Source organism: Gossypium arboreum, chromosome 6 (genome assembly GCF_025698485.1).
Source record: "Gossypium arboreum isolate Shixiya-1 chromosome 6, ASM2569848v2, whole genome shotgun sequence".
Classification (NCBI taxonomy): domain Eukaryota; kingdom Viridiplantae; phylum Streptophyta; class Magnoliopsida; order Malvales; family Malvaceae; genus Gossypium; species Gossypium arboreum.
The window spans coordinates 20,245,789-20,317,877 of record NC_069075.1 but is presented as its reverse complement, the minus strand read 5'-3'; the positions used below and the strand labels follow the sequence as shown (position 1 = coordinate 20,317,877).

The window sequence follows — 72,089 nt, the reverse complement described above, 5'->3', positions numbered from 1 at the left end:
GTAGACTGGGACAACCATAAACAATGAGACATCTCAAAATATGTTGAGACAATATCAGCCCCAACTTATATTCCTCATAGAAACAAAAGTTAGTACGAGGAGGATGGAAAAGATATGTAGGAAGTGTGGGTATGACTATGGAATTGACATAAGTGTGGATGGCTCGAGGGGGACTAACGTTAGGTTGGAAGGAGAGCTTATTAGTGAATCTAAGAAGCTACTCCAGCTCTCATATTGATGTAGAAGTAAATAAAAAAAAGCGTAGGAGCAATATGGAGGTTTATAAGATTTTATGGATCCCTAGCTGAACACTTACGAAAGGAATCGTGGAATAGGCTTTGAAATCTAAAGGAAGGAAGCCAATTACCATGGGCTGTTATAGGAGATTTTAATTAGGTGATGTATTCATTTGAATAAAAAGGGGGGAGACCACAAGAAGAAAGACAAATGGCAGTTTTTAAGGATGCATTAGAGGAATGCGATTTAAGCGATTTAGGATTCTCAAGTCAATGGTTCACGTGAGAGAGAGGCCGATTGGCAGAAAATAATATTAGAGAAAAATTGGATAGAGGTATGGCCAACTCGGAGTGGTGGACACATTTCCCAAAGTACTTATTGCACCATCTAAATTATAGTTTCTCATATTATTGTCCATTGCTTTTAAACACGATGAGGAACCGAATGGGCTATGATTTATGAAGGAAATATCCATTCTAATTTAAAGCGGATTGGGTGCTAAAGATGGATTTTGATGAGTAAGTTAAGACGATTTGAGATTCGAGCAACATGGAGCTTCCGAAAAAACTTAAGTCATTAAGGAGATCATTAAAGGAATGGGCCAAATTGAATAGAGGGAAATGACATAAAAAAAAAGAAGAAATGAGTTGGCCCTAAGACTAAAACAAGCTGAACAAAAAAGATCTAGATGAAGAATACTTGGCAGAAATTACGAAAGTTAAATTGGCACTAAATATGGAAGTAGACAAGGAAGAGATTTATTGGGGACAATGAGCACGAGCAAATTGGCTTAGAATGGGTGATCGTAATACAACTTTCTTCCATAATTTTGCAAATCAACGCAAAAAGAAAAACTTAGTGAGGGGCATTGAAGACGAGAATGGAAGATGGGTTGAAGGGGAAGAAAAATTAATAGGATTAGCAACAAGGTACTTTATTAATCTTTTCTCATCTAAACTAGTCCATAGTTGCGAAAACTTACTATTGAAAATCCAACCATGCATTCCTAGTAGTCTGAATAAAGAACTTTATGCCAATTTCAAAGAAGAAGAGTTGATAGAAGCCTTGAAATCTATGGCTTCCCTAAAAGCCTCAGGAATGATGGTTTTCCTGCTTTCTTTTATAAAAAAAATTCTAGCATATAGTGGGGAAGGATGTAACAAAGTTTTGCTTAGAAATTTTAAACAATCATAAAGAACTTGGATAGGTGAACAAGGACAAATATCGTGCTCATCCCTAAAGTTTTGGTTCCTAAAAATACGGGATAGTTTTGACCCATTAGCCTATGTAATGTCCTCTATAAGATCATATCAAAAGCAATTGTTAACAGATTTAGGAATGGATTTAATTATTGCATAGAGGAAACTCGAGGAGCTTTCGTGCCAGTGAGACAAATTACTAACAACATTCTAGTGGCATATGAATTATTGCATTCTTTTAAAAAGAGAAAATGTGGTAACGAGTCTTTTGCCCTAAAATTAGACATGAGCAAAGCTTATGATACATTTGAATGGGAGTTCATGGAAAAAATTATGAGAGGCTTTGGCTTTTGTGAGGGATGGATAACTTTAATTATGCATTGTTTTAAAAGTGTTTCTTGTTCGGTGATACTCAATGGAGGAAAATGAACTGAATTCAATCCTTCAAGAGGCTTAAGGTAAGGAGATCCACTAAGCCCTTACCTAATTACCATTTGTGCAGAAGGTTTTCCGAAGCTGCTCAACATTGCCAAAAGAGAAATGAAGATTGAAAGGGCAAAGGTGCGGAAAGGTGGATTGGCAACTTATTTATTCTTTGTTGACGATAGTATTCTATTAGGAAAGGCAACTAAAGAAGGAATTTTGGCAACAAAAGCGATGGTAAACAAGTATGAAAGGATTTCCAGACAAATGGTAAATTTTGATAAATCATTAATTTACTTTAATAACAATATCAGTGAAGAAACCAAGACTCGGCTAGAAGGAAAATTAGGAGTTAGAATTGCCAATAACCCAGAAAAATACCTTGGATTACCAACAATGGTAGGACGAAGAAAGAAGAATGCTTTTGTTAAAATCAAAGAAAAATTCTTGACAAAAATGAAAAACTAAAGCATTCATAACCTATGAATAAGAGAGAAAGAGGTATTTATTAAATCTATTTTAAAGACCATTTTAATTTATGTAATACATTGTTTTAATTTATCGGTTTCATTATGCCGAGAGTTGGAAGTTTTAACGTGTAAATCTTGGTGGCGCAACCTAAGAACTAATAGAGGAATTCATTGGTATGATTGGAGCTTGGTGTGTACCTCAAAGGCACAAGGGGGAAATGGATTTAGAGATCTATCAAAATTTAATAATGCCTTGTTAGCAAAACAGGATTGGAAACTAATTACCAATCGTACCAGTCTATTGGCACAAGTTATGAAGAGTAAGTACTATCCGCGAAGCGACTTCATGATTGCAGGTTTAGGATCTCACCTTTATTTTACCTGACGAAGCATGTAACACCTCATACCTGGCCTAAACGTTATGATCGGATCATGGAGGTTACACTGTACAAGCTTTTGGATTCATGAAGGCTTTCCATGTCCTTTTGTTTGATTCAGTAAACCTCTTTCCTGATAGAAGTAGCACGTGAGGCAGAAAAAAATAAAAATAATCTTACCATCTTTTCGCACATGTCAACAATTCCAGAAGGAAAATAATAGAGTCAACCCTTTGTTTTATTTGCTAATAAAAAAGAAAAGCTCTTATCTTGGTTTGTTCTTTGGTTACGCCTTATGGTCTCATAATGTAGCAAAAAACATGGAACTCTTTTAAATGTTTATGAGGATTTTGTTCTGAAAACCATAAAAAAATAGGAAGTGTAACACCCTCACCTGACCCAATTACCAGGTCCAATCTATAGGATGCCATATTTGTTTTCGTTTGTTACCAGAGCAATTACAGTCAAATAACCATGGACACATGAAAATCCATGTCAAATATATTTGTTTAAGATAAAAATAATCAAAATTAAATCTCAATCAAGCTTACGAAAGCTCAAAACCATCCCTAGGTCAAATTTGGACTAAACTGAAAATTTTCAAAATGTGAGAAGAAGGTATCACGATATCTAGGGCTTGGTATTGCAATTCAAAGACAGTAGCCAAACTTCCCAACCTGAGTACCAAATTGCAAATTTTACAAAGTAATTTAGGGCTGATATCACAATATCCAATGTGTGGTATTGCGATACTGAAAACAATCCACTAAGTCCCTATTTTACGTAAAATACCATTTGATACCTATTTTGAATTTATCAACCAAACCAGTCACATATACTCACATATCATTATTTTTACCTTAATCAAACATACCAAAACAATCAAAACAAACCATTTAACTATTATCTGTAACCTCCCCGACCCAGCCTAGATGTTAGACCCGAATTTGAAAGATTACATTGGCTACCGAAATGACCCAATAAGCTAGTGGAGTTTATAAAATAGTCGTTTTAAAACATTTTTTATCTTTAGAGGAAACATAGTCTCTTTTTAAAAAAAAAATTAGCGTTTTACCTCCCTTCTTATAAAGTAATACAATTAATCCAAAATTGGTTGATTTACAAATTATCTACTTGTTTAAAAACTCATTTTAACAATGCAACGAGAAAGTGATAAAAATGTAGTTTTAATGAAAACCATATTTTATGCATTATAAAATAAAATAAAAACTTATGTATTAGTAGCCTAGAAATATCATGCATGCCTTAAATAAACCCGAAACTAAGTCCTACACCACAGTTTAAAAAAACGTTACAGTTCTCAAATAATAGGAACTATAAATAATAGGTCAAATAGATATTTATATATCTTCAATTTGAGTCGAGCCCTCCAAATTGCTAATTTTGCTTCCTAACTTAGTGGGCCATTTGTAAATATGTAAATTAAAGGGGAGCGAGCTATGAAGCTCTACGTGCATTCGATCACAAGAAAATCGGAACAAAATAATAGGCAAAACACATGGGTGAACAATTCAGATTAACAGTTTTTCATATCATCACTTTACTACACTATCTCAAAAATCACAATTTTTATATGCATAAGCTAATGAATGGAAATGCAATTTCAATTCATTAGAAAAGGTCCTACCCAACTTCGCTACACACCTTACTTATGAGTTCTTAGAGTTCATTTACCATATAGCTCCAGGTTGTGGATGAACCATCGTTGACTTGCAGATAACCTGCCACTTGTTATGGATACACAATGTAATTGTAGGTAAAATCTACCACTAGGTTTGTAAAAATTATAGGTAAACCACCAATATTTTTAGATAAAAACATTTGCAGACAAGCTGCCACTTAGTACGAGATCGAACCGCGTATTTGCAGTTACTACCACTTGTTGTGGGTGCACAACATATTTGTAGATTAAACAAACTGCCACTTGGTTTGTAAACTGCCACTCTTCCTCCGTACAAATCATCCTGCCCCAATACAATGCATTACAATATGGCATACTTTATAACATAATAACGCAAAAATACATAGTTATGGTTAACACTTATTCTGTTCAACACTAGCAATAGACATGTTCATTATGTATTCAGTGGGGCGATAATAATATTAACACTCACAATTTATTAATAACACTTTAATAGTAGGCATGATTAATATCACATGTTTATTCATAGCACCGTAATGATTCAGTTAATTAATATTAATAAACATATTATAACAGTAGCAATTCAAGCTTATAAATCATAGATTTCTATATAAACACTAATTCAAGGATCAATTAAGTGTGCAAAAACTTGTAGGAACAATACAGGGATCAAGCAAGGACTAAACTGAATATAACATAAATTTCTAGGCAAAATTGTAAAAAAGAAAACACATGGTATTATGGGAAGCTATAGGCCGTGTGGAGGGGTTACACGATCGTGTGGCAAGACCGTGTGGAAAATTACAAATTTAAGCTACATGTGAGACTTGACTGTGTGGCAGGTCGTGTGGTTCACGAACTACACTAGGGTTTCCAAGGTACATGGCCATGTAGTCAACACACCAATATAGCAAATTGTGTGGCCCTATCACTAGACATGGTTTGCCCCAATTCACTTGTAAAAGAATACACACCTTTCACCAGGGATCTGATAGATGTTCCTTATACTCGATCTTAATCCAATACGCCTAGATTCAATCCTTAAATGAAAATTACACTAGGGTTAACAAGTGAGTCAAGATTTGTTAAGATTTTCAATAATTCGGTAAGAAATAGTAAAAAAATGATTAATCGGATGAAAGATTAGTTTCGGGACAATGATATTATGAAATACAAAATTTGATTGACGAAACAAACGCACTTACCAATTCTTGGCAAAGTTAAAGATGTAATTAACGGCGATTCGCTAAACTAATAGAAACATAATGGAATGGAAGATGATTTGTTTCGGGAAAGCAAATATGTTCAGTAGCAAAGATGAAAATTTTGGTCTAAAAGAGAGGAAAGAAAGGAAAAGAGAGAATAAATAGGGCTAAAATGTTCAAAATTATGCACAACCAAAACTTATTAAAGTACGCTTAATTAGTGTAAAATAAAGTGCAGGAACAAACACAAGTTATTGTTACTTTAATCCATAGAAGGTTAGATTCTTCGAGGAGATCATACGCTCTCTTAAGTTCCTCTCCCCCCCCCCCCATCTGACTCATAATTGACCCTTGTAGAACTATTGACATCATAATCCAGATATTGAACCTTCTTGAAGGCATCCAAGGTTCCCCCGAAGTATAACTTCACTCGCTACCCATTAACTAAAAATTTCTAACTTTCATTAGTTTCAAGTTCCACAACTCTATTGGTCAACACACAAGTGATGGTATATGGGTTGGTCCACTGTAACCTTAGATTCCCTGTAAACAACTTCAAACAGGATTTGAACAGAAGAGCTTATTGAGCTGACACAAATTTGTTCCTTTTTTATCGCGGCATTGTGACGAAGTTTTCTATTTTCTTTGTATAGCTTAAAGTTTTCATAAGCAAATAATTGAAACTCTTAAAGTTTATGCGATTGGAACACACGTGCTTCCCTCACAAAGTTCATTTCCAAGTTCAACTCTTTGATCGCCTAATATGCTTTATTTTCCAACTAAATAGATAAGTGGCAGTTTTTCCCATAGACTAACTTATAAGGTTACATCCCCAAAAATGTTTTTCAATTGCCCGATATGCCAACAAGGCATCATCTAGATGTAGGGACCAATTGTGATTAGGGTTCACCATCTTTTCTAATATCTGTTTGATTTCTTAATTCGACACTTCAACTTGACCATTAGACTGAGGGTGATAAACAATAGCAATTTGATGTTTCACATTGTATTTAGAAAGTGCATTTTCAAGCTGTTTATTACAGAAATGTGTCCCTTCATCACTGATTAGACCTCTAAGAATCCTAAATCATAAAAATATGTTCTTGCGGAGAAATTTCAATATTACCTTAGTATCATTGGAAGACAAGGCTACTGCTTCAACTTATTTGGAAACATAATCCACTACTAACAGAATGTACTGATTTCCAAAATGGTTGGGAAAAGTCCCCATGAAGTCAATTCCCCATACATCAAAGATTTCCACCTCAAGAATTCCCTTTTGAGGTATCTCGTCTCACTTGGAAATGTTCCTAGTTCTTTTGTATTGATCACATCTCTTGACAAATTCGTACGTGTCATGAATCATCATTGGCTAATAGAAACCAGATTGTAAAATTTCCTGTAGAGCTAGCTAACTTGCCTTCTTAATTCAATTAAACCCCTATACTTTTTTCAATTTGGGTCCTCAGTAAAAACCAGGTGTGATAAATTCTCATGTTAACACATATCAGACATGTTAACCAATTAATCCTTATTAACTAAACCTCAACATTTCCAAAATCATGCAAAAGATAGATTTCAAACTTTGTCCAACATTTAAGTTCATATAAACATAACACCTATATACATTCCACAATTTTAGACTTAAAAAGTTTGAAAAGCTACCGATTGAAGACGAGATAGTGAGCTTCAAGGTGATCTGTTTAACACGTTTCGTAAAGAGACAATCTACAAGGGAAAGGGGAAAATAATGGGGTAAGCATATACAATACTTAGTAAGTTTATAGGTATATAAACAAAAAACTTACCTCATCTTGCAATTAAACATAACAAGATAATTAACTTGGCAAGGTTGCTTAACGTGGCAAATCACAACAAAGTGAGCTTATAATGTAAACAACCATCATTTCATATAAGCATATACCAATTCAATTCATTTCAATATCATAATCAAATTCAATGTAACATGTATCCTTCTATACATCAAGCTCATATTATTTCATTTCACTTTTCCTTTAATTATAATCACACAAGTATCTTCGATACAATAATTGCTCATCCGAGTTGAATATATATATTTGTTTCAGGTTACCAGTTTAGGCTAAACCTATAATAACACATTTAATTGCCTGGCCAAGCTAATCCATGAAAGGTTGTAACACCCCTAACCTGTCACCGTTGCCAGATTACGGTTACAGAGTATTACCATACAAATTAGAACGTTTAATCTTCAAAACAAAAATAATTATGCAATTTAATATCAATATATGACAACTTAATATAAGCATAATAAAATTACATTATCAAGCCTTAAATTGAGCCTTTGGGGCCCTAAAAATCACTTGGGAACAGTCAAGGACTAATTTAAAACAAATCAGAAAATTTGAGAGAAAGTTGAAAACTTTGAAAACAAGGGTCACATGGCCGTGTGACATAACTCAGGTCATGTGGGTATTTGAAGTTTAGTCACACGGCCATGTTGTCAAGCCATGTAACTCACTATGATCGTGTGATTCATCCTGCATCTAGAATTTAATAGACACACCGCTATGTGGGTTGGTCGTGTGTGGCACACGGTCGTATGGTAGCCCGTGTCCCAAGCCATGTGCACTAAAATTAACCCCTAAAACAAACCATTTCAATACCCACCATTTTCCAACAAGATACATCATTTACACATGCAGTCATTTGACCAAAACACTCTCTAAGCACTCTCAAATCATGCCAAATCAGTCAACCTATGAATTCTGACCAATATGCCATTCAAAGGCACCACAATTCACACCAATTCATCTTATTTCTAAAACATACCTTACCTTAAACATACATCATTACAACCATGCATCATTAGCCATTTCAATCACATATAAGCTTGTCTCAAGCCATATATTCACAATACACCTAAAAGTAATTAAGAATACATTTTGCCAAAACATTATAAACCCAAACAAAAACATTTACAAAAGCCATAACCAAACTAGGTTGTCTAAATAACATATATGTAACACCTATTGATTAAGCCTTATAAATTCCAAACCACACATCACACATTCACCATTTAGTTACTTCATTCTCAAATTATACCACTTAGTCACATTCCTTCACAAAACATAAATAAGAGACCAAACTCACCTATTAACACAAGCATATACCAACTAATTTCAAAACATATATATATATATATGCAAGTATGTTAAGCATATACTCGAAATATAACAAATTAACATACAACCCTATACATGCTATTTATAACCATTAGCCTAAATTATTCAAAAGCTGCCAAAATAGTCAATTGATAGTGTGCTTGTACTCCGACGAAGATTTCAATCGATCAAACTTTTCGATTATCTACAAAACGAAAAAAACAACTATATAAGCAACTAGTGCTTAATAAGCTCGTATAAAGAAAACTTAAACTTACCGAACATATTAAATTAAACAACCAAACATACTCTCATCATGTCATATAACATTACATGTAAGTTCCAAGTAAATAATGGCATATACATAATAAGTATTTAGGCTCTATATATCATCCATTACATATATATATCCATTACACATTCTTCCCGTTTGAATCCACATAGTTAGTACATAATAAATAAACATAACATCTATCAAACATAAAATATATTAATAAATGAATTCCATGCATATTTCATCCATCACTTGATAAATTCTCATCCTTTTAATTCATTTATGCCTATCTATCTTTCCATTTCATATAAACATTAGTAACATTAAATTTAATATATGCCTTTTCATTAATCTTTACTTACCCATTGAACTATATAGAATTACATCGAATGCTTGAAATTATATTTTAGTACAAACTACCTAAAATAATACACCGGCACGAAGCCTGCTAGGCTCAAGGCCTGATACAACACACTAGCATGAAGCCTGCTAGGCTTAAGGCCTGATACAATACACCAGCACAAAGCCTGCTAGGCTCAAAGCCTGATACAATACACCGACAAGATGCCTACTAGGCTCAAAGCCTGTTATGGTACACTTGCTCGAAGCCTGCTTGGCTCAAGACCCGATACAATATCTCCAGTATAACTCAATTACATTATTAATTTCCATCAACCAACACAAACACCTTAACTAATAGAGTAAAAAAATATCAAGGAATTTAATATAACAATATATATATAAAATACAAACTTACATGTACCAAAACAATGCCCTAACGTGATCCAACGACTAATTCGTTACTTTGATTTTTCCGTGATTTGTGTCCGTTAGAGTTGTTTCTTGATCTAGATAATTATGTTTATTCAATTTCTCATTCCAACGTTTAAAATAATTAATTTAGCTTGTAATCCATAATAATGAAAATTTATAAAATTACCCTCAAATTTTACCCTTTTTACAATTTAGTCCTTAAACCTGAAAATTAAAATTCATTCTAGCAGATTATTACCTAGCCTTATAACAACCCATATTTATCATCAATTTACAATATTTCCTTGAATTTTACCATTTTCATAAATAAGTCCATAAACCTTAAAATCATAAAAATTACCTAACAAAATATGTTTATTTAACTAAGCTTAAAAATCTATCATAAAACTTCAAAAAATATATCAAATTCATCCATGACATAATCTATAATATTTAAAATTTTACAAATTGACTCTCAAATTAGCTAGATTAAGCTAATACGAATAAAAACATAAAATTTACAAAAAACGGGTGGAAATTAAACTTACATGCAAACAACCATGCTTGGCCAAAGCTTATGAAGCTAACAATGGAGTTTTTCATTTTCCTATTCGGTGATGAAGATAGAAAATGAAGAAGACACATGCTTTATTTTCTTTTGTTTTGGGTTTATTTATTAATGTTAGGATCGACCTAATTAAGCAACGAATAAGAAAAAATAGCGAAATAAATTAAGAAATTGAACACACAAATTTAACTTGGAAAAACCCCTCTAAAGAGGGTAAAAAACCACGGGCAAAGATAATTTTACTATCATGGCAAAAGAACGAAGAGTACAAAAGATGGAGATAAAGATTAAACCCCGAAAAATTCGAAAATAAAGAACCCTCAAAACGTAAATACAAAATTCTCTAAATGTGTTATAAGTTCTAATCTCTAATGGGTGTATTTTTCTAAGGTTGTAAAATAGCCTATTTATAGGCTAAATTCATAGGTCAAATAATAAAAAAGTAATCTAAACTAATCAATGTTTGATTGAAACAAGTAAACAGAGTTTAACTGAAAGATTATTTTTCAAATTTGATCGAAAATAAGAGTCATACTTGACTCATATTTCCATAACGCCATCTTTGCCAAAGCCCGCCACGAGCCTATCTTGAACTATGCAGGGAATTAACTGAGTCGAATTTGTGCTTAGAAACTGGAAGACTTCTAGCCTTTGACTTGTACACTGTCAAATCAAAACTAACCCGGGTCTGATTTTCACGAACACAGTGCCCTAACTTTTTAAAACCTGCATCCAAAAGAAAACCTCTCTTCAACGAAACGGTCATACCTTTTTCCCTCCTATAACCAAGTTGCCTCCGCTCCAAACGAGCTGACTTCAACTCCGTAACAGACGAGGGACGTCCGATTTCACCGGTCACTGTAGAACCTTCCATAATATAAAGATTACCGGTTCTTTTTCCTTTTAACAAAATGAGAGCTCCATGAGATACTTTAATGCCGCTCAACTCGATGTTAATTCTGCATCCTTTCAAGTCTAAAATACTCAATGAGATGAGATTCTTTCGTGAATCAGGTACATACCTGACATCTGAGAGTGTCCTAATCATCCCATCGTGCATCTTAATTTTAACAATACCAATACCAATTACCTTACTAGATAAATCATTTCCCATGTGCACAACTCCACCTTCAACCGAACTGTATGTAGAGAACCATTCTCTATTGGGACATATGTGGAAAGAATATCCTGAATCTAGGATCTACTTGGACATGAGCTTGGAGTTATCGCTTGTTGACACTAACAAGAAATCATCACCATTTTCATTGGCCAAATTAGCACCAGCTACATCTTCCTCGTTACTTTCAAAAGCTCTTTTATTTCGCAGTTTATAACAATATGCTTTGACATGACCTAACTTTTTACAATAGTGACACCTTTTGTCTCGTTTATTTGATGCTACCAAAACAGAAGCTTGCCTATATGTCTTACTATCCAAATGAAGCTCATTGTCGAGTTTGTCTCTACTTAACAAATGACCCTTCGAGTTTGTCTCTACTCAACAAATGACCCTTCATATCTTCGAATGAGAGTTTGTCTCTGCCATAAATCGGGGTCTCCCTGAAAGACTTGTATGAAGGAGGTAAAGAGCATAATAATAGCATAACTTGATCTTCATCATCAATATGAACCTCAACATTCTTTAAATCATTTAAAAGAGTAATGAATTGACTAATGTGATCTCTAAGAAGCGCACCTTCGTTCATGCGAAACGTAAATAGACGTCGTTTCAACACTAAACGGTTAGCCAGAGACTTAGTCGCATAAAGAGTTTCTAACCTTTTCCACAAGTGATAAATCGTAATTTATACATATTTTTATCCCATGCTTAGCACATTTATGGATGGTTTCTCCTTAGATTTGGTGAATTCAATGCTTCTAATCCTTTAATTTCATGTTTTATATTTAGGTGAGCATAGAAGAGTAAAAAGAACGAGAAATGGGCCGAAAATGGAGAAAATGGACCCACATGGGAAATTAACACGGCCTGGACTTCCTCACACGGGTGTGTCACACAGCCGTGTCCATTTGGCAAGATCGAAGCACGGCTTACACAGGTAAACAACACGCCCGTGTCTATTCAACAACCTTGACCACAGGCTAGAGTAATTGCACATGAGCGTGTCACATGAGCGTGTCCCTTCCGAGCCCAAGTATAGCCCTATTCGGAAAAGGCCACTTTTGATGGATCTTAGGCATTCTAAAGCCTATTTAAACACTGGAGGAGGCACTTAGAATAGGGGCGCAGAGTAGGAAGCAAGGAATTACTCAAGGGAAGCCGATGGGTCCATCTCAGAAGCCGGATTCATTGTCAAGACTGAAGATCTCCCTTCAATTTCCATTAAGAGGTTTTGGGTTTTCTTTATGTTTTGTATTCATTATTCTTCTGAGATGTTTTCTTTTATAATTATGAACTAAACCCCCTGAATACCTAAGGGGAATGAAACCTAAGACAGATCTTGTTACTATTATCTGAATTGTATGATAAATATTTGACTTGTTCTTAATTATGTGTTCTTAATTCTTGTTTTAATATTCCGGATATTGATTCAAGTTAATGTTCTTATTCGAGGAGGAAAAACCTCGTCTAAGAGTAAATTTGTCGTAATTAAGCGGAGTTGATTGCACGCCTAGAGATAGGGTGATAAGATTTTGCCAGATTAGGGTGAAACTTAATAAGGGGATCCATAGATCGAGTTAATGCAACACTAGGGCGTTAATTAGAAAGAGATTTTAATTAAATCAACCTAGGGTTAGACGTTATTAGTCTCGAGAGAGATGATAATATAACTTAAGGATTTCTACGGATCAAGTCAAATGAATAAATCGTTTGATTCAGATTCAAATAACAAGTGAAGTCTGGGTGGATTTTTCCTTGGGTATTGTCTTAATCAATCGAATTTTCCCAAAAGCTTTTCCTCAATTTCTCTCTGTGTATTCTTAGTTTGGTTAATTAGTTTAGATAAACAAATCCCTTAATTTTAGGCTAGATAATAAAAAGAAAGTAATTACTAGTACTCTTGGTTCCTTTGGGTTCGACAATCCGGTCTTGCTAAAGCTATACTACTGTTCGATAAATACACTTGCCTTCATCGTGATAATAGTTAGTTTCAAGAACAATTAATTATAAATTTTTAAAACCTGTCACGAATATCACGTACTAACAAGGCAGATGAGGTTTTCTCCATCAATACCTCCTGCAATACCGTATTCGCGAGGCATAACTAGATTGCAGACAAAGCTTTTTCATCAAGCTCTTCCCATTCTGTTTTATTTAGATTCTCAGACTTTTTCCCAGTAAAAACTTTCTTCAAACTGGATTGAACTAGAATTGTCATCATCTGAACTTGCCACGGATTGAAATTTGTCTCACTATCGAACTTCTCAATTTCAAACTTTGTTGTTGCCGTCTCTGAATGAGCTGATCTATGAAAATTGAACTAGTTCTGATACCACTTGATAGGATCGACCCTATTAAGCAACGAACAAGAAAAAATAGCGGAATAAATTAAGAAATTGAACACACAAATTTAACGTGGAAAAACCCTTCCAAAGAGGATAAAAAACCACGGGCAAAGATAATTTTACTACAATGGCAAAAGAACGAAGAGTACAAAAGATGGAGATAAAGACTAAACCCCGAAAACCCGAAAATAAAGAACCCTCAAAACGTAAACACAAAATTTTCTAAATGTGTTATAAGTTCTAATCTCTAATGGGTGTATTTTTCTAAGGTTGTAAAAGAGCCTATTTATAGGCTAAATTCATAAGTCAAATAATAATAATTAAATTACTATATTAACTTTAAAATAAATAACTAAAATTCCATATTTAATAACCATGAACTGTCCACTATGGTATAAAAAGTGTAATTACCAAATAAATCCCTTAGTTCATGCTTTTATATCCATTTAATACAAATAAAGCTATAGTGATTAAGTTTTTATATCTTTTACAATTTAGTCCTTTTCAATTAATTAACTATTTAAACATTAAAATTTTTAACCAAATTTTAATATGACCATAGTAACACTTTGTAAATATTTAATAAAATATTTTTGGGCTCATTTTATAGAAATGAGGTCCCGAAACCTCATTTTTAAAACCACTTGACTTTAATGACTTACCACTTGAACATAACTATTCATTCAAATAACATAAATTATCAAATCAAAATTTATTATAATACTATATTGGACTCGTAAATATTAAATAGTAATATTTACGGACTCACTCGTCGAATTTGTGGCCCCGAAACCACTATTTCCTATACCACTGAAAAATAGGTTGTTACAAAGGTTACCAATCCATGCTAAATCTTTAAAACGACATCAGGTTACCAGTCCAAGCTAAACATGTGTCACATGTATCTTCGATTTCGTAACGAATGTTGAATCTTGGTAATCACTGACAATCAATCCATATAGGTGTGCACAAATCCTTTACTAAGTTCACTTGGGCATTTTCAACACATATATACATTTTTTTTTACAATTTAGTCCAAATCTCACCTTTTTTACCAAATTGCAAACAATCCAAATTTCAACCAAACATACACATATTCACAATTTAAACAATCATACCATCTGACCTTACCTGAAAAATCAGTAATTAAGTTGGAACTTCAAGGGCTATTAAACAATTTTGTCTTTTTCTAGATTTTTTTCGATTTGATCCAATTCTCGATTTATACAATAATTCGATTCGATTTATCAATACCTAACATTTTTTAACATCTCATAATGTGCATAAACCAGTTCAATTTTATTTTTTGAAAATCACTAAAATTTTGCATTTTATTCAATGTAGTCCTTAAAATCGAAATAACAATATCTTTCAATTTTGAGCTTCAATTTCGAAAATGGTCTCAATCACATCCTTTTAAGTCCCTCTACTATCTATAATTACAGAAATTTCATGTCAAATATTTAATTTTTACACATTGGTAATTTAGACAAAATTAATAATTTACACTTTACAATCTAGTCCTTTTTCATATCTAAACTTAAAATCTAAAAATTTAACACCAATTTATTTAAGAACTCATCAATGAAAATTTTTGAAACTTTAATAGTTTTAAAAATTGGTACATGAGTTAGCTAAATCAAGCTCTCATGACTTCAAAAATATAAAATTTACAAGAAAATGTCTAAATTAAACATAACAAGGGCCCAAAGGTTGAAGCTTTTTAACAATGGCTTCCTAGGTTTTCTTTAATTGTTTTTGGTGGAAGAAATAAAGATGGCAGCACTTAAATTAACTTAAATTATCTTATATAGTTAGATTTGTTCTTAATTAATCTAAATTAACTTAGTTAATTATTAATTAATTAAACTATAATCACAGTTAGTTAAATTTATTGAAATATACATAATTCTCCACTATATAATAAAATATAATGGTTTAATTAACATTTTAAACCCTAGAAATATAAGATTCTATAGTAATTGGACTTCTACAATTTAGTCCTTATACATTAATGAACTATCATATCAGTAAAATTACAGGACCAAACTTTAATAAACTTCTATATTAGTCACATAAATATTAATATTTAATATTTACGGGCTCAAACTATGAAAATGGGGTTTCGAAATAACCGTTTCCAACACCACTGAAAATCAGATTGTTACGTAAGTGAATTAAACTAGATTTCAATTTGAAAGGTACCTCAAGTTTAGGATTCTGAATGCAGAGTGGTTGTTCAGTTACAACCAATTCTCTCAAAGTTCTATTATTAGCTATGTCTTCCTCTATTTCAGCGGTTTCGATTTCGGTCAATGAAAAAAGCAACTCACTATTAACATTTTATTCAATTACAGAAAACAACATATTCTAATTGATGTTGGTTTCCCTTCTCAGTTTTCTTGCAGTTTTCTCAATCTCCAGATTGTACACTAGTTCACCTGTAAGAGAAGATCACGACATAAGAAAAATAATGGAAGCTAAACTAAAATAAAATAAAATAAAAACTAAAAAAAAGAAGTAAATAAGAAGATATTAAATTATTGACATTGTTCCCGACAACAATACCAAAAAATTGTTAGGTTGTTGAGACCTAAAAAATAAAAACCTACTTGAAAAATATGAATTAGTAGGTAGCAGCAAGTAGGGTCGCATCCACCAAGACCAGTGATAATTTTATTTCTTTAATAAAAATAAAAATAAAAGGTGGTTTATAGCAAAAATAAAAATAAATAAAATGATATTATAAAATAAAATGAAAGAAAAGAAAACCAATGGAAATAAACTCTAGTCAAAGGTAAATTCTACATTTGATCCGTGGATTTAATCATCGACGCAAAGATGACTTCAATGCCTTTAATAAATTAATTCTCGTTGTTGATTCAGTCCGGCAACCGATATCTCTTTACTTCTTCAATAATCAAGAGGTAGCTCGTTTGAAGTTACTTCCCTGACCAGTAAATAACCCCTGTAACTCAGCACCCAAGATTTAACTTACCAGCAGTATTAAGAACGAGAGAGACCTAATTCTAACCAGTAAACTCACCTCAGCTGGGTTCATCTAAGCTAGAGCACAAAATACAACATAAATGAGTTATGCAGTTTGTCACTAGTATTAAAATGAATTAAACAATTATGGATTTAACTACTCTAGTTGACAAAGCAACCATTCTAAACTCTCAAATACTGTCCAAACATTCAGTGAACCTGAGTAGTTGTAATTAAAATAGAAGATGCATTAATACCAAAAAAACAAAGAAGAATTAAAGCGCAAATTAAGTCTCACAAATTAAATCAAACTTTCAGGCCGTTTCTAGATGTTTTCCTGACATTTTTGGGCTTCATCTATGAAATAACTTTATATATGTCTTTCGTTTGCCTTTGAATCAGTATATTATAGACCTAAAACGAAGGTTTGTAGCTCAAACGGCAAAAAGTTACCAAAAATAAACTTTAAACTCATTTTTCTCCAATTATTTTCTAAATCAATAATAAATAAAATATAAGAATAAATAATATAATATAATTCAAGAGAGAAAAGATGGCAAAATGCTAAATGTTGGGAGTCTAAAATATGTAGCCTATCACCAACGTTATAACTTTTCTGCACTTATAATATATGTAAATTGCATCCTGAGTGGAAACTACTAAGCTTTTGGGTGCCTTCAATAGAAAGTTCACTTGGAATGGTTTGCCATCCGTTTAAGATGGGTTTATTATTTTTGCAGCTGCACTTTGTTTCATCTCAGAGAGCAACTGGGGATGCTCCAATACTAAGGGTGAGTTTGGACGGGCAGTGCGTTGAGTTACGGTTAGTGTAAAAACAGCGGTGGCTGTGAGATTAGATACTGTAGCGATACTGTAGCATGAGATACAAAGTAAGTTAAACGCACCGTACCGCAGTCAATCGCCTATCCAAACGAAGCCTAAACTAAGCTAAATTCAAGGTATGTATTTTGCTTTTCGGAGAATATAACATGAAGAGTATTTTGCTTTTATGCTATCAGTTGGGAACTTAAAAATGTATGAGATGACACTTCGATTGGCAACTGATGTTCCTCCTGATTTTGATTATCTTATGAATGGGTTTAAGCGATATCTAGGCTGCCTACAAATCTGTTGATAACCAATTGTTTAGTGCTGCACACTTGTCATTTCAGGGATTTTGAAACTATTTTTTTAAATAATGAATAATAGTTGCATTATTCATAATTTAAATCCGACTTAAATACACCCAATGAATTTCCAGCCGACCATGGTTGACTGAATAGGCAGGCAAGGTCTGCTAACACTGCGAATAATATCAACCTCAGATATCATAATACCAGTTTTCCCTTCCTTCACAACGCAAGGAGAGCAACTCTTTTGAGTCCTTTCCATCAGTGGAGAAAAATCCAGCTGACAGATGGCACACACCAGGCTGGTGCCGGCTGAGATCGGAAAAGTGAATTTTTGGAAGCTATTGATCCCAACAGGATGCTTATCTGAAAACTATCTCCTTTTCCAATCAATCTTTGCCACATTGAGATCAAAAGGCCCCCCCACTCTAGACTTATCTCCTGGACACGTGTAAGTAACATCATACTTTTGCAAGTTATTATCAAAAGTAATTGGCGGTACTAGGAGTTAAAATTCCATTAAGAATGAACCACCACTCTCAATGTAAGCCTAAACCTTGTTCTTATAAATCTTATCCATAGCTTTGAGTTCATTTTCTTATAACTCATGTTCCTCCTTGGGATTTCCATGTTTCACCCATTTCTTTCTTCATTAGCAACTAAACATGGCCAGTTCGCGTCTCCCGAGGTTGTTTATGGAGGTTGCTCCACCACAGTTTGTTACTGTCATGAGGCACAGAACGAGAAAGATGTTGGATACCATCAATGAAGAGGATAGAGATGGTAGCAACGATGATAATTCTCTTTCTCCGACGTCGAAGAGCTCACCAACTGCAATCCCTGTGAGTGCCACCATGGTAGCTGCTGCTGCTGCTGCTTCATCTTCTTCGGCCACTACTGTGATGCCAAGCTCCAAGTATTTTGTCAAAGGAGCGTCGAGTTTTTCAATTTTCAAAGACTAGAAATGATTTCAAAGATGTATATTCTAACAGAGTCCGGAGGGATTGGCCGGATGACCAACACTTTTCAGAGACTTCTTCTACGTCTGTATCTGTACTATAGCCCAATTGCATGATGGGTTGAGTAAGATTGTTGCACTTGATGTTGTAAACAACTTTCATGAATAAAAAACATAAGTTGATAGATTATCCTTGATACTTCACATTAAAAGCTTAACACCTTGAACCAATGAGTCGCAGACAATTCAATAAAAATTTTCAATATCGACAAATGGAACCACACCACCAATTGAATCATAATCATTGAGGTCATGTGCTGATGGAGTTGTCTGAACGATTTCAAGGAAGGTAGCTAGCAAGCCACCATTATGCAGGTTCCATAGCAATTGGGGAATCTTCCAAGCACCTATTGAAGGGCTCAAACAACACACTTCTCTTTTAGATTCTTATCTTTCTAATTAGATTTTAGATTTAGATTTTTTTTTAAATTTAATATTCTTACTTTCTAGATTGTGGATTTTACATTTTTAACTTTTAGATTTCAAATCTTAGATTTTAAGATAAACTTAAAGATTTAAGTTTCTTTATCTGACTTTTATACTTTTTTGGGTACAAAATCGAAAACATTTATGGCCAAGAAAAACTAATAAAAACTTTGGAAGCATTCATAAACGAGTTGAAGTTTCCATCCTATTTTTAATTAGTGTCCAACAATGATGTTGGTCCATCCATTTCTTGTTAGAACCCAACAACCTACCAAAAAAACCAATAGTGTGATATTTAAGCAAAAGAAGAATAACACAAAGATTTAGGATTCTAGCTTAAAGTTTGCTAGAAAATTTGAAGCTACGGATAAATAGCAAACCACTAGAGTTTTGAACAATATTGTCAACTCCTCCAATAATGTATATTTTGGGTATTATCATTTTAAGCTAGTTATTTGGAGTCATTTTTAGTATTTTTTAGATAAGAAATCCTAATTATTGAACTTCATAGGACTGTCTTTGGACCGATATTATAGGGGTGTTATAACTTTCCCTACATATAATCATACTCCTGAACTTAAATTTTAGTACAGGACAAAGTCTTAGTTTTTAGAATTAGTCGTAAAATTTTAGATAATAAGTGACTAACCAACCTAACTCAAATTGATTAGTGATGACTCTACTTTTATTTTCAAATTTTCTTGTGTCTAGATTTGTTAGGTCCCTATAGGCCTAGAGAAGTTATGATAATATTTATAAATCAACCAATAAAATCAAGTTTGGTGTATATAGTAGTTCATCCCATTAATTAAGAAGTATATCTTGGATTTTAATTAAATGACTTATGTTTTTTTAAAAATATTAATATGTTAATATTATTTTATAGTTCATCAATTTAAAAGTAAGAAATTAGTAGATGGAAATGACAAAAATAGAAGAAAAAAATGATAGTGAAAAAGAGAGGAAGAGAAGCAAAGAAAAGGTAATTCTTGACAAAAGAGATAAGTTTTCATATTAATTTTGTTTGTGTTTCAAAGAATTAAGTTAGATATATTGTAGTTGGAATGTATGATATGATAATTTAATCAATTATTTTTAGAATAAATGATATATAAAAACATTAAATTTTTATAAGAAAAAGAGATATATAATTTGTATCATGTCAAATGTTAAGGTAAAGAAATGAATATGTTACTAACATTTGAATTTATATGACTAAATTGAACAACAATAATAATAATCAAAATTATAATGATTATATACATCCAATTGAAAATTAATACAAAAAATCATGGAAAAATAAATATTTCACTAAAACAGTTTTTGGATAGTACCAGTTGCTTAACTTTGAAAATTAACCAAAAATTTTATAAATTGAGTTAGAGGTTGAACCAAATATGAAACTAAAGTCTATGAGTATAGTCTTGTATAGAAGAAACAATGTAAGCAAAGTAATTGTAGATCATGAGATAAATAAATTTAAGTGAGACAACGTCAGATTAATTTCGAATTCTCTTATTCTAACTTTGAAAAAATCATTAAAAATTGTAAACCAATATTTAGGAGATGAAATTTATATTTCTAAAATCTTAATGAGTTTATTTTCACAATAAATAAACAACAAGTGGCTTATGTGAAAATTATGGAATTTTTATGGTACAAATTTCATTGAGTTTAGTTTCAAAAACAACGATTTGAATTTTGAATTTTTTGGGCAAAGATATGAATAATTTAGTGACTGATACTCAAAGTAGACTGCTTTGTTAAGAGTATCAGTATAATTAGTGAAAGAATAATTAATATTACATATAGGCATGCTATACTACAAACCAAATATTCTTATATATATATATATATATGTATATGTACATATAGGATGTGAAAAGAAGATGAGGAGGAGGAAAATAATAGAAGAGTTGTAATGCTAACAAGTTAATATAAGTGATGAAATTGCTAATATGTAAGAGAAGTTTAAAATGAAATTGTCAGAACATTTAGTAATTGTTATAAGATGAATTAAAGAAGTATTTTTCAATAAATTGAAGTATTATATGGATTTAAATGGATTGATACACGCATTGGATTATGTGGTATTGATCTTAACACAAATATAAATTTAGCATAAGAAGATTCAAGGTTGTGACACTGGTCACAAGATGTCGCAACATTGACCCTATTTTACTCTACCTTGTTCTTTTTTATTCGAAAGATTCTTGAACAAATCTTAGTTGCCTTAAATTGACTTTAAAACAAAATTAAAGGAGTGAAAAACTTAAATAATAAATTTGATTTTTGAATAGAGTATTTGACCTGAAATATAGCATTCCTTCCTCGAGTTTAAGTACTAATTCTATTCAAATTATTTGGATTAAATTTAATATCGTTATTTACATCTTTGTTTTACTTTATAAACAAAAATTTTATTTTTAATTATCAAAATCTTACAAATATTTGTTCACCAAAATTTGTATTCAATAGAATGTAATTGTTGACAAGTTTTAAACCTCTAAACATATGCTCACAATTATTTTAAAAAACAATTAAATAATATGATGCATGTGTAATATATATATATACACACAAAATTTTTAAAAATGTAATTCAAATGTAAAAAATATTTTCTTGAAATTAAGCATGAAATTATTATTGAATTTTTAAATGGTTAGTTTAATTAAAGAAGGTAAAGCTATGGAAATTTTTTTTTTTGAAGTGATTCCTTAATATGTGAAGGAGGAATTAATGTGTAAATGGTTACATTCTAAAATTAATTTCAGAAAATGTTATTGTTGGACCAAAGCTGTCCAATGCTAACGTTTCGATTTCTTGTTTTTCCTATAGATAAATGAATTTTGGATTTTTATTTTATTTTATCTCAAACTTTGATGATCGAATATGGTTGTTTGCGAAAGACATGAGTCCACATGCCTTATCAAGTCTTGTCAATCTGATTGTATTTTTGGATAAGTTTAAAGGGTTGTCTAATTTGTCCTATAAATAGGCAGATGTATCTTTAAAAATGCTTGTGCTTATTTTGTTAAGTTACTTACTATCGAGTTTTCTTGTATTCTTGCACTCAGTACATAGACATTATTTGTGAGTGTTAAAATTGTTTGTAAGTGAGTTATTTGAGCGAGTGGTTGTAAGAAGTTAAGGTTGTTTATTGGGGTTGCAATTGCATCTTGTGCAACGGTAGATTGGGTTTTAGTCAATAGATGATTGGATCAATTGTTGAATAAATCATTCATTGAATGAGGCTCCATAGAGTACAACTATTTCTAGTTACATCAAAAACTTGCAATTTAGGCACTACCATTAAAAATTATTTTCTAAAATAAAGAAAATTAAAAAGATAAAATAAGTGACCAAAATAAAAACTTACTAAAAGTTGGGTGCATAAAATTATGAGTGTAGAATAACACTGAATTAACGATAGGTGAGCAAAATCAAAATGGTTTTTAACAGCAATACATAAAAGCGAAACTTTTCCTGATGCCCAAAATAAAAACTTATGAATGTTAGATGACGAAATGTGGAGTTTACCTATTATTTTATTTTGGTGAATCCTAGCATCTGGAAGGTGAAGGTGCCATTGGTAGTGTACACTACGGTGGAGATGCATGAATCAAATAGAGTTATGCAATAGTTTGAGTTTAGGCAAACAATTCTACCGGCACCCCAAGACATCAAAGATTTACACCATATCGACTTGCAAGGGAAAACCGATGAAAATTAGCCTACATTCCACGTGGAATATATCAACATTCGGAACCATAGGTACGAATTTTTACCTAATCGCGAACCCATTATCACTCAGGAGTTAGCCTGTGATTTGGAGTACATGCCATGGTTTAGACACCATGGCAAACCATATCTACTAGCGAAAGAGGCGAAGGGTAGGCAACGTCATACGAGGAGGCCACGACGGGAGCCTAGGCATCCAAGGTCAAAAGTAGTTACCAAGACAAGTCCATTATCTACACCAACACAAGAACAGACACTGATGGCCACACCACCCTCTAGTCAGTATGGCTCGACTTATTATAGGGCTTTTATTAACCTTGTCATTTTTACACAAGCACCAAATCTTGCACCATATTTTTCTATTTATACATCGACTCTAGGTATTATTTTTGGACCACCACCTCCGTCTCCAACATATTACATGTTGATGCCATTGATGTTTCAAATGACGATGATTCATTCGACAACATATATGTAACAACCCTAACCTGTATCATTAACATTTCAAAAATCATAAAATGTTTCATCATTAACATGTATAGAGTCTCTTATTAAGCCTTTGAGGGTTTGAAAACACTTTAGAAATGATTTGAAACTAAATCGGGAACATTTGAAAATTTTAGGAAAAAGTTAAAAAAAATTTAACTGTAAGGTTCACACAACCGTGTGGTCAGACCATGTAACTCACACAGCCAAGTCACTCGACCGTATGTCTAGCCGTGTAAGCATTCGAAGTAGGGACACACGGCCAAGCCACACGTCCGTGCGCCAAGCCGTGTACCCTTCAAAATGGCCTCACACGCCCATGTGTTAGCCGGGTGCCTGGCCGTGTGGACCTAAAATGTGCCTTAAACAACAAATTTACCATTTCCTACAAGCTTGGACATTAAACAACTCAAAAACCATTCGTTTAACCTGTCAAAAACACGATCAAACACATTCAAAACATGCTAAAATAATCATCCTAGGCGCCTAACCAATGCACCCTCATTGGTACCACATTTATATGATCAAAATATCAACCAAATTAAAATTATAAACATGTCAAAATTCATCAATTTGGCCTAACTCAAAACTACCTAAAACATTAACTTCAATTCACATGCACATATCTAGATTTGGTTCAATTTATCATACCACTCTATGGCTTCAAACACAAACACATGTTTACATATATATACCAAACCAACATTACATTTATAATCCCTCCACAAAATAACTATCATTAGACGTCCTAGGTTCATGTCGACACAAAAGATAAACATCACCACATTTGAGTTTGGGATCACTGTTGGATGTTGAATCAACGATCAAAAGTGAAGTACCTAATCTGGGCACGGAAAAAAACCGTACGCTGAGTAAAACTTAGTGGTATTTCTATAATTCGAATATTTAAAGACAGGATAATATAATATGCACAATTGAATTTTAAGCACATATTAATATCGAGTATCATGACTATCATATGCTATCGTATTTCATTTGTTAAACAATGTCCCAATTCACACAATTGCTATATAAAGAGCTATTCACATATCAAACTAAATTTATTTGTACAATGGGATGAGCCATTCAATACTCAATTCATGAATACATCATTTCATGCCATACTTAATTCTCATCACTTGCTATATAATAAATTTTCACAATTTGATCCACATATCATTTAAACAATAACATTATCCATTCCATATTCAATTCATGAGTACCTAACTCATGTATCTCATTTTCATGTTTCAAATCACTATCCCATTTTTAACTCACATACAATATCATCCAATATCAATCATAGTATCGTTTTATTTAATCACCCCTATTAACACGACTCAGACTCGGACGGATACACGGATCCAACCAACACACCAGTTTGGCACCCAGTGCCTCATCGGATAAATTTGAAGTAATAACTGCGCCCAGCGCTATATAAATTTGACACCCAGTGTCTCATCGGTTATACCGAAGTAAATTGACACCCAGTGCCTCATCGACTCGAAGTTGAAGAAATTCCTGAACTCTTCCTATCCTATGGCATACCATCTATATCTGACTCAGCCCGATATAGTTAATAGGATTTAATTTCACATTTCAGATATCACCAATATCTAATACTAATTTTTCATATAATCACATATATACACATGAATTAAATTCAATCTATAATAATCGATATCAAACTTTCACGTTAACCTATATATTAATTTCAATTCAATAATCATTACATTCAATATGTATCTACCAAGACAATCCATTTCAATCAATTATCAAAATGTCAATTACTCACCTCAACACTTACCATATGCATTAAATTAAATTATAACAATTAAAAACTAAGTTCAGATTATAGAAATACAAACCGTGAATTCTAAACTATTCGACATCGATTTTATCTTTCCCCTTTTTAGTCGAGGATTTCGGTACGACGTTAGCTACGGAATTAAAACAATTAAAATTTATTAATACAATAAAATTTCAATTTCATATTGAATATTGAATATTTAAATTTTACTTAATATTTATCTAAATTCCAATTTAATCCCTTAACCGAGACTAATTTTTATTCTTCATATTTAAGATCTATATTTTCATACAAATTCCACTTTAGACTAAATTTAACTCCTATTTTTAATTAAACCCTAAATTTCAAAGTTTTCACAATTTAGTCCTTAATACTCAAATTTTACAATTTATTCTACAATTTAATCATTTTTCATTTCTAGCTTAAAATCTATCAATTTAATCCCTAATATTAAAACACTTAAAACTTAATAATTGCTAAAATTTCAACATGGGTCGTAACCCTAGGTACTGAAATTCCAAAAACATAAAATTTACAAGAAAATAGACTAAATTGACTAATCAATTAAACTTTAAACCTTAAAAGTCCCTAAGGCCATGTGTGACTTTCTTTTCCTCTTTCTTTCTTTTTCGTTCTTTCTTTTCTTTCTAATTTGTATGGCTTTATCTTTCTTTATTTCTTTTTTTTTTGTTATACTAACTTTTATTATTATACTTTAATTTATTATTATTATAATATATATACATTTACTTAATTATTAAGATAACATATTTTAACATATTTTTATAACATATTTTAACATTTACTTAATTATTAAGATAACATATTTTAACATATTTTTATAACATAGGTATAATTAATACATTGGCCCTTTAATTTATTTTTTAACCTATAATTCAACTTTCACCCTATACGCAATTTAGTCCTTATACCTAATTAACACACAATTTAGTCCAATTTACGGGAACGGAGTTCCAGGAATGCACTTTTCGACACTCCTGACTATCGGGTCGTTACAGTATAGGCCGTCTATGTTTGAGGCATCAACTAAAAGTCTGATTATTCTGCCATCGATGTATGAGACATAATATGGTTATACGCCTATGCTGATGGTGTCACAAACACCTCCGGGATCATTGTTCTACCAAGGTGGACCAACTTTGCAATCATCTGTTCCTAGAATAAAGGATACATGATGGAAACCGAGAAGCACTCTTTAATCAACCATGGATGAAGGCGAAGAAAATGAGAGACCAAGACCACAATGTGTAACCGAGGGTAAAGGTGATGATGAAGATAAGGAGGTCAGCATATAGCTTAAACAAAAAAGAAATCCAACTCACAACCGATGACCACCCTATTGTGACATACATTCTGCTTAACAATATGAATGATTTATATATTTTTTATTCCTCTCATGTATATCTTAATTGTTTAGCTAAGTTATAGGTGATAAGATTGTACTGATATTTGATATGAAATGTTTTTAAATAAATGTTATTTTTGAATCAAAATTGGTTTTTGTTGTCATTTTATATTGTTAAACTAAGTTTAATTTGTTTTGCACGAGAAAAATGGAACAAAGTTGTATATTGTATTGTTCTTTATAGTATAATAAAAACTTATATTTACAAATTACAAAAAAATTGAGTATGAATGAAAAAAATTAACAAATAGACTTCAATTAAAAAATTAATAAATCGATTAATGAGGTGTTGTCCTTATAGTATCCCGTCTGTGTGGACATGACATTATTCTATGCCTTAGGTTTCTACAAAATCCAAATAACGTCGGTTGGTTTGTCTTCTTCTGAATATTCATGTTGTCACATATCCAACTAGATTTCAATCAATCTTTTGGTTTAAGATGGAATGATCTATTGGGTAACAACTTGAATGGAGCGCTCGGTATCGGCAACCACATACATTTATCTAGAACCGATGGAAATTCATATCTCCATATGTTATACATGTGTTGTAGTTTGTGCACTTCGTCCACAAAGATCATGTGATCTAAATGCACAAAAGAACATGCTGTAATTGCATAAGCGCATAGAAAATGAAGTGCATCAAATCTCCTACAGTCCCAGGTTTGGTTTGTCAGGTGTACGCGGTACGCTCCCCTGACAATACCTTGGTTGGGTCTGTCAAACTCTGAAACTCAAAATGATAGGTCTTCGGGCAAGTGACACACTGAATCCATACAGTTGGCTCATGTTGTAGCCTTCCTAATTTCTTTTATAATGTCTTCACACTAAAGTGATCGCCCTTTATCTATTCATACATATTTTTCTCGCTTGCTTTGGAAATAGTATTGCCAAGCAGAAATATGTTTCTTTCACAGTCGAGGTTATCAACAAATGACGTGTCCCTTTCAATAAGAAATTGATGCATTCCGCCAGGTTTGTCGTCATGTGCCCATGTCGTAGACCCTAGTCATACGATTTTGTCCACTGGTCGAAGGGTATGTTGGAGAGGTAGCCCACACTTTCCTCGTTAATGGCCCGCAAGTTTTTCAACATTTTGTGGTAACAGTGTTTGACGAGCTCGTACCTTGTCGAGAAAAGTGAATATTGTATCTATTAATCCCAACATCTGCTGGCCGGTTAAATATCAATCAATTAAAATAGTGGCTAATACATACCTATTTTAATCACTTGTGTACATTGAGCTTCAGATTCATGCTGTCCGTAATAGTTCACCGCAACATGTCTTAAACAATACCTATAATGTGTGTGGTCTCAAAGGCTTCCCTACTATTCAATTACAACTAGTATTTCAGGTCCCCTGTCGAAGATGACACATATATCAGGTTAGGGGCAAACATGCCTCCTCAACCTAGACAGAAATAAATTCCAATCATCTACCGTCTCCGATGGCATTATTGCAAAGGTAATTGACAGGATTTTTCGATTGTTATATTATGCCACTACCAACAACAACCGATACGTATATCTCCCGTACATAAGGTGCCATCGATTTGTACTAGTGACTTACAATACCAGAATGCTTGTCGATATTGCTTGAAAGTCTAAAAGAAATGATGAAACACTTGACATCCATGGACCAATCGATCTTTGTAGTACGCAGGCATCATTTCTCGATCGATTACGCACCCTGAAAAGTACTTCTCCAGTACATGACACCACTGCCACAAATCCTTGTACGACGCATCCCACCCATTATGCATCATTTCCAATGTCTTCTGCTTTCGATCCAAACCTTGCAGTATGACGACGTGTAATCATACTGGCTACAGATATTTACAATTAAAACTGCCACAATAATTCTGGGACTTGCTTTCACCATAGGTAGTATTATGTTCGCGATCATCTTCGAATCCAATTTCGGATAATCTTGTGAAATACTTGCAACAACACGAGTACGTTAAAATTAAGAATTCAATACCCCAACTATAAGACAGTCTTGACTCAATACCCGCGATAACACACATATGTGGAATAGTATATTTCTTTATGGTCTACAACCTCGTCTTTTTCTTAATAGAAGCTATGATTTTTCATGCACATCTGTTGTCTCACATTGCTTATTTCGCATTGAATTTGTCAAATCAGGATTTAACAAAATAGAATTTTACCTCGTTCTTTATGTTGTATCGCTTCACTACAGTGATAAAACCATCTTATGAGGAAAACTCCTTCCCCACTTCTAAATCACCCGAATCCAATGAAGAACTCACATAACTCTGTCTTCTGTGTGGGAGTTTTGCAAACTCCTACCCATATTTTACTGAGAGGTCCATATTATGCATGTGGATCGAATGTGAGTAAGCCTTGAACTAGGGATCTTCTTCGACATCTTCCCCCAAACATCCACCATCTGAACCTCCATCTTCTAGTTCAATTGGAACAGACTCTAGTTCAGAAAATAATGTAATTTTCAAACCATTTGCATCGGGCTCCCGGATTGGACTGGCATTGGATTTAGTGCTCTCTTCATTCTCAACCCCACTAGTATCTCCAAGGTTGGATGTCCTTTCACCAGTGGAGGTTGTAAGGAGTACATCATCCTTTCTTGTATAGTTGTCGAAACAACCAAAATCAACTTATGATTGCCAATTGTTGAAACTTGATGCTATACCCGTGTAAGTGTTTCCAGTGTTGAACATCGACTAACCGAAGTTCAAATCAAAACCACTAATTGAGTGTCGTATTGGGCTCTAGTATGGGTTACTACTAAACCTCAATTCCTGGACATTTTGCTTGTTGCAGTTGAAATCTAGGGCTAAAACCGATAAGTGTCTTCTCATTGATGATTCTAGGATATCATAATGAGAACCTTCTAACAAAGCAGTGAACCCATAGCACAACTATGTCGTTGAACTCTCAGCTTGTTCTTCCATTTCAACCTCTCGAACTGGAACATATGTCAACCTCCGACCGCCTTCATCTGTGTTTGCAAACTCCACATATAACTCGAGTATTGGTAATCCATTGGCAAAATTTGTCTGCACCATCGCCTCCATCCCCATTATGCCTCTAATATCGAAAGCGTCATATTTGATGGGGTCGACCAAAGCACAAAATCGATATTTCAATGATGATATTCTCATCTAGTTGGATCCGATAATTTTTCGCCTAATTCTTGCATGCAGCTCCAACAATTGTATGTTAGGCTTGAAAGCCAATTGCGCTATGTTCTCCGATGAAAAAATTACCCCAATGTTAGTGTCACAGACTTCACCGTCATAATAAAAATAGTATTAATTTGTCTACTCATTTTCAGTATGTTCAAAACAAAAATATTATGTAGAAAAATAGAGTTGTAACTATATATGAACAACAAAAATCGAACCTTACTTGATGCAATTACGTGTTTGCTCCAAATTATGCCTTACGAAACGCCTTGCGAACTCCCTCTTTTTACGATTCTTCTTACAATTTTGTTTGCTCGAAATTGCCTTATGGCACTCAATGCTGAAAGTCATCCTTTTATAGAGTCGAAGTGAGTGACAATTGATTTAGAGAATTTTCCTGGGTGAGTGGGAAGTTTGCACGCGTTGAATTTGGTAGAGGGAAAATGCTTCACGTAAGGTGTGTTTTTAGTGACATGTCAGAAGCATTCTGTAATGACCCAAAATTGACGGGCACCGGAAAAGTGAGTTATAGGGCCTTCGTCTTAGTGAAATAAGTTCGAAAATAATTATTAGAAATATTTATGAGTTTAGTAGTGTGTCTAATTAGGTTTTAATTAGGTGAATTTAGCTTAATTTAGAGTAAATAGTAAAAAGAACTAAATTGAATAAGGGTAAAAGTTTAATTCTAATGTAATAGAAAATAAAAAGGATTAAAATGGAAATTAAACCATTTACAAAAGTTGAGGCGGCATATATGTATTAAAATCTAAGATTTTATTTAGGTTATATTTAAATATTATATATAATTATTATAATTATTAATTAACATTATGGTTTTATATTAGATTATTATTATTAGTATTAGTATTAAATAAATTAAATAGTAGGTAATTGTATGGTAAAAAAATGTACATGTGTAAAAAATTATATTGGTACATTTGTAATTTAAATACTCAAATTACTTATAATTTAAGTATAAAGATATTTTATAATAATTAATTTTATTAATTATATTATGAGGTTTTTATATAATTAATAAATTAAAGTTATGACAAATGTATGAGGATGATAGGGTACAAATGTAATAATATGTATGTGTACAAATGAAATATATGTAATTGATATTAAAATAGATATTTATTAATTATTATTATTAAATAAATAAATTATGAGATTTTTGTTTTATAAACAAATTAAATAATGACAATTTTAATAAAATTATTGGTACAAATGTAGAAATATAAGTGTGACCAAATATAATACTAATATTTATTTTAAATAGATATTTATTGAGTTAATTAAATAAAAAGTAAAGGAAATATAAAAGAGAAATAAAGAAACAAAAGAGAATAGAAACATAATTGAAAACGTGAAGCATGGGAGAAAAAGAGAAAGAAAAAGGGAAAGAAAAATAAAAGGGAAAACTAGGATTTGAAGCTTGAAGCTTTGATTGATAAGTTAATGAAGTCATTTCTAATTAATCTTGATGTTTTAGAAGTTCTAAACAAGGTTTTATTGAAATTAAGTTGATATTTCAAGAGTTTATAGGTGTTCAAGTAGGGTTTATGTTGAACAAATAATGGAATTAGGGATTAAATTAAATGAATTCTAAGTTAGAATTGAATAAAGGATTAAGTTGTAGAAGAAGTTATAAGTTTTATGTTGTAGGGACTAAATTAAAGAAATTTCGAAATTAGGAAAATATGCTGAAAATTTTATAGTTAAATATGAGTTTAGACAAAATTTGAATAGAAAAAGAGAGTGAATTGGATTAAGAAAGTAAGTAAGTTTAGTTAGGATTAAATTGGGAATAAGGTAGGAATTGTTTAGAAATTTAATTATTTATTATAATTAATGCTATATATAATAATGTAAATCACTATTATTTTCGTAGCCAACAAAGAACCCAAAGCATTGGCACAAAAAGGAAAGGAGAAAGTTATCAAGGAGTAATCACAAAATCCGAGTTTATATTACAATAATTCAAATTATTTATTTATTCATTAAATGTTAAATTAAATTATGTATTTGGTAAGTAAATTATGAGGTAAGTGTTGTTATGGAATTGAATGATAATTGAAATGGTTGTTAAATAAATTTTAGTATTAGATTATGATTGAATTGTTGAATTGAAAGAGAATTTGGGATTTAAAGTGAAGTTGAATTGAATGAGAAATATGTGTTAGTATTGAATTGTATTTTGATTGGTGAATGGAAAGTGTATTTGATTTTGAAAGTGGATTTTTGAAATGAAAGTGAAATTGTGATTTAAGGGAATTGATGTTAATGGTGATTGAAACAGATAAAGTGAATTAAATACCCTATTAACTAATCGGGCTAAGTCGGATATAGTTGGCATGCCATAGGATTGGAAGTGTTCAGGAATACTTCAACCTCGAGTCGATGAGACACTGGGTGTCACTATTTTACTTCGGATAAATTCGATGAGGTACTAGGTACCACTTTACTTCGGCTAAGCTGATGAGACACTGGGTGTCAACTATTGCTTCGAACTATCCGATGAGGCACTGGATGCCATATTGGTGTGGTTGGTAAGATCCGTGTATACGCCAAAGTCCTAGTTATGTTAATAGGGTGAAAAATTGAAATGTGAATTTGAGGCATTGAAAGGAGAAAAAGAAATTAAAGTATGAATTGAAATTGGAATTGTGATAGAAAGAGAAAAGTATGAGCTAAATGTTCATAAGTGGTTTAAATTCAAGTTTGTGAAAAATACATTGATTGATGAATAATTAATTTGAATTGTTATTATGAAATAATGAAAAAAAATATGAATTAGTATATAAGAAATTAATTGTTATGTATTTTAATATTTATGTTTTTATTATTGTGATATAATTTGAATTATGGTAATACCACTGAGTATAATCATACTCAGTGTACGGTTGTTTCCGTGCGCAGGTTAGTAGAAGTCAAGTGTTCCGGTTCAGCATCCAGACGATCCCAATTCTAGCGCAAACTCGGCGATGTATTTTTCTTTTAGTAAAAGTGGCATGTACATAGGTGTTAATTTGGTCACTTTAAAATGCTATATAAATTTTGTTGTAAAGAATGGTATTTGGTATTTTGGTATTTAAACTAATGAAATAGTATGAAAATTTATATGATATATTTGGTCTAATTAATACTAACATGATCTTTGATACTTGGTTTAATGAAATGAAAATAGAATTATCATAACATACTTGGTATAGTTGGGAACAAGTTGAAATAGAATGAATGAAGTTTATTTAATTAAACAATATATGCGAATGTTTACTTAGTAAATTATTGAGTTGATGTTGAACTATGTTTAGGTGTATTTAAATATAAAATTGTATGGATTGTGATATTGGTTTGAATTGGTTGCGATTTGAATTTGCAGGAAAGGTTAAATATTTATAAAAGAGTTATATTAATTTTTTTTTTAAAAAAAGAAGAGTCAATTAGCAAAAGTTTTATATGGACTTATGATTATATTATAATATGTTCGATAATTATTTGAATATTAATCGTAAATTAATTGATTATCCGGTAATGCCTCGTAACCCTGTTTCGACAACAGTTTAGAGTTAAGGGGTGTTACACATTCATTGAAAAATTGCTCAGTTGGATGTGTTTTCAGTGCACTATCAAAAAAATGCATAGAAAGCGCGTCCAACTGGATGCGATTTCAACTGACATGGCATGAAAACGCGTCTAGCTGGACGTGCTTTCAATGCATTTTTCTGACAGTGCACTAAAAACGATCCTTACGTGGAACATTTTCTCACTACCAATTTCAACTCCTACAAATTTCCCACTCATCCATTAGATATCTTGAGATTCTCGGGATAATATAAGCTCAGTTCTATTTGAAAAAGTTGAAAAAAGATACAAACTAAGAGTTAATCGAATCGGATAGTTCGAGTTTCGATTTTGAATCGAATTAAATTTTACAATTCGAATAATTCGAATATATGTTAATATAAATACGATTATTGTAAATACCCTTTTAGTACCTGTCATTTTTAAAACTTACACCAAATTGAGCCGTAAATAATTTTAAAATTTTAAAAATAATATTAACTTTATAACTCAAAAATTATAAAAAATCTAAAAATATATAAAAAAAATCCTAAACCCAAAACTCTAATATACCACCTTAACAAAAATCTAGAGTTAGCCCGAAAACAAAGTAACCCTTGCAAAAGAATCGTTTTCATTTATTGAATCTAATACCGTAATTTTTTGAAAAATCGATTTAATACAATAATTTATAAAAAAAGGGTTAGCCCATTACCTGATGTATAAAAAAACACCATTATTTAATTATTTTCTAAGTCAATCTCCCTTGCATTTCGCGCAAATCAAACGTTGTTGAGGTACTAGGATTAAATTTAAAATTACTTCTTTGATGAGAAAATTTGCCAATGCCAGATCAAAAAAAAAATTTTACTTTCAAATCTTTACTTTTCTTAAGCCCTTTCTGAGCTTTTGGTTAATCCAAAAAGTTTCATCCATGTTTGATTCCGCTCCCTCTGCTTCTACTTTCTTTCTCTTCAACATTTTCCCTTTAATAATCTGGCTTTAAAGTTTTTCTGCTTTTGATCTTTACATATAGGAGTTTATTTCTTGAATTCGTTTTATTAGAAGAGAAAGAAAATGAGGGTAGCCAAGTCTCGGGTATGGCAACCATGCAAGAAGAAGAGGTATTTGATTTATTGCAAGCTTTAAAAGAAAGGTTTTCTTGAAAAAGACAAGGGAAAATAAATTTAAGAGAAACAAAAAGGAATTTCAGAGGAAGCGATGGCGAATCGCACTAGTGCAGCGAGCAAGACACGTGTGGGGAAGTACGAGCTAGGGAGGACGTTGGGAGAAGGATCATTCGCAAAGGTGAAATTTGCGAAGAATATCGAGACGGGAGAAAATGTAGCAATCAAAATTGTTGATAAAGAGAAAGTTTTGAAGCATAAGATGATCGGTCAGGTAGTTTTATTTTCTTCTAATTACTCTTATACATCTCGTTTGCAAATGTACACTAATTGATTGTTGATATGATTTCGGAAGTTTTTTTTTTTCTTTATACGTAATCTCAGTTTTATGTTAATTTGAATTCTCTTTTGTATGTTTGGTTGATTTCCTACACTTATTACTGTCATCAGTTACTTGAGTGATTTTTCTGTTCCTAATTCAGATGCTAAACATGTTTTGACTTTATGATTTCATTTTCTTGACAGTTTAGTATTTTTATTCATTTTGTTTGGTTTCGGTAATCTTTTCTTTGTTTTTTCTTATGATTCAATTAAGAATTGCGAGAATAAGATGATTTAGTGAGGAGATTGGGACGCCATATAGATAGTAGTTAAGGATTAGCAAACAAATGGGTATGTGGAAAAAAATGAGTCAATTTTAATTTGTCTATAAGAAGCAGTCTTAATAGTTTTTCAGTTGATTAAGTTTGGTCGTTCTATTTTTAGAGTGAAAAAAGATGATTCACTGTTTCAAAATCTGCAAATTTTCCATATATCCGGGGACTGGCTTCTAAAAGAAGGTAGAATTCAGCTTTATAAGACACTGAAAGTTGATCGGTATTTTCTACAGGGTTCCATGCTCCAAGTTTTCTAAATTATACATGTCGAAAAAACTTATTTTTGGAATTGTTACACACCCCTTGATTTTTCTCCTTATTCAGACTGACAGATTGAAATCTTCTATTCCCTGTCTGAATCTCATTTCTGTTTTACTTGCATATGCTACATTGTTCTTTTTCTTTGTTGTTGTTTGCAGATTAAACGTGAAATCTCAACAATGAAACTCATCAGACACCCAAATGTCATCCGTATGTATGAGGTTTGGTACTAAGCTTTTCTCTGGTTAGCTTAATCTAGTTATTTAGTTTATCCTTTTGTTGTATTTCTTTGTTGTATCTTGTATGTGCTCACATGGCAATCTGACTGTTTATTTGTAAGAAGAGGACTCTACTTGGCTTTATAACTAATGTAAGTATGGTATGTCTATACTTCTTGTTAACTTCTAGCAATGTTCTTTGTGTAGGTGATGGCTAGCAAGACAAAGGTATACATTGTTCTGGAATTTGTAACTGGTGGTGAACTTTTTAACAAAATTGTAAGATCCCGCACATAAAGTTTTATGTTTTACATTGGGAAAAGTAAAAGTAGAACTAGGAATAAAACTCAGCTGTTCATAAGCATTTGAATACCATACATTAATCTGGCTTTTGTCCTGCTTGTCTTCTTGTGCCAGGCTTGCAGAGGGAGGTTTAAGGAAGACGAAGCTAGAAAGTACTTTCAGCAGCTTATTAATGCAGTGGATTATTGCCATAGTAGAGGTGTTTACCATCGTGACCTGAAGGTGTGTATATTTTTGTGTTCATTGCCCCTTTGCCCATAACAGTTGCATGTATAAATTTCTTTGATACAGCAGAACAGTGTTTTGTAATTTACAGCCAGAAAATTTGCTGCTGGATGCAAATGGAGTTCTTAAAGTTTCAGATTTTGGTTTGAGTGCTTTACCTCAGCAAGTTGGAGTGAGTATGCTGCTTTATGTGTTGTGATCTCTCTCTCTCTCTCTCTCAATGATAATATTCTCCCAAGATTTTATATTGATTGTGAAGTACTTTTATGGCTGCTTGCACCTTCTTGTATTATACTACGCTTTGCCACTTTGCATGTGTGGGATTTTTGGTTTGCTTTAGTGCTAGGAATTAGTGGTCAGCAAAAGAAGATGGCAGACCACAAAAGTGCATTACATTTGGGTTCTCCATTGCCTACCACATTGGCGGAAGGCTATTTATCATGCAACTGTTTTTAATACACTGATAAAATAATTTAAAACAATCTTCATATAGGATGACGGGTTACTTCATACAACATGCGGAACACCAAATTATGTTGCTCCAGAGGTACGTCTGTTTTTTTTTTTCAAACAAATTTCTGTTTCTTTATTCTCCATTAGCGTTTCTTATTGTTTGTGCTATCACTTTTTAGGTGATCAACAATAAAGGCTATCATGGAGCTAAGGCAGATCTTTGGTCATGTGGTGTGATACTCTTTGTCTTAATGGCTGGCTACTTGCCTTTTGAGCACCCCAATTTAATGGGTTTATATAAAAAGGTGGCTGTTCTCTCATCTTTCAGAGTTATTTTTCTTTTACTTCAAAGTAAAAGCTGTTGTGTTATTACTTATCAAGTCACCATTGGCATAAGTTAATTGAAGAATCAAACGGTATCATATTCCGAAAATAATCAATTTCTCCTGGTAAATATTGATTTGGACCCAATATTCCAGTATCCCTATTGTTAGCCAGCATTTGCTTCCTCAATCATTATTGTTACTTTAAAGAATAAAATGAATTGTTTTGAAGAAATATAAATGAATATTGAAAGTCTAAGTTATCTGTGGTAGTTGGCTTGGGAAACCATCACTAGTCCATAGAGGTAGTTTAAGTCATAGCCAGAAAGGACAGTACCTTGGAAATGTCGGTAAGAAAAGTTAATGTGCACACAAATAAGCTCAGAGAAACAGTTAACTTTTGTGTTTGTATCTACGCACAACAATGCTGTGATACTGCTGATTAATGCTGATTAATGATTTTGTCTTCTGCATTTAAAATGATTTCTCTAATGAAGTTTATGTAACTGAAGATATTTAAGGCTGACTTCGATTGTCCTCCATGGTTCTCCTCAAGTGCAAAGAAATTAATCAAGAGAATCCTAGATCCTAATCCATTAACAGTAAGTTCTTGTCTCTTGCCCTTTGCTCAATGCTTTCTTTCTCCCATTTTCAATTTCTTTTTGTTTCCGGTAGCATTTTTAATTCAATTTCCCCCAAAGGTTGCAGGCCTTGACGTTCTCTTTAATTTTTTTGGGTCAATGCAATTTTTTGGCCTTTGACCTTAGCAACTAGGTCCATTTTGGTACCTGCACTTTTTTTTTTACCACTTTGGTAAACTTCACAGCTTTTCCTATTTTGATCCCTGAGCTTGGATTTCATAAAAGTATGATAATGTGGCACTCTGATGTTGTGCCATGTCATCATATTTTTTATTAAGTTTTAGATTTTATATATAGTTTTTAAAATTTCAATGATGTGGTACAATCTCAGAGTTTAGGGGCCAAATATTATATTAACCCGTTTTTTCTTGGATATGATTTTCACTCATTATTTGTGATTGAACCAGAGGATAACAGTTGCGGAGATTATTGAGAATGAGTGGTTTAAGAAAGGATTTATCCTACCTAGGTTTGAGCGAGCTGATGTTAGTCTTGATGATGTGGATGCCATTTTCAACGAATCAAGTGTAAGAGTTGTGTTTTTCACATACTGAATGCGGTTTTGTGGCATTGATGCAATAAAATGAATCTGGATGCATGATTTTTGTTGCAGGATTCTCGGAACCTTGTTGAACTGTGTGAAGAAGGGTCTTTCGTACCTGCTACTATGAATGCATTTGAACTTATCTCAACATCGCAGGGTCTCAACCTCAGTAGTCTGTTTGAGAAGCAAATGGTATGTTAGCTAGTTATACGTGACTTTCTATGTGATATATTAAGCACAAGAGGGAAACAGCCTGGAGAATCTCACATTTTGATTCATCCAGTGAAGTGAAAGCCCCTTTGGTGGTAGACATGAACTAGAATTTTCTTGAACTCTGAAGTTGTGCATAAAGTGTTTTAACGGTCTTGAGGCATGTCATTGATAAGTCACCTGTTAAATCCCATTGTTTACTGGTCCTATTTTGCTTAAAATGAAATTTTAGTTCTTGATGCAGTGTGGTTGATATTCACTGATACGATCATACAAAAAGTTTAGACCGACAAATCTAATAGAATATGTTCCATTATGTGGAAGTCTTGGATTATGCGTCAACTTACAAAATACATAACCTTGAAAGTTAAAGTGGTTGCAATTTCCTCTAATTACAGGGACTTGTTAAACGGGAAACAAGATTCACATCAAAATGTCCTGCTAATGAGATAATCTCAAAAATAGAAAAAACTGCAATGCCCATGGGTTTTGGTGTGAAGAAAAATAACTACAAGGTTTAATCTCTACCCAGCCTCTTCATTTTGACTGCTGTTTATCGTCTCAAAAAATTACATGGATCAATTTGCAGTTAATATTCATGCTTGCTAATCATGATATTTGATCATTTATTAACAAGTCTACACCTGCTCAGTGAAGCACTGATGCTATTTCTGATGGACACATATTAAACATGATTCCATTTTTGTTTGTGTTTGTCACCAACTCCATTTGGTAATTGTCTTGGTATCAAGCTCTTTCGAATAGAACTGGAGTGTTGCATAGAGAGACTCTGATGTATCTAAATTGAGATGATGTGTAGTCAGTTTAGAACTTTGACTAGAAAATCAGTTTAATTTCCCTGTTTTTCACCCATCTCAGATGAAGCTTCTAGGAGAAAAAACTGGACGCAAGGGTCATTTGGCTGTTACAACAGAGGTACCTCTGTCTCAGTCATAATTGTTTTTGCATAATTTCAGTTTCACCTTGTCTGAAATTGATTGAACATGATTATTAATGATCCTATCTATAACATGTCCCCTGACACTGCCTCTTTTCTTTTTCAGATTTTTCAGGTGGCTCCTTCCCTTTTCATGGTTGAACTTCGAAAGTCTGAAGGGGATACCCTGGAATTTCACAAGGTATTACCCTAATGTCAGTGCTGTATCATTAATGCAGTGGGCACTTTTGTTTAATAATTTGCTGATAACCATGGTCATGTAAAGCCATGCAAAGCATGTCAATTTGATGTTTTCCGATTCTAAGTACACCTGATATATATATTTTCCTCTTTGGTTTGATATTACCTTGAAATAACACTGTTTCCTAAATTTACAGTTCTATAATAATCTCTCTACTGGGCTAAAAGATATTGTTTGGACAACTACAGACAGAGGAAAAGTGGAAGAAAAGGATGGTTAGTATATCGTTCCATCTACAAGAGCGTGCATCTCTTCTGAATTGTCAATCACCTATCCTCCTATGATTTTTTTTTTATTGGAAGGAGAATCTAGATTCAACGTATTTTTGCTGGACTAAGACATAGAGATGTTAATCCCATTAGCTAAGTGGAATCTTATCCCTTCTTTAGGGGAAATATAGGTTATCCTCTGATAGCTTCAGGCTTGACTCTTTTGCAAAATTATTTCAAGTGTGTACAGTATGAATTTAACGTGGATGGCTTGGAGTATGTCAGCAATTAGCAGTTGGGAAAATTTAATTTCTGTTGGAATGATGCAACAATCAAAATAAATTGTATTAAATCTACCTTCCATCATATTGCATGCCAGGGTATTGGATTTTATCTTTATCTATACAAATTTACATTGAATTAAGGTTAGAGATAATATGTTGGTTGGACTTGAGCAAGAGTGTTGTTGATATTGTATGTGTTTGAACATGAGTATGCTTAATTTTTTAAAATATTTTTTATATGTTTAATGTTTTCATATTCCCAGCATGCACCAATGAGTAATGACAAAAATTTTGAACTCTCCTTGTTTTTGGGTTTTTATTTGAGTCCTTCAATGATTGCAGGGTGTGCTGCTGGGTCTTCTCCACCCAATGACGGGCATTCCCAGTCGCAATGCGCTATCCGTTGATTTCTATTGGGCGAACTGTCAGTCACCGGCGGCTATTAAAAAAAATATATATTTATCTTGTTCTTCGATAGAGGTTGCTAGAAACTTAAGCTTGTGTAAAAGAAGGCACTACTATATACTCATACCAGCTATATATTTGCTTCTGTATAATATGCCTCAAATGTGATGTTCCTATCAACTGAATTTGTGAATAAATAAAATGGGGAAAAGAAAAGCAAAAGAAAATCTGTTGTTTCACTTTATTTCTTTCTTTAATTCTTTTTCCCAAATATCTTTCTATATTTATCACATAACTATTTTTACAAAGTTTCGTAGAATAAAACGTGTAAGCCTTTAAAGAAGATTGAAGTGTCGTTGATATCCTCCTAATTTTTGCTTATAAAATAAAATGAAGGCCTAAACAAGTAAAAGCGAGGTTAAGGATTGAAGCCCATACGCTCGCGTTACGCGCGTCTGGCAACTATATACACGATGTAAAAGGCAGCTGACAATGTCAATTATTCGGGTTTCGAGTTCGACTCACTTGGTCTCTGCTTTCGAAATCAAATTATTGCCGTAACATTTACTTTTTTCTTAGGCCAAAAGGAAGAGGAGGGAAGGGTCTGCAATGAGAGAAGAGGTTATTAGCTCTGGTGGGACCATAGATCCCACACCTGCTGCGAGGTACCAATTCTCACCTCTCTTTCTCCCTCCCCCATTGTCATCTCAATTCTCAAATTAGGGTTTTCTTTCGCAATCCTTCATTTTTCAGGTGAAAGTGGGGGTTTGTTTTCTGTTCTTCTGTGTGAATTTTAGGGATAAGGTTAGGTTTCTATTGGGTGTGTTTGGCTGCCGGGAAAAGCGACGCGAGAAGAAGACTGAGGGATTAATTGTCCTGGAGAGTGGAAAATTATTGAGATTTAGTTAAAGAAAGGTTTTTGGTTGCCGGGAAAGTGAGGAACAAGTAATGAGAGGATGGGTTCGGCTAAAGATATCCTAATTTTGAGTTTAGGCGCATTTTCTCTCGAACACGAAAATGGAAAAAGAAAATTGAAAAGAAAAGATTAAAGTCAGTTTTTGGTTTTGACGGTTCACTGGGTTATTTATAATTTTTCTCAATTTCATCCCTTCTATCTTGTTTTTCAATTTTTCTCTCAAGCTCAACTAAATGTATTTTGAAGCTGTAATTTTTAAATAGCTATTAAGGACCCGAAATAAATGAGGGTATTTTTACTGTTGCAAAAATTGTTGGTCTAGTTTCAAGTTATGTAAAGGAAGAGCAGAGTAGAAAAGCCTTGATGATCTAGAAATGATACCGTTTATCATTTCTATGCTTGTTTTGCTACGTGCTAAGTCCTTAATTACCTTGTTATGTGGCTACTTACCTTTAAGGGTGGGACCAATAGAGGATGGAAACTGGCTCCACGTCCACTAGGAATATACCATTAATTATCAGGATAGTCATTTCCTGTTAAAGAAACTGACTTATACGAGGGATTTGTTAATATACAGTGTGAGGAGGTGTGGATATGCCTGTTCCATTTATTTTATATGAAACAGTTATATAGATGATGTTCCATTAGGAGTTCAATATATATATATTTATGCTACTTTTCCTTATCAGTTCTGCTGGTGCATCCTCCCCTGCTGTTCCAACAAATGTCGGCAGTGTTGACTGGTCTGGTCATGGCCAAAATTCCAAAGCAGCTTCTCAATCTTGTGTCGGATCCCAAGCCCAATGGATTTCATGCCATTCTACTGCTGGTGGGTCTGCTCTTGGATCTTCAAGAACTTCATGCCGACCATGGGAAAGAGGAGATCTTCTCAGGCGATTGGCTACATTTAAGCCTGTGAATTGGTTTGGGAAACCTAAGGTATGCTTTTGATCTGGGATCTTCTTTGTGTACATTTACTAGTGGATACACTTTCAAATACAAAGTTTCAAGTTTTTGCTTAGAGCTAATGCGTTTCATCTGTGTTGAGTTTAATACTTACGAGATTCAGTATTCTTTTAGTTATAGAGTCTGATTAATATGATCTTAAGGCATACTGCTCCTTTCAAATGAATTGTAGGTTACAAGCTCATTGTCTTGTGCTCGGAGAGGTTGGATAAACATAGATGATGATAAAATTGCATGCGAAACATGTGGGGCATGCCTGAATTTTGCTTCCTCCCCATCCTGGGCTACTTCTGAAGGTTAGCTGCTGTAATTCCATTATTTGCTTTTCGCAGTTCAGCTCCCTAGGAAAATATAATCATTGTAGTGTGATCATCACAAAAACTTGAGCATTTCAAGGTATTTGATGCTTTCAGATATGCTTAATGATATATAGAAAACAGATGAGCAACACTGTGATAAGAGGACTGATAAATAGAACTTAGTTTCTGGACAGTTATGATTTTCTTTATCCTTTAAACGAATTGTGCTATTAGGAACTATAATTCATTGCCTTCCTAAGAAATGATTTATAGCAATAAATTGACATTGTTGTAGCTAAGAAACATAAGTTACAGGAAACATTAATGTTTGTGTGTTTGTATATTTTTCTAAGTGATTGCTTCTAAATGCTTGCTTCTGCTTTCATTCACTTTCTTTAGATCAGCAACGTGAATGATGAATTGAGCCATTTATGCTTGTTTTAGTCTTACTTGATGTTAAATTAGGTTTTACTTATTATTATGGTAGGTTGATTGCTTAACAATTGTTCTGGTTTCTGTACCATAGAAATAGAACTGAACATTTTGGGTGGTTTGCTGTCATGAAATTAATATTGTGGATGATGATATTGATACACACTGCTTTGATCTCTCCTCTTTGCCTTCTCTCAATTGCTATTGATATTTATCTTTTTTCTGGGGGGTTTTCATTTCTGAAGCTGAGGATGCTGGTCAGGCCTTTTCCAAGCAGCTGGATGTTGGGCACAAGGTTGCTTGTCCTTGGAGAGGAAACAGCTGTCCAGAAAGCTTGGTTCAATTCCCTCCAACACCTCAGTCTGCTCTAATTGCAGGATATAAGGATAGGTGTGATGGACTTATGCAGTTCCAGTCTCTTCCTGTAGTAGCAGCATCTGCAGTGGAGCATATGCATGTCTCTCGAGGTCCACAACTTGATCGCCTTCTATATCAGTTGCAGAATCATATGGCAGAGTTTGAGTCCAGATCAGAGAGTATACTGGAAGCTGATAATGCTCGAGATGGTGCATTTTGTCTATATTCTCGTGTAAGATATTCTAATGATGTTCTATCTGCTGGTAATTGGTAATGTTTCAATGTTCTTATGTGCTTTAGCTTTTTGCAGTCACAGAAGCTCATTAGCTTGTGTGGATGGGAACCAAGATGGCTTCTAAATGTTCAAGACTGTGAAGAGCATTCGGCTCAATCAGCTAGAAATGGATGTTCTTTTGGCCCTAACACGACTCAAGTCCATCGTTCGCAGGATCCTGGACCGAGCAAAAATGCTCTCATTGCTTCTGGCAAGGATAGTGGAAAAAATAAATTGATAGTTGTGGAGTCTAGATCTGAATACAGGTCACCTTTGTTAGACTGTAGCTTATGTGGTGCTACTGTCAGGATATTGGATTTCTTAACTGTTCCTCGACCTGCTCGTGTTGCTCCCAACAACATTGATATCCCTGATACAAGCAAGAAAATGGGATTGACTCGTGGAGTAAGTGCAGCCAGTGGAATTAGTGGTTGGGTTGCCATTGATGATCCAGAGAAAGAACCAACTGAAGACCGTGATGAAGTGGGAACAACTGATGAGAGAAATTTGATGCAAAAAACAGATGTTGAATTGAATCTTACAATGGCTCGGAGTTTGTCTTTCAGTCAGTTGGGTAGAGCCGCAACATCCAGAAATATGAATGATGCAGATATGGGACGGGATCTAATGATCGGGCAACCATCAGATAGTGAGGTTGGTGATCGAGCTGCTTCTTATGAATCACGGGGTCCTAGTTCTTGCAAGCGAAGCTTGGAGATAGGTGCCAGTTCAGAGGACAGACCACAGTTACGCCCGCAGCAAGCTGATAGTGTTGAAGGAACTGTCATCGATCGTGATGGTGACGAAGTCACTAATGCCAGACAATATTCTGCTGGGCCTTCAAAACGAGCTCGGGATTCAGATATTTTTGATACTTACTGCTCACCATATCCAAGAGACTCCTCTGATGCGGGTCCTAGCCATGCAATGGGTTGTGAAACTTCTGTAGATGGCAACAAAGTTGCTCTGTTTAGGCAAGGAAGCAGCCATGTTATTGGAATACCATCAGCCAGAGATTCAACGCGTGCATCCTCTGTCATTGCAATGGATACTGTGTGCCACAGTGCAGATGATGACTCCATGGAAAGTGTTGAAAATTATCGTGGAGATGTTGATGATATCCATTTTCCCTCTTCTAGTATATATTGCCACCTTGATATGAATGCCACATCAGAGTTGAATTATAGTAATCAAGCTCAGCAGAGTATTTGTTTCCAACCAACTGCTGGAGCAGTTCCAGGTGAAGTAGGCATCAGCAGTACAAATGATGGTGATGAAATTTTCAATGCTGAAACTGTGACAGCTCATGCTAGGGATGGGCTCAGCTTTGGAATTAGTGGGGGGAGTGTTGGTATGTGTGCCAGCCATGAAGCTGATATCCATGGAGCAGATGTCTCTGTGCATAGAACAGATAGTGTAGTTGGTGATATAGAACCCAGAATTGAAGATGCTGAAAATCAGGGTCAAACTGGTGAATCTGCTCCAGATCCTGGGTTGATGGATGAGGTTGTTCCAGATGAAATAGATAGAGAGGATCCTCTCGATGACAGCCGAGAAATGTTGTCTCGCTCTCTAGGAAGGGATGACAGCGGATCAAAAGTTGATGGCTCTGCCAAGGCAGAGTCTATTGAGAGTGGTGAAAAGATAAGCCAAAGCTGCAAAGTAATCCTGGATAACAATGCTCATCCTTCTCTTTCTTGCAATGCAAATGTGTACTCTGGTAATGAAACAACCAAGGAGATAAAAAATGCTGGAAAATCATCTTCCATAAACAACTGTACATATCCAGATTCAGATCTTGCTGTCGCAACTGGGATAGGTAAACCCTATGTTTTTTTTGTGGATCCAAGCCATAAAATTTTCATTGATTTAATTTTAAGGCCCTTTGGGTAGTTTGGTCTTCATATTTATTTACTTATTACACTTCAATAACACATAAATATGATGGCAAAAGTTGTTCACCAGAAAACTGGCTGTTAAACAAAAGCAAGATGCACCTCTTTGGCTCGCATGTGTTCTTAAATTTATGCTGTTATCTGTAGGTATTGTAAGTTTGGCATCTTTATCTTTGTAATAATTCTTTTCCTTCCATTTCAAGTTATCTTGATTCTTGAAAATTGCTAATGATGTATTGTATATGGTACTAAATGCTTCTTAGATTTAATCTAAATGTGTTCTTAGGGTTGCTTTGAGAACTATTAGCTCTATGGTTCTGAATTCTCTGATTTGTCTTCTAGGTCATAATTAATTTATCTTCTGGATTGTGTTCTTATTTCTGTTGATATCTAGATCTCTATGTAATTAGCTTTTAACAATGTGCCATACGTGCCCTGAATTATGTACCAACTTCAATATTACTGGTATGCCTTCATTAACTTGGCTTGCATTTAATCATAACAAGCCTTTGGATTGTGTTGGAACCATGTGTTAAGATTCATTTTTATGAAAGTACAAAGGTGGACTCTCCATTTCTATTTCCTTTCTTTTTCTCTTCTGGATGCCTTCTCAAAGCTGACTTGATTTTTAGGGCCACCAAAAGGGGAAAGCAATTATGAAGAAGCTATAGAATTTGATCCAATTATTCATCACAACCAGTTCTGCCCCTGGGTGAATGGGAATGTAGCTGCTGCTGGCTGCAGTGGCTACTCCAGCTCCACCTCCTGCTCCAATGCTGATGTTGTTGCACTTTGTGGGTGGCAGCTGACCTTGGATGCTCTGGATGCCCTGCGATCACTGGGGCATATTCCTGTACAGACAGTACAGTCAGAGTCGGCAGCATCATTGCATAAGGTTAGTTGTGTTAAAACTAAAATGATGGTGGATCTGGGGCATAAGGTTAGTTGCTGCTGTCAAGTCTTGAATTTGGCTCCTATTCTTGCATAGTTTTGTGAATCTTATTGATGTATCCTTGCCTTTGTTCTTGGTGAAGAGTCCAAGCTTGTGAAAATCTCCTCTTACTTCCAGGCCATGGCCTTCTGCTTTATAAATGACAATCATGCTTTATTGAGGGCTTTAAAGATAGAATCTATGTGGGTTGGGGTACTTTGACTGCCCCTAATTCGGTTAGTTCAGATTCGATTAAACTGATGCTGTTGTGGCTTACCTTAAGCAATGGAGAGTGAAAGAAAATGACAGATCATATCCATTTAAATTAATACTGCTGTAGCAGTTATTATATCTTAAAAAAAGGAGAGTTCAAAGGTTTTTATGGGGATTTTGGTGGTCATTATTTTTGCAGGGGTTGTCAGATGCTGATTAATAGTAGTCTTTGGTTGAACTTGTTTTCTTTGGGGAAGAACCAACTCATCTAGTATCTAGGTGGTTATGGTTCATGTTTCATAATTTGACAATTATGAGAGCAGCTACTACGGCTTCTGGCATCTATGATCTGCTTGGCACACTGCTACGCTAACCCCTCATTTTCACAACTAATAGTCTATTTCTATATGCAGGATGATCAGCAAACTCCTGGTAGAAGTCTCCTTCAACGGCATTCTGTGAACAAAAGTCATGGCCAACATTGATAGTCGAACATGAAGTGCAAGGAAACCTGCAATGAGTAAGTAACTTCAGTAAAATGATTGTTGCAGGTCCCTCTAAACTTGCATCTTTGTTCATTTAGTTCTAGTTTTAATTAGATTTTGGATCATCTTTCTAGAACAGGTTTAAGATAACCATTAACGTATGCAACAAATTTTAGTTAGGAGGGTGGGCCGAGCCTGCAATACACAGCCCCTCTTTGTTTCTTCATTATGAAAAATTAGTTGAAAAAAATCTAGGAATAAACACAGTAGGTACTTATATTTTAGGGTTAGAAGCAATTTAGTTTGGAAAGTGCACAAACCTGGACAACTGATGGCGGCATTAACTATTTCATATAATAAACTATAGGTAAGGAGCAATTTAGCCCCTATGGTATTTGAAATTGAGCAAATAAAAGCAATTGAAGTGGCATTAATAATTTAAGTTAATAAAAGCTAACATGGCCAGAAGAAAAAAACTTTCTTAAAAAATATAAATGCGACCACTGATAATGTACAATTGGTTGAAATTTAAAAATTAACAAAAAGAAAAATTTGAGAAAGAAAATATGATATTCATAAAATGTTCTTAAAATAAAATAATTTATAAAATTAAGAAAATAAAAAGTTCTAAAGTTTTTGGGGAAAAAGTCTAAAAAGTTATTTTATAAAATTCAAAAAAGTTCCGTGAATAATTTTTTTCTTTTTCTAATTTTTCAAAATTTTGGAAATATTTATTAATTTTATATTTGAAATTCAACCAATTGAGGATGAACGTGCAATTGTTTTTCACAACTGTACTTATATTTGTTCTTTCCACCACGTTTGCTTTTACCCGCGTAAACAATTATTGTCGTAATCAATTGTACTTGATTGCTCACTTTTGAATAGTATAAGGATAAAATCACCCCCATTAATTTGAAAGGGGCTAACTTGCTCTAAATATAATAGCTTATTAACCGAAATAGTAAATACCATTATCAATTGCCATTTTTTTCTCACTTTCTAATAATATATGAACTAAATTGATCCATTTATTTTGAGAGGGATTAAAATGCTTGAAATCCTATAGTACAAGGACCTCGTGAATATTTATTCCAAAATTATACATTTTCTACAGTTACAAATCTACAATGCAGTGTATAAGAGAAATCAGATTAATTGAGCATAGGTTGACAAAACTATAATGAAGTTCTACTGTTAAGGGGTGTGGTTATGTACTAGATTTAATGCGGGTTGCATAGCTGACTTTATAAACTGTTGATTTTCTTCTATATTACAACTCCGTGAAGAATAGGTGGTTTGGAGCTGAAGTTCTGAAAATAATGCAAAATTTAGGTTATTAATGCGTATATTAAGAAAAACAAATACAATTGATAATGGTCAAACCCAAAAGAATACTAGGAATTATATTGAAAACATAGAAATATATTTTTAGCATACTATGCATTTGGATATCCAATCCTTGAATGTAATTGCAATTATCTCCTTGACAGAACCTGCATGGAGCAGTGTAATTACGATTTCCCTCTGGCTTTCATGTATGCGCCAATGTCAGGAAAGGGTTGGATCAAATTTGAAGCACTTTGAGTTGTCGCCAGAGTGAATGGTTTTGTTGTTAGTAAGACATGATCCCATGGTAAGGTAGTTTGTGTTGTTCAGGTTTGATACTAGTCTATACTGCATAAATTATCATTTCTTGGTTTCTTTCTGACTATTATTGCGAATATAATTGTCTTCTATTATTATTCAATTATGTGACGGTGAACAATGCTGTTAAAGAACAAATTGTCTCTAGTTCTACAATTTTGGTTCTTCTGGATTCTCAATTCATGGATGACACTGCTAATAAATAAAATGAAGATTTTTGGTGATGTTGCTAAATGACATTGTCATCAGACATTTGTGACATACAAATAAGATTGAAATAGGATCAGATTTTGGGACCAATCTCTTGACCATGTGATGTGTAGTAACTGAATGCTGCAATTTCTTCATCTCTTTTCATAATCTCTTCTCAGAAAACCAAAGCTTTCCCCTTTCAATTTCCCAAATTTTACACTGATTTTCAGATCACAGGCTCCTGAGTATGTCTGGAATAAAAAGGAAGCGACAGCTAACAGCAGAGGCAGCTGTTTTTTCTCCGCCTCAAAGTACTGTAAGCAATGAAATTTATTCACAATATATAGTCGCACGTGCTAAATTGTTTAGTTATTGTAATTGATTAATTATTTTTAAAATTGATAATTCAATTGTATGTTACTTTTATAATTTTTAATGTAAATATAGATTTTCAATTGGGTATATATATAAAATATAATTTTATACTTTTTAAGTTTTAAGATTATTTATAAACTTCAACATTTATTATCAAATTATTTATTTTATGTTTCGTGTTATTTCCTGTTATTTTACTTATAGTACTTTTTTCTCGCAGTAGATATACTTAGTTTCGATGTTTATTTTGGTATTTATGTTTTCTTTGTTCAAATTATGTTTGGTTTTCCTGCTTTAACTTTTTTGTGTCGTTCAATTAACGTTTCAACATGACATGGGGTAATGATGATGTCATAATAATGTAATCATTTGAAAATTATTTAAAAACCAAATAGAGAAATAAGTATACTTCAGGTATCATTGGAGTAGAAAAATTAAAATACCAAAGTGGAAAAATGAATACGTTTCAAGGGCCAAAACATAAATTAATCCTTTTTTATAAAATTATAAAAACAATTTTAATAAAAAATTATAAATAAAAAAAGTTCGGATATTTTTATGTGAAATATTTTTTGAATATTAATCTCATTATAGGTTCTTATCATATTTGTTTTTTTTTTCATACAATGCTTAGAATTAAGTATAGCTTTTCTTCAACCTTAAATAAAAAAATAATACGGTTCAGCGCATTCAAGCCCATATCCTCTTGAGTTGACAATAATGTTGATGTCAATCGAGTTAAGATTCAATTGATAGTTGTAAAATTATTAAAAATACAAAACATTGTAAAAATAGTTAAAATTTTTAGAGTTCATTAAAAGTTATAAAAGAAATAGAAATTATAAAAATCATATATAAAACCTTAATATATAGGAAATAATTAAATATATAAAAATTCAAAAAATATAAATATTATGAAATCTATGTTTTTCTTTCTCATTGATTCTAAATGTTTCTTAAATCAAGCTGAGACTATTTAATTAAATAGTCAAAGTTTATATTTTCATAAAAAAGTTATTCTTTTGTTAAAATATATTATTAATAATATATTTTTCTTAATGAATGATTACTGTCTTTTTCTTTGATTAGCTGTTCAGTAGTCATATTAGGTAAATATAATACCAAAATATGATTGCGTTGATCTGACATTTATCTATTAGCTTGTTGCAAATAAAATAACAGGTAGTGAGTTGGAACGATTCACCCTTATGAGGAGCAGATCCATTTGTAATGAATGGGAAGTGTGGGGAAGTGCTTCCATTTTAAAATTCCTAAAAACTTCAATTTGTAGTTCAATGGGAGGTATAGTAATTCCCAAGTGGTCTTCTTCTCAAGGAGGGTGTATGTTAATAGCGAATAGCTTAGCAATGGGTTCCTGTGAGTTAAGGATGGATTGTCCTTTTCATGAGGGGTACAGGCTTACAGGTAGTCGATTACTGAGTGACCATTCAGATTGTAAAAAGATGGAAATCTATGTTTTTACTAATTGATTAAGATTGTTTCGCTCCAATTGACCACCTGTTATTTTATTTGCAACAAGCTAGTAGACGAGGAGGCACTTTGAGGATGGTCTCAAGGCACAATCACTTTACAACCTACCTCTCAATTGGGGGAGACTATTATTATATCCTTACCTCAACTTGGACCTAGTTGGGCCACCCAAGGCCTACTGAGAGGAATAAATAGATATGAACTCCCACTCTCCTATAAATATCCAAAGGTATCAATATTGTAGAGGGACTCCTCTCCACTAAAAACCCTAATACACTAAGCACTCATTCTAAGTCCCTCTACTTGTTCGACTCTCGACCCTAAAACAGGTGAATCGTCCTCCTTTAACATTGCCCCTCTCATTCTCCATTTTCGTTGGTATTGTGTATCGACAAAAATTAAAAAATTAAAATTTACTCTTTAGTTATAAATTATTCTTGGTTTTTTCTTGGTAGGTTGGGTTTTTCGACTATTTTTGGTGTGCAATCTTTGAGGTTTGGGTAAAGGGAAACTAGTGAACCCAAAATAATTTTTATATAATTTTTAAAATTTTAATTTAAATATAAGGTTTTTTTTAATTTTAAATTTCTATATATATTTTTGAATTATTTATATTCGAATATAATTATATATAGTATAGAAAATTTATTTTAGAAACTCTATAGACTTCAGTATGCGATAATTTTCCATAAGATAATAACTAAATTAAGCTAAAGTATGGCATAGGTCTTTGTAATCTTTATAAATTTAGAATTTAGTTTTTATACTTTTGTTTTTAGGATTTTAGTTCATCTACTTTTCGATTTCAAAATTTAAGTCTAATTGTTAACATTGTTAATTTTTTGTTAAATTGATTGGTTTAATATTTTGAAATAAAAAAGAGTACTCACTTGGTAGCATTGTAACTAAAAAATTACACTGCAATTAACCTAAATTCAACAAAATAATTTTAATTAAGTTAACAATTAGACTTAAATTTTGAAATTTAAAAATAAAAACAAATAAACTAAATTTCAAATTTAAAAGAGCACAAAGAATTATGACATATTTTAGCCACAAAATTTATAGTAATTTAATTTTCATAATCAACAAATTATAATGCATTAATATTATTATGATTTTTAATTAATTGAAAATTATAAAAGTAAAAACCTCACCTCGTTTTGATTCTAGTTAAAGAGAGAATGCAAAATGGTAAATTGCCTAGTGGGTCACTCAACTTTTGAGGCTCCTTGCAATTTGGTCATTCAATTTTTAAGGCGCTTTCATTTTAGTTATCTAAGCATTAAATCTCTAATGGCGAAAAACTGTACACGCCATATTATGTTTACACTTTCATTTTAGTCACTCAACCTTTAGGACGATTTCATTTTAGTCACCCAACTTTTAGGTCGATTTCATTTTGGTCACCCAAAAAATATTTTTTAAAGTATTGATTGGGGTAAAAAAAATCAACGATTAAAGTGAAAAAGCGGTAGAAACTAAAATAATACACAAAAATTGATAATTTGTACTTGTTTATCCCAATATCGAAAATTTTAATTTTAATTTTTAAACATCAAAATAAATTGAGTAAAATAATCCAATTGACCTTTTCCCACCTAGACACGCCAATTTGTTCGCAGGAATTCAAATATAGCATGACCAACTCGACTTCCCAACTGTACGCCAAACAACTCCAACCCACATGCACTTTTTGAATTAAAATTGAATTAACTTTAAGGGACGAAATTGTACTATCTCATATTCTAGAGAGAGTGAATACCGTGATGAGAAAGTCTTTAGTGCAAGCTCATATCTCATGATTATTTTGTCGAAGCGATAACTGGGATAAAGCTAAAAGGGAATTAGTTAAACATGAGATTAATCATGCTAGTTGGTGTATTGAAATGATTTTAAATGGAAATGGTGGAAAGTCGAAAGGGGAAGGGACTTAAGAAGCAATTTAACCAAAATAAAGAAATGGAAAGAATGACAGAATGGCTGCACTTAGCTCTAGACATTGAAAGAAAAGAAAGGAATAAATTTCATTCAATATCCAAGTGCACTCCAGTTTGTTTTCAAAGGCCAACATTAAGTATTTATACAAATTCGTCATGTTAAATTTAGGAAGATTTTTCTTTCTAAAAAATATAAACTAAAAATCATATTCATACTATTTATAGAATTTTGACAATTTCAAAATAAAAATATGATTTTAACCAGTCAACCACTAATTCTTCAATTCTTTGACTTTGCTCTCCTCTTTTCTTTTTCGTTCCAATTTAGCCCTTTTTTTTATTTTGAATTTTGGTTGTCCAATTTCATCCTTGATAAGAAAGACATGAGTTTAGTAGCATTTTATTCAAAAATTAGCTAAAAATAAATACATTAAAAGTATAAAACTAACTTGCTATCAAATTCCCCTCTACTTAGCCAATGATTATCCTCAAGCATATTGTATGTTCCTACATTAGAAACTATCTGATAATTTATCAAAAATCAAGTCTCTCTTCCACAACCATGATCAATGCAAACAATTTAGTTGAAAATTGAATAATAAAAACACTCAGTTTAATTAACAAGTGTTCATAAAGTTTAAACATGTAAATTCAATCATTTAACTAAATTGAAATTAAACCAAAATTTGCAAGGTATTTATTCTCAATTAATTATGCAACAAATTTGGGACATAATCAAACCTTTTTGGGCAAAATGAGATGACAACCCAAGCACCTCATCCCGGTTACTCAATTAGACACGTCTCCAAACGGACTATTATTCCCTACTCCTGGTAACTTGGTTAGTGGAGTGTTTGCAAGTTTCTAGTTCGTCACTCAAACTTTTTTACGTGAAATGAGATGACAATCCAAGCACCTCACCCCGGTTACTGAATTCGGTCACATTCCTGAAATCTTCACTTATAACTCAAGCTACCAATGGAGTAGATTTTTTTTTTTCACTAGCAAATACATTTAAAATAAAATAATTAAGAATGACATACTTACCTAGCAAATTTATAAAGAATCAGTTCTCATGAAACAATCTAATTACAATGTTTCAACCTTATAACACACATGTCGATTAAACTAGATAATGAACACTTCAATTCAAGAACCACCCAACTATTTAAATTGACTAAACATAGGAATTAGAGGCTTAATGTCAAACAAATTAATGAATAATCCCAACATAAGAATTAACACATGTGAAAGAGAAACAATCATGCATACTTACGAATCCAATACCCCACACTGCCTTCAATGTAAGAATAAAAGAATAAAAAAGAAAGAGAAGGGTCAAGTGTATCCCCGTGTATGTTTAATGAGGCGGAGGATAGTGGAAGTGACCATTTTGCAATATTGTGAGGATGTTTGAGCTGTTGGCTTCCATTGCTTCTAGGCGAGCCTCAATGCAGTTTAGTTGCTCTTCCACAGCTAGAGGGGGTTGCTCCTCTTGCTTTCTAAGAATCGGATCGTGTGTTTATTGGAATACTCTATTGCTTCGAGTAGGTCATGTACCTGGGGGAACAAAATCAAATGCAATAGGGGTGCCGACAAGCAAACCCATAGAATTTAAACAATACTCATCTAAAGGATCCATATTATAAGCATAGTTAGAGATGAAAAATTAATTCTGGATAGAAGAATGTTTGTAGCTAAATGCGTGATATAAGGGCCAATTATGAGAGGTCGGTAGGCTTGAATGACAGTATAAAAATTGTAACAGCCCGATTTTAGCTAAATCAGAATAGTGGTTTTGGGACCACAAATACGAGGTTAAAAAATTATTTTAATATTATTTTTGATGTTTACAACATGTGAATATATATGTGTAAAATTTCGTGAGCTAATTTTATCGCTTAATAGCTCAATTAGATAAAAAGGACTAAATTGCGTAAAATGCAAAAGTTGCATTCTATAAGTTAAAAGTGCCAAATTGCTATGGATAATTAAATGAAAGGTACTTATGTTGTAATTAGACCATGGTTAGTGGAGATGGACATAAAAGGCCTTGAATTATATGACTTATAATGTTTAAAACAAAGGTTAAAAATGGTAAATTATGTATTAATGTATATTTAATAAAAAAACATAAAAATTAGTGTTAATGTTCATCTTTCTCACTGAAAATCAAAAGGAGAAAGACCGTTTGAAGAATTTTAAGGTTCGGCCCTTTGTATTCTTCGTTGAGGTATGTTTTTAACTTGGTTTTTGATAATTTCTATGTTTTTGTGATCGTTGCTTTGAGTACTAGCTAGCCTGTACCTTAATTTTTGAGTTTTTTGGTGATTTTTTGAGTTTCCATTGATAAATTATTGAGCATTTGAATGATTTTTGGTGAATTATGAAAGCTTGATGATAGATATTAAAGTTTTGCTAAGTGATTTTTAACAAAAATGTCAAATAGGGACTTAATTGTAAAATATACAAATTGAGAGGTTTAAATATGGAAAAAATGAAAGTTTAGGGCTGCTAGTGGTCCTTACGGAATTCGTCTAACATGTATTTAAATTGAATTGTGTGAATTTTGTGTTTTTATGAAATAGGGACTAAATTGAGAAAATATGAAATTATAGGGGTTAATGTGTAAAATGTCCCATATTGTGTATTTTGGATGAAATTGAATCAATTTAAGAATAAAAGAGTTAATTTTGAATACATATAGATTAAGAAAGAAAGAATTTGGATTTGGATCGGGGAAAATCGAAGGTTCTCGAGTAATCGATCCAATTCATCAATTTCGAGTAAGAGGTAAGTTCGTACATGATAAACATTATTTCAATTATGTATTTAATGCTTTAATATTGCATAAATTGCATATATGTGACTACAATTGCGTACGATAACAAATCGACTATGTTTGGCACTCAGTGTGCGGTTCGAGATAGCTTCGGCTATATATATCACTTAGTATGTGAATTAGAATAGCTTCAACTATATGTGGCACTAAGTGTGCGATACCGCGATAGTTTTGGTTTAATGTGATGGCACTAAGTGTACGATATCATTATAGCTTCGGCTAATCATTTATGTACTAAGTGTGCGAGTTCTTTGAGTATGGAAAGATTCCAGATAATTTAACATATTGAACAATGAAGTGAAAATGAAATAAATAAATACGGAAATGTACAGGTACGTACGATACCTATGTGGTAGTTGATACTATGTGTATGAAGCTTGATGGATTTGTATATATAGGATAAATGGTAATGGATTAGAATCGAATGATGATATGAGATTTACTAAGTGTTTATTAATTGTTAACTTGTATATTATGAACTGTTGAATAAATATTTAGTACGAACTTACTAAGCTATGAAGCTTACAATGTGTTATTTATCTTTGTTTTATAGAGTATCGAAGTTAGCTCGGACATCAAGGATTATCGGGAACCATCATCACACTATCGATCATTTCGTTGGTACTTTTAAAGCCTTATATATATGGTATATGGCATGTATAGGCTAGTAATACTATGGTATATTTTGTGTTATGGAATTATAGCCATGTGATTTGGCTTGTTGATGATAAAGTTGTGGGATGTGAATTTTGCTTATATAATGTGTTTAAATATGATATGTGGTGTGAATGGTATGCCTTGTGAGTTTAGCATAATATGGTATGAGATTAAGGTATTGAATTAGTGTTATTTTGAGATTTGAGTTAGTTATTTCGATGGATGTATAAATGCTTGAGGAATGGTATAATTTGGTATGATTTTGGTTGTGAATTTGAGTAGTTAAATGGTTGACTATGAATTGGCATGAAATGTGTGTGAACTGGTATATTTTGGCTGACTATAAATGTATGGAAATGTTTCCAAATTGGTTGTTATGTATGCATGAGTGTAGAGTGGCAAATTGGCTTTGTAAATGACTTATTTTTGTCCACACGAGCAGGGGCACAAGCGCGTTTCTCAGCCGTGTGCAACACACGGCTATGTTACACTGCCGCATGTCCCCTAGGGTACCCTTTCGAATTAAGGCAGTATACCATACAGTTTTGACATGGCCTAGACACATGGGCGTGTCTACTGGCCGCGTGAGACAGGCGGACAGGCACATAGGCGTGTGGCCAGCTGTGTGACCCAAGTCAGTAACCTCTCTAATTTTTCTACGACCATGGCACACGGACGTGTCTCCGGCCATATGGTACAAGTCAGTATGTGTGCCATGTTTTCACACGGCTTGCGCCATGGGCATGTCTGGTGGCCGTGTGAGGCACATAGCCTGTTCACACGGGCGTGTGACCCTTAAATGTTGACATTTTTTCTAAGTTTTCCTAAGTTTGCAAATGTTATCGGTTTAGTCCCGAATCACTCTTAAGCATGTTTAAGGCTACGTAGAGTCATAAAAAGGGACAATGTGAATTTATTGGATGTGTTTATATATGAATGCAATAAATGTATATGTTTTGTATATGAATGATACGTATTGATCGGTAATTCCTTGTAACCCTATTTCGACGACAGATATGGGTTAGAGGTATTACTTTTATTGGTATTAGAGCTACGACTTAGTTGATTCTAGGACTATCGTAGCGAGTGAGAGTCTAGCTATACATGCCATATATATAAACTGCTATAGTGTGATGATTCTTGACAGTTAAAATGTGTTTTTATATAGCAAATGGATCCCGAAAGAGCCGTAGCTAACGATGTAGAGAGTAACGTGCCTGTTCCTATTCAAATAGCAATGCAATCTGACTCTAGACCCGTAACTAGTAGTCACAAAGAAGAGGCAAAGTAAGCCTTCTTTCAAATGATGAGTGAGTGGTTCATGATGTTCATTCGAACGAATCCGACTACTCAACAACCTCCACCCTCACCTGTTCCTCAACAAGTTCTGGTTGTACCACAAGTAATAGATGTGATTTGATTGAGTAAGCCACCTATTGATAAGATTCAAAAACAAGGGGCTGAGGAGTTCCGGGCTACAGTTGAAGATGATGCTGAGAGAGCTGAATTCTGGCTTGAGAACACGATCAGAGTATTTGATGAATTGTCCTGTACTTTGGAAGAATGTATCAAATGTGTAGTATCTTTGCTTAGAGATAATGTATATCATTGGTAGAAAACATTGACATCGCTGCTTTCTAGAGCACGGGTTACCTGAGAATTCTTTCAGATTGAGTTCCATAAAAAGTATATAAGTTAGCGATTTCTCAATCAGAAACATAAAGAGTTTTTAGAATTGAAACAGGGTTGAATGACTGTCACTGAGTACGAAAAAATTCGTACGATTAAGCAAGTATGCTCGGGATTATGTGTCTACTGAAGAAAGCATGTGTAAACGCTTTGTAAATAGATTGAATGAAGATATAAAACTTCTAGTCGGGATTCTGGAAATCAAAGAATTTGTTGTTCTAGTTGAAAGGGCTTGTAAAGTCGATGACCTCAGTAAAGAAAAGAGAAAGGTTAATTCAGAGGCAAGAGATTCGAGAAAGAGATCGATGAGTAAATCTTATCATTCATCGTCGAAGAAATCAAGAGACTATTTTAACTGATCGACAACTTCAGTGGGATATTAGAATAGAGATCATGGAAAGCAATACATCAACCCTAAAGCTCAAGCCACATCGGTATCGAGTGTTGGTAATGTAAAAGATGTTAAGCCTGAGTGTCAACAATGTGGAAGACGACATTTTGGAGATTGTTGGGTGAAATATAATAATAGAACTTGTTACAGTTGTGGTTCACGAGATCACTTTATTAAAGATTGCCTAGAGTTAGCAGAAAAAGATAATGCGCAGAACACAAGGCCGAGTAACACTGCAGCTAGAGGTAGACCACCCAGAAACACTGGCATTGTGAGTGGTGGTAGAGGTATGACACGAGACATTGCTGCGAGATCTAATGCTAGAGCACCTACTCAAGCCTACGTTATTCGCGCTAGTGAAGAAGCGTTATCTCTAGATGTTATCACCGATACTTTTACTCTTTATGATACTAAAATTATTTCATTGATCGATCCAGGATCAACCCATTCATATGTATGTGTGAATTTAGTATCCAGTAAAACTTCACCTGTAGAGTCTACTAAAGTTTTAATTAGAGTATCGAACCCCTTAAGCAAGTGTGTGTTGGTTGATAAAGTATGCAAGAACTGTCCCTTGATGATTCGGGATAATTGTTTTCTGGCCGATTTGATGTTGTTTCCATTTGATGAGTTTGATATAATCCTGGGTATGGATTGGTTAATGTTGCATGATGTTATTGTGAATTGCAAACGAAAGACAATTGATTTGAGGTGTCAGAATAATGAGATTATTTGGATTGAGTCAGATGATTTGAATGGCTTGCCAATAGTGATTTCATTGATGTTAGCTCAGAAATATGTGAAAAAGGGTTGCAAAGCTTATTTTGCTTACGTACTTGATACGAAAGTGACTAAAAAGAAGATTGAATAAGTGTCAGTTGTATGTGAGTATCCAAATGTGTTTCTTGAAGAGGTACTGAGTCTACCCCTGATCCGAGATATTGAATTTGACATTGAATTAATACCGGGTACAACACCAGTATCGATAGCTTTGTACAGAATGGCACCGACAGAGTTAAAAGAATTAAAAGCTCAGTTGCAAAAGTTGACAGACAAAGGGTTGCAAGATCTCGCCTTGGGGTGCTCTTGTGTTATTTGTGAAAAAGAAAGATGGCACGATGAGAACGTGTATAGACTACATATAGCTTAACAAAGTGACGATCAAGAATAAATATCCTCTGCACAGAATAGATGATTTGCTTGATCAATTAAAAGGGGTTACAGTGTTTTCAAAGATAAATTTGAGATCAGGCTATTATCATTTGCAAGTTAGAGACTCTGATGTGCTGAAGACTGCTTTCAGAATGAGTTATAGTCACTATGAATTTTTAGTTATGCCTTTTGGACTAACGAATGCACCCATTGTCTTTATGGATTTAATGAACTATACTTTCAGACCGTACTTAGATCGATTTTTTGTTGTGTTTATGGATAACATATTGATATATTCACGAGATGAAATTGAGCATACCAAGCATTTGAGAATTGTATTGCAAACTCTTCGAGATAAACAGTTATATGCAAAGTTCAGTAAATGTGAATTTTGGTTGCGTGAGGTTGGTATTCTAGGGCATATTGTGTCAACATCGGGTATTCGAGTCGATCCGAGCAAGATTTTTGCAATTATGGATTGGAAGCCTCCGAGAAATGCATTTGAAGTCCGCAGTTTTCTAGGACTAGCTGGCTATTACCGATGGTTTGTAAAAGGCTTTTCGATGATTGCGACTCCATTGACAAGATTACTTCAAAAAGATGTAAAGTTCAAATGGTCCGAGAAATGTCAGAAAAGTTTTAATCAGCTGAAAGTTCTTTTGATTGAAACTCCAGTGTTAGTACAACCAGAATCGGGTAAAGAATTTGTAATCTATAGTGATGCATCATTGAATGGTTTAGGCTGCATTTTGATGTAGGAAGGCAAAGTCATAGCTTATGCCTCGAGACAGTTGAAGCTGCATGAAAAGAATTACTTGACATACGATTTGGAGTTAGCCGCGGTTGTGTTCGCATTAAAAATTTGGCGTCAAATGCCACGTTTATTTAGATCATAAAAGTTTGAAATATCTGATAACTCAGAAAGATTTGAATTGGCGACAATGGAGATGGCTAGAATTGTTAAAAGATTACGAGCTAATGATTGACTATCATCCGAGAAAAGTAAATGTTGTTGCTGAAATCTTTATTTTCTCTACATACAATGAATACTCAGTTGGCTCTATCTAATGATGGCTCGACTGTAGCTGAGTTGAAAGTAAGACCGTTATTTTTACAGCAGATTTGTAAAGCTTAAAAAGTTGATAATGAAATGTTAGCAAAACGAGCTTAGTGTGATCCAAACCCTGATTCAGAGTTTCAAGTTGATGTTGATGATTGTTTGAGAATCAGAGGTCGAATATGTGTTCCGAGGAATTCAAAGTTAATACAGGTGATTTTGAGCCAAGTATATAGTAGTCGTTTATCTGTTCATCCGGGAAGCACAAAAATGTATAATGGTTTGAAACAGTTGTATTAGTGGCATGGTATGAAACGTGATATTTCAAAATTTGGTTAGAAATGTTTTATTTGTCAGGAAGTTAAAGTTGAGCGTCAGGTACCTTCAGGTTTATTGCAGCCGATTATGATTCCCGAGTGGAAATGGGATAGAGTGACTATGGATTTTGTATCGGGATTTCTCTTATCTCCGAGTAAGAAAGATGTGATCTGGGTTATAGTTGACAGATTGAGAAGATCGACTCATTTCATTCCGGTACGTACGGATAATTCACTTGAAAAGTTAGCTGAGTTGTACATTTTTGAGGTTGTGAGATTACATGGAGTGCCTGTTTCTATTGTTTCGGATAGAGATCCGAGATTCACATCGAGGTTTTGGAAGAAATTGCAAGATGCACTAGGAACAAAACTACATTTCAGTACCGTATTTCATCAGCAGATGGATGGTCAATCTAAGCGAGTTATTTAGATACTCGAGGATATGTTAAGATGTTGAATTCTTGAGTTCGAAGGTACGTGGGAAAAATGTTTGCCGTTGATTGAATTCGCGTATAACAATAGTTTTCAATCGAGTATTAAAATGACACCGTACGAAGCTTTATACGGTTGGAAGTGTCGAACACCGTCGTATTGGATAGAGCTTAGTGGGAATAAGATTCACAGAGTTGATCTGATCAGAGAGACTGAAGAAAAAGTAAAAGTAATTTGCGACAGTTTAAAAGCAGCGTCAGATAGGCAGAAATCGTATACAGATTTGAAAAGAAAAGATATTAAATTTCAAATTGGGGATAAAGTGTTTTTGAAAGTATCTCCGTGGAAGAAAATACTACGATTCGATTGTAAAGGCAAGTTAAGTTCGAGATTCATTGGGCTGTATAAGATTATTGAACGTTTTGGGCCGATTGCTTATAGATTATTGTTACCACCTGAGTTAGAAAGGATCTATAATGTATTCCATGTATCGATGCTATGAAGATACAGATCTGATGCTTCACATGTCATTTTCCTGACTGAGGTTGAAATTCATCCTAATATGTCTTATAATGAAGAACTGATACAGATTTTAGCTCGTAAGATCAAAGAGTTGAGAAATAAAAGAACTGCATTAGTGAAAGTATTGTGGCATCGACACGAGGTTGAAGAAGCTACGTTGGAACCTGAGGATGCTATAGGAAAGCAATATCCAAACCTATTCACTGGTAAGATTTCCGGGGACGAAAATCCCTAAGGGGGAGAGTTATAACAGCCCGGTTTTAGCTAAATCAGAACAGTGGTTTCGGGACCAAAAATCTGAGGTTGGAAAATTATTTTAATATTTTTTATTTTTATAGCATGTGAATACATATGTTTGAAAATTTCGTGAGCTAATTTTATCGTTTAATAGATCAATGAGAGAAAAAGGATTAAATCGCGTAAAATGCAAAAGTTGCATTCTATAAGTTAAAAGTGAAAAATTGCTATGGCTTATTAAATGAAAGGTCATTAGGTATTAGACCATGGTTAGTGGAGATGGATATAAATGGCCTTGAACTATATGAATTATAATGTTTAAAACAAAGGTTAAAATGGTAAATTATCAATTAATGTATATTTAACAAAACAAAACATAAAAATTAGTGTTAATATTCATCTCTCTCACTAAAAATCAAAAGAAGAAAGACCATTTGAAGCATTTTAGGGTTTGACTCTTTTTATTCTTGATTGAGGTATGTTTTTAACTCGGTTTTTGATGATTTTTATATTTTTGTGATCGTTGCTTTGAGTACTAGCTAGCCCGTACCTTAATTTTTAAGTTTGTTGGTGATTTTGTGAGTTTCAATTGATAAATTTTTGAGCATTTGAATGGTTGTTGGTGAATTATGAAAGCTTGATGATAGATATTAAAGTTTTGTTAAGTGATTTTTGACAAAACTGTCAAATAGGGACTTAATTGTAAAATATACAAATTGAGAGGTTTAAATGTGGAATAAATGAAAGTTTAGGGCTACTAAAGGTCCCTATGAAATTTTCTAACATGTATTTAAATTGAATTGTGTGAATTTTGTATTTTTATGAAATAAAGACTGAATTGAGAAAATATGAAATTATAGGGGTCAATGTGTAAAATGTCCCAAATTGTGTAGTTTGGATGAAATTTAATGAATTGAGGAATAAAAGTGTTAATTTTGAATACATATAGATCAAGAAAGAAAGAATTCAGATCTGGATCGGGGAAAATCAAAGGTTGTCGAGTAATCGATTCGATTCGTCAATTTCGAGTAAGAGGTAAGTTCAAACATGATAAACATTATTTCAATTATGTATTTAATGCTTTAATATTACATACATTGTATATATGCGACTAAAATTGCGTACGACAACAAATAGACTATGTTTTGCACTCAGTGTGCGATTCGAGATAACTTCGGCTATATAAAGCACTTACTGTGCAAATTGGAATAGCTTCGGCTATATGGGCACTAAGCGTGTGATACCGTGATAGTTTGTGTGCGATATCGTTATAGCTTCGACTAATCATTTATGCACTAAGTGTGCGAGTTCTTTGAGTATGGAAAGATTTCTAGATGGTTTAACGTATTGAACAATGAAGTGAAAATGAAATAAATAAATATGGGAATGTACAGGTACGTACGATACCTAAGTGGTAGTTGATACTATGTGTATTAAGCTTGATGGATTTGTATATATAGGATAAATGGTCATGGATTAGAATCGAATGATGATATGAGATTTACTAAGTGTTTATTAATTGTTAACTTGTATATTATGAACTATTGAGTGAATATTTTGTGCGAACTTACTAAGCTATGAAGCTTACTTTGTGTTATTTTTCTTTTTTTTTATAGAATATCGAAGTTAGCTCGGACATTGGGGATTATCGGGAACCATCATCACACTATCGATCATTTCATTGGTATTTCTGAAGCCTTGTATATATGAGATATGGCATGTATAGGCTAGTATTACTATGGTATATTTTGTGTTATGGAATTATAGCCATGTGATTTGGCTTGTTTATGATAAAGTTGTGGGATGTGAATTTTGCTTATATGATGTGTTTAAATATGCTATGTGGTGTGAATAGTATGCCTTGTGAGTTTAGCATAATATGGTATGAGATTAAGGTATTGAATTAATGTTATTTTGAGATTTGAGTTAGTTATTTCGATGGATGTGTAAATGCTTGAGGAATGGTATAATTTGGTATAATTTTGGTTGTGAATTTGAGTAGTGAAATGGTTGACTATGAATTGGCATGAAATGTGTGTGAATTGGTATGTTTTGGCTGACTATAAATGTATGGAAATGTTTCCAAATTGTTTGTTATGTGTACATGAGTGTAGGGTGGCAAATTGGCTTTGCAAATGGCCTATTTTTATCCACATGGGCAGATACACGGGTGTGTGTCTCAATCGTGTGTGACACACGGCTATGTTACACGGCCGTGTGTCCCCTAGGGTACCCTTTCGAGGAAGGCAGTATACCCTACAGTTTGACACGGCCTTGACACATGAGCGTGTCTACTGGCCGTGTGAGACATACGGGCTGGCACATAGGCGTGTGGCCGACCGTGTAACCCAAGTCAGTAACCTCCCTAATTTTTCTACGGCCATGACACACGTGTATGTCTCCGAGCGTGTAGTACAAGTCAGTATATATGCCCTGTTTTCACACGGCCTGTTCACACGGACGTGTGACCCTTAGATGTTGAAAAATTTTCTAAGTTTTCCTAAGTTTACAAATGTTATCGGCTTAGTCCCAAACCGCTCTTAAGCATGTTTAAGGCTATGTAGAGTCATAAAAAGGGACAATGTGAATTTGTTGGATATGTTTATATGTGAATGCAATAAATGTATATGTTATGAATGTGAATGATGTGTATTGATTAGTAATGCCTCATAACCCTATTCTGGCGACGGATACGCGTTAAGGGTGTTACATTTGTTGGTATCAGAGCTACGGTTTAGTCTATTCTAGGACTAACGTAGCGAGTGAGAGTCTAGCTATACATGCCAGATATATAAAATGTGATTGTGGGATGATTCTTGACAGTTAAAATGTGTTTTTATATAGTAAATGGATCCCGAAAGCGTGGTAGCTGACAATGTAGAGAGTAACGCTCATGACTCTAGACCCGTGACTAGTAGTCACAAGAAAGAGGCAAAGCAAGCCTTCTTTCAAATGATGAGTGAGTGGTTCACGAAGTTCGTTCGAACGAATCTGGATACTCAAAAATCTCCACCCCCACCTGTTTCTCAACAAGTCCCGGTTGTACAACAAGTAATCGATCTAATTCAATTGAGTAAGCCACATGTTAATAAGATTCGAAAACACGAAATGAGGAGTTCCGACTCTGATTGAAGATGATCTTTGAGAGTCAGATTCGCTTGAAAACACGATCAGAGTATTTGATGAATTCTCCTATAGTCTGGAAGAATGTATCAAATGCGTAGTATCTTTGCTTAGAAATAATGCATATCATTGGTGGAAAACGTTGACATTGGTGGTTCCTAGAGAACGGGTTACCTGAGAATTCTTTCAAATTGAGTTCCGTAAAAAGTATATAAGCCAGGGATTTCTCGATCAGAAACATAAAGAGTTTTTAGAATTGAAACAAGGTCGAATGACTGTCACTAAGTGCGAAAGAGAATTCGTATGATTAAGCAAGTATGCTCGAGAATATGTGTCTACTGAAGAAATCAAGAGTAAACGCTTTGTAAATGGATTGAATGAAGATATAAAACTTCTAGTCAGGATTCTAGAAATCAAAGAATTCGTTGTTCAATTTGAGAGGGTTTGTAAAGCCGAGGACTTCAGTAAAGAAAAGAGAAAGGCTGATTTAGAGGCGCGATATTTGAGAAAGAGATCGATGGGTAAATCTTATTATTCATCGTCGAAGAACTCAAAAGACTATTTTAACCGATCGACAACTTCAATGGGATATCAGAATAGAGATCATGGAAAGCAATACACCAACTCTAAAGCTCAAGCCACATTGGTATCGAGTGTTGGTAATGTAAAAGATGTTAAGCCTGGGTGTCAACAATGTGGAAGACGGCATTTTGGAGATTGTTGGGTGAAATATAATAATAGAGCTTGTTACAGTTGTGGTTTACAAGATCACTTTTTTAAAGATTGCCCAAAGTTAGCAGAAAAGATAATGCTCAGAACACGAGGCCAAGTAACACTGCGGCTAGAGATAGACCGTCTAGAAACACGGGTATTATGAGTGGTGGTAGAGGTGTGACACAAGACATTGCTACGAGATCTGATGCTAGAGCACCTGCCCGAGCCTACGCTATTCGCGCTCGCGAAGAAGTGTCATCTCCAGATGTTATCACCGGTACTTTTACTCTCTATGATACTAAAGTTATTGCATTGATAGATCCAGGATCAACCCATTTATATGTATATGTGAATTTGGTATCCAATAAGACTTTTCTTGTAGAGTCTACTGATATTGTAATTAGAGTATCGAACCCCTTAGGCAAGTGTGTATTGGTTGATAAAATGTGCAAAAACTGTCCCTTGATGATTCGGGATAATTGCTTTCTGGCCGATTTGATGTTGTTGCTGTTTGATGAGTTTGATATAATCCTGGGTATAGATTGGTTAACATTGCATGATGCTGTTGTGAATTGCAAACGAAAGACAATTGATTTGAGGTGTTAGAATAATGAGATTATCCGGATTGAGTCAGATGATTTGAATGGCTTGCCACAGTGATTTCATCGATGTTAGCTCAGAAATATGTAAGAAAGGGTTGCGAAGCTTATTTTGCTTATGTGCTTGATAGGAAAGTGACTGAAAAAAAGATTAAATAAGTGCCAGTGGTATGTGAGTATCCAGATGTATTTCCTGAAGAGTTACTGGGTTTACCACCGATCCGAGAGGTTGAATTTGGCATTGGATTAATGTCGGGTACAACACCGATATCGATAGCTCCGTACTGAATGGCACCGACAGAGTTAAAAGAATTAAAAGCTCAGTTGTAAAAGTTGACAGACAGAGGGTTTGCAAGACCGAGTTTCTCGCATTAGGGTGCCCCTATGTTATTTGTAAAAAAAAAAAGATGGCACGATGAGAATGTGTATAGACTACAGATTGCAATCTAAATTGAATTACGTTTTGGGTTTCAACAGTCCTAACAACAGTTATATGGAAACTAAATGTTACATAAAATTTGAATATGAGCTCAAAAAATGCAACAAAGTAAATATTCTTATACGACATCCAACCAATAGCATCGAAATAATTAAACACAGAATCACACATGTTGAGTGTATCAATGGTGAAGAAAAGATATATTTACAAACTTAGATCGGACAATGTTGAATTTCCTCATATCTCGTATAGTGTTCCAAGGCCGTGAAATTAAAAAATCCCTGAACTCTCTTTCTGGTGGCATCGTGTAGGTATGTCTTTGCTGGTTGTGCCTATTATTTCTTGGAGGTTGGTATTCCTTTTCAGCTGGACTGTTCGGTGGGCTCGATATATCAGCAGTGTCAGTACTACTGTTTGGGGTTGACTTTGGCTCTTCTCTTTGTTAGTTGGTTGTCGTCTAGAATGTGTGGTGGCTGACATTGTTTCGCGCGAAGGTGCTTACTCATTTCAGTTCAATGGTTCTGCATTATTGTAATCTAAAGTGCTAGTTTCATCTGAGTGACCTGTAGGATACGTAAGTAACGAAAAAACAGGTTGTAAATTTGGAACATTGTACCTTATTTCATCAGAAGCATCCAAATGAACTTGTGGGTCTTCCATTTCGCCTGGTGTCGAACTTCTTCGACGTAAGTGTCGACTCGGTCCAACAATATGTATCAATAGTGGTGGAGACAGTTCTGAGTCTTCGTCATCAATATCAATGACCGGTGGTGTTGAAAATCGATTTCAACCTCAGTTAAGAGAAACTAAAAATCTGTCGGCTGATTGGTTTCTAGTGCGAACTAAGGCCTTTGTTCGAGCTCGAGAAGCAAAAAACGATGGCCTTTTATAGTTGCTCATAACGTTGGCTCATGATGGCGGACGATGTGATGGCTCATGATGGCGGGGAAAGACGTTTGGGCAATTGTGTAGAGGGTTGCGACTGTGTTTTTAAGGTTGTGGTGGGGGTTTAAAGGTGGTGACGTTAATGGAGGAAATTAGCGAGGTTTGGTGTTTTAGAAATGAGGTGTAGTGGTGGTTGGGATTTGAAAAGGTGGCAGTTTTCATGGGTGAAGGCTTGGCGGTGGAGGGACGCGAATGATGGTGTTTGGGGGGCAATTTGGTGCATGGCTAGGAGAAAGGGAACGGCGAACGATGGTGTTTGGGGTGTTGGTTTGGTCTAGTGGGGGTGTTGAATGACAGCGGCAACTGCCCATGATGACAGCATGGAGAAAGGTAAAAGTTAGGGTTTTGTTTTAAAGAAGGTAGGTGAAGATGAAGAAAAGGGAAAGGAAAGAAAAGAAAAGTAAGATGGGGGTTTGAAATGTGGGTTTTTTTATAAATAAAACCCGATATGGGTTTTTAAGTTTTTTGGGCCTTATTTGACCTATTTGTTTTTTTTTCTTCTCCCTTTTTATTTTGGGCTTAACTGGGCTTAGGGGTTTTTATTTAGGTTTGTTTTGTTTTTTGTTTTTATTTTGTAGGTTATGTGGATTTGGATAGGTGATGGATTGAATTTTTTTTTGTTTGTTTGCGAAAGCCATGATTGGGATCCGATTTTAAAAAAAAGACGGCCTCCACCAACGTTCTTAGAAAATAACACATTAAAATGGATAAATAACAATCTTATGATTATTTTTATTTATTTATTTATTTATTTTCAATAGAAATTAAACTAGATTTAAAATAAATTAAAATATGGATTGCTTCCCAAATAGCACTTTGGTTTAACGTCGTTAGCTCGATGACCTGTAAATTTTATTCGTTCAGCTCCTAAAAAAAAATTCCTCCACTACATGTACTTGGAAATTTTCGTTAAAGGGTTTTAACCTTTTCCCATTGACTTTAAAACATTTTTCGGACTCCTCGCTTTTAATTTCAATGCACCATGAGGAAACAATTAAGTAATAACAAAAGGACCAAGCCATATGGTTCAAAGTTTACCTAAAAAAATTCTTAGTGCAGGATTGTAAAGTAACACTTTCTGATCTACTAAAAATTGTTTGCAGGATATTTTCTGGTCATGGAACACCTTGGTTTTGTCTTTATAGACTTGCGCATTTTCATATGCGTTATACCGGATTTTTTCGAGCTCTTGAATGTTTAATCTTTGATAATCACCTGCATTGTCCAACTACATATTGCATTGCTTTACAGCAAAAAATACCTTGTGTTCCAACTCCATTAGAAGGTGAGACGGTTTACCGAATATGAGTCGGTAAGGGGACATACCTATGGGTCCTTCATGAGCAGTGTGGTACACCCACAATGCATCGTTTACTCGTTGGCTCCAACCCTTCCGATCTGGTTTCACGGTCTTCTCTAGAATTGACTTTATTTCATGGTTTGAAACTTTCACTTTTCCATTTGTTTGTGTAACACCTCTAACCTGTATCTGTCGCCGGAATAGGGTTATAGAGCATTACCAAACAAAAGGAACAATAAACCTTTCGATTCATATATCAATGTAAACATAGTCTAATTACATTCAATTACATTCATAATAACCCTTAATCGAGCCCTCGAGGCCCTAAAAAGGACTCTAGAAATAATCCGGGACTAACTTGGAAACATATGATAAATTTAAAAAAAATTCAAAAAAATTAGACTGTAAGGATCACACAGCTGAGATACACGCTCGTGTCTCAAGCCGTGTAACAATTGAAATAGAGACACACGGCTCTGTCCTAGCCTATGTCCGTGCCCGTGCAACTCTCTAACTTGGGTCACACGGCCAAGCCACATGCCCATGTGCTAGGCCGTGTAACCTCCGAGATGGCCTCACATGCCTGTGTGCCAGCTCGTGTAACATTTGAAATGCAACCTTTAAAGCCAATAGGAGACACACGACCATGTTGCATGGTCGTATGTCATACACCGCTGAGTCACATGCTTGTTTTTCAGGCCATATGGACCCAAAATGAACCTTAAACCACAAGTTTACCATTTCAAGCTTACTTAAACCTTAAGAAACTCAAATACCCACCAAAACACCTATTCAAAGTGACATTAAACAAGCCAAAAACATACCAAATCAACCTATTAAGTGCCTAACCAATGTACCCTTATTGGTACCACAAGTATAAACAATTGTATATCAAAATATAACCTCAAACACAACTTATCAATTCATCAAATCCACACTTAACCAATGCACCTATCATAGGTACCTCAAATACACATATCATTAACACATACCATTTCTATTTGCATTGAAATATCTACCTCATTCACATTTGTATATCAAAATATAACTTCAAACACAACTTATCAATTCATCAAATCCACACTTAACCAATGCACCTATCATAGGCACCTCAAATACACATATCATTAACACATACCATTTATATTTGCATTGAAATATCTACCTCATTCACATTTATCTTAAGGTTTAACAATATGCACATAATTCATACTTAACATTATACACATCCAAAACCTTTATAATAACATACACACCTAATACATGCCATATAAACTGAAAAGAACGTTCTAAAAACTACCGAAAATTTAATAGATAGTGTGACTTGAGTGTCGATCAGATTGTCCAACCTTCCGAGTATCTACAAAATTAAAGATTAACACAAGTAATCTCAATGAAGTTTAGTAAGTTTGACGTATTAAAACAATAAATCTTACCAAATTTAAAACAACAATTCAAACAATAATAATTCAACCACGAAGGTTCCCTGTCATCTATAATCTCAGCTGATAAGTCATTTACGTTCAATCTAATACTCAAATGTATAGCAAATCCATCAAATTCATCAACAAATTACCTTACTAAGATTTCAATTCGAAGAATGACTTACAGATAAGTGTATAGTGCCAGTCCAACCAAAAACACACCAAAATCTCACACGAGCCAATTCCTCTAAAACACACCATTGCTTATAAAAGCTAGTCCAACCGAAACACACCAATGCTCAACAGAACTAGTCCTTCTGAAACACACCAAACAAAGAGTATAATACGAGAGTTCGCAACAAATGCTGAACCTTGGTTTACTCGGGTAATATATATACATCACTCTAAGACCGTCTCCACTCCAATCCCTGATAACACACCAAATCACAACTGTACTCTATCCCACGTTCAATTTAAACCGAGCATCAAATTCAATAATATATCTCAAATAATCATTCATCATCAACAATTAAATATATATATGTTGTACCAAGTTACTCTACTAAAAAAATCGTATAGCTGACAAATTCTAAACCGTACGAACTTACCTGGACTGAAGTGTAGTAGTTGTAGAAGTTCAGGGACTATTCTGCTATTTTTCTTTTTCCACGAGTATCTACTAGATCTTGATCTAAAATATGAAATTGATCAATTATTAGCTTACATTTCACATTTCAATCCACTTTACAGTTAATTCCCTTTTATTTTTCTAATTTACATAATTACCCTAAACTTTTACAATTTTTACAATTTTGTCCTTTAAACCGAAATTCATCAAATTAACCATTTTTCTCAAATAAATACAAATATACTAGGCATTTAAATAGTCTATAATTAACATTACATTCACTATCAATCCCTAAAATTTTGTCATTTTCACAATTTAATCCAAAAACCAAAATCTAACAAAAAAATCACTTTACAAAATCATCAAACAACACAATCAAAGCTTAAAACACATGGTATTCATCAAAATCATTCAATATTCATCAATGGAAACTTCCAAAACTTTTAACAGAATAAAAAATGAAGGTATGGGCTAGATAGACCTAGTTGCAACGATCTCAAAAACATAAAAATTACAAGAAACGGGCAAGAATTTCACTCACATGCAAGATGATACTATTGGAAGATTCTCCAAGCTTAATTTTCCATGGTTTTTCGACATGTTAAAGATAG

At 33.6% G+C, this 72,089-nt stretch overlaps 3 protein-coding genes across 6 annotated transcripts; all 3 read left to right on the top strand.

Annotated features, from left to right (window-relative positions):
- The first annotated feature begins 18,413 nt into the window (after positions 1–18,413).
- LOC108482565 (uncharacterized) lies at positions 18,414–19,043 on the top strand. The gene has a single exon (XM_017785695.2). The coding sequence runs from the start codon at positions 18,561–18,563 to the stop codon at positions 18,855–18,857; it is 297 nt and encodes a 98-aa protein (XP_017641184.1). The 5' UTR covers positions 18,414–18,560; the 3' UTR covers positions 18,858–19,043.
- Positions 19,044–34,190: 15,147 nt separating this feature from the next.
- On the top strand, positions 34,191–40,824 carry LOC108482926 (CBL-interacting serine/threonine-protein kinase 23-like). Of its 3 annotated transcripts, none has more exons than XM_053029834.1 (16): positions 34,191–34,336; positions 34,576–34,940; positions 35,742–35,804; positions 36,009–36,080; positions 36,219–36,326; positions 36,421–36,501; positions 36,823–36,876; positions 36,962–37,087; positions 37,618–37,707; positions 38,154–38,273; positions 38,360–38,482; positions 38,899–39,015; positions 39,380–39,436; positions 39,565–39,639; positions 39,836–39,914; positions 40,535–40,824. In XM_053029834.1, the coding sequence occupies exons 2-16, from the start codon at positions 34,761–34,763 to the stop codon at positions 40,597–40,599; spliced, it is 1,410 nt and encodes a 469-aa protein (XP_052885794.1). In that variant the 5' UTR covers positions 34,191–34,336; positions 34,576–34,760; the 3' UTR covers positions 40,600–40,824. The 3 variants fall into 3 exon arrangements, with proteins under 3 accessions (XP_052885794.1, XP_052885795.1, XP_017641521.1); XM_053029835.1 differs by having other exon boundaries at positions 34,199–34,336; positions 34,605–34,940; XM_017786032.2 differs by lacking the exon at positions 38,899–39,015 and having other exon boundaries at positions 34,315–34,940.
- Positions 40,825–40,962: 138 nt separating this feature from the next.
- On the top strand, positions 40,963–49,659 carry LOC108482925 (uncharacterized). Of its 2 annotated transcripts, XR_001870979.2 has the most exons (9): positions 40,963–41,262; positions 42,203–42,452; positions 42,652–42,775; positions 43,456–43,799; positions 43,878–45,660; positions 46,369–46,631; positions 47,294–47,400; positions 48,859–49,001; positions 49,435–49,659. XR_001870979.2 is itself a non-coding variant. In XM_017786030.2 (8 exons), exons 1-7 carry the CDS (start codon positions 41,207–41,209, stop codon positions 47,363–47,365), a joined length of 2,892 nt encoding a protein of 963 aa, XP_017641519.1. In that variant the 5' UTR covers positions 40,963–41,206; the 3' UTR covers positions 47,366–47,400; positions 48,859–49,246. The 2 variants fall into 2 exon arrangements, 1 of the variants encoding a protein (XP_017641519.1); XM_017786030.2 differs by lacking the exon at positions 49,435–49,659 and having other exon boundaries at positions 48,859–49,246.
- Positions 49,660–72,089: the final 22,430 nt, after the last annotated feature.

What these genes read in the sequence shown, in the direction of transcription:
- LOC108482565 (XM_017785695.2), top strand. Translation starts at nt 18,561, where the DNA reads ATGGCCAGTTCGCGTCTCCCGAGGTTGTTTATGGAGGTTGCTCCACCA.
- LOC108482926 (XM_053029834.1), top strand. Translation starts at nt 34,761, where the DNA reads ATGGCGAATCGCACTAGTGCAGCGAGCAAGACACGTGTGGGGAAGTAC. An exon ending in TTTACCATCGTGACCTGAAG is followed by an intron (nt 36,327 to 36,420) that starts GTGTGTATATTT and finishes TGTAATTTACAG; the next exon opens with CCAGAAAATTTGCTGCTGGA. An exon ending in ATACCCTGGAATTTCACAAG is followed by an intron (nt 39,640 to 39,835) that starts GTATTACCCTAA and finishes CTAAATTTACAG; the next exon opens with TTCTATAATAATCTCTCTAC.
- LOC108482925 (XM_017786030.2), top strand. Translation starts at nt 41,207, where the DNA reads ATGAGAGAAGAGGTTATTAGCTCTGGTGGGACCATAGATCCCACACCT. An exon ending in GATCCCACACCTGCTGCGAG is followed by an intron (nt 41,263 to 42,202) that starts GTACCAATTCTC and finishes TTTCCTTATCAG; the next exon opens with TTCTGCTGGTGCATCCTCCC. An exon ending in CATTTTGTCTATATTCTCGT is followed by an intron (nt 43,800 to 43,877) that starts GTAAGATATTCT and finishes AGCTTTTTGCAG; the next exon opens with TCACAGAAGCTCATTAGCTT.